Here is a 65,198-nt window from a genome sequence, read left to right as displayed (position 1 = left end):
CTATAATAATTATTTCAAGGTCTGTAATAATTGATGCATATCATGCATGTAGGGACTATAAGCTCAAAATCATAGATGGACCTTAGGGATCAGGTTGACTGATGTCGGATTTTTAGGGTTAGCTCAAAAAGTCCTTAAAAAGACCTTACAACCTTGCACAAGAATTTAGGATAATCCCCACTATCACATATGTAATCAGGGGTAAACATAAGACTTAAGTCCTTAATTTGTGAAGGCTTCGGGTGACTGAACCATGGCGTTGAAAACACCTCAGTCGACCGAACCTTTGGAAAGTCAACAATGTTGACCTGACTTTGGGCGACCGAACTTATTTGAACTAAGTGACCTCGATTGACCAAACTCAAATCCTGACCTTTTCCAACGTCCTCAAGTGCCCAAACTCCACAGTCATTTTGACCTCGGGTGACCGAACTGAGAGGTTCGGCAAATCGAACTTAGGTTCAAGCAACCTAACCTCGGACATTTTGAAAATCGCCTTGTTCAACCACCTGAACCATTTTTCAGGCACCCGAACCTCAAAAATTGCATTTTCTTGTTGTGAGTGTTCAGGCGACCGAACCTATGGCTCGGTCGATCGAAACTATCAAGTTGGCCTAATCTTATAGAGGGAAACAGGGTTAATTTTATTAAACACATTTACAACAAATTTAATAATCACTTGGTGTCCCCAACGGTCATAATTTGTGGTATATCTATAAATATGAGCTCATTTGCAAGATTAAGAAATGATTAGGGATTTAATTAGTAAATATTTTCTATGAATTTTTTGAGAGTCCTTCTTCATACTCCAAGCCAGAATACTCCTCTTTTACTTGTTCCTTTGCAAAATCTTGTTGAGTGAGATTGTCTTGAGAGTACCTACAATCCCTTACACAAGCTATACTCTCTTTGTTTTGATTGAGTGTTGATTTTCTTGTGAGAGTAAGCTATTAATTTTCCCCATTGATTTTTGTTGACCTTATGGTCATTTCCTGTTTTGATTATGACAAATACTATGATATTTAATGGTGAATAAGTTTGTGTGCAGAACCAATCAGAAGTATCATTTGGTACACGCACATGGACTTGAAGAAAGACAAAGACCCTAAAGATCGTTTTGTGTTGTAATTTATATTAATCATTTATTCGAGTCTGTAATAGTAATTAGGGAAAATGGCCTATAATAATAACTAATGTCTTACCTGCAAGGTAGGATGGATAAGCTCAAGACCATAGATGGACTTTAGGGAACATCCTTCGGTCGATCGAAGGTCAAACGACATCGGATTTTTTTGGTGTCTTCAAAAAGACTTTGAAATGATCCTAGGACACTCACTCATGCACGTATATGTTTGGTCATTTGATTAGGGTGTTTGCATGCTTAAAAAGAACCAAAATGCACTTAAGTTGCATGTTCGGTTGACCGTACTGCTCAAGTACAAATGCGCCCGGTCGACCGAACCTTCCAGTTCATTACCTGCCGATTGACCGAACCCTGACCGAGTCAACAGATTGACTATAGTTCGGTTTACCGAACTTATATAGTTCATTTATACCTAGTCGACCGAACCCCCTAGGGAGTCAACTTTTTTACCTCCTGGTTGATCGAGCCCAAAATGTACTCCAATGCTCTGGTCGACCGAGGGTCCTCGGGAGATGCCCCAATTACTTGGTTGACCGAATTATTCAATTCAAATCTTCCTGGTCGACCGAACCGCGCTGATTTAGAAAAATCGCCTTGGATCTCGATGTCCGGTCGACCGACCATATAGTTCATTTTATTCCCGGTCGATCGAACTTGTTCTGGTTGACCGGTGCTCTTGGGTTGCCCCGATATTTTTACCGTGGTTAAATTTTTTAAATGGGGTTAAAATAATTAAATTGTATTAAAATTTTTCTAATAATTCCAAGTGTGTCCTAAACGGTTATATTTTTGGGGTAGTCTATATATACCCCCTCATTTAGAATAATTAGTATGAGATTAGAAAATATAATTAGCCAATATCCTCTCAATCTCAAAAAGCCTATATTTCATATTCAAGCTTTAAACTCTCACTTTTACTCATTCATATTGCAAATACCTCTTTGTAAGAGTAATCTTGTGATTATCTCACCAAGCTTAACTCTTTCTTGGTTGTTCTATTTGAGATTTATTTTTCATAGAGAGTAAGCTTCTAGTTCTCTTAAGGGGCTTCGTAAATAAGCCTTCCGTAGGAAAACTTCTTGGGGCTTCTGAGTTTTGCATTCTCATTGCAATACTCAAGAGTTCATATTGGGTTTTGGTTGCGAAAAATATTTTACAAATCATTTTTCAAATATCTCTTATGATTTATATTGAGAAATATTATTCGTTAAGATATTTGAAGTGTGCTTGTGATCTTTGTTTGTGCATTGTGATTGAAATATTATTTTGACACAAAGATCCTATCATTCACACTCTCATGGACTGATTGCTATATTTGCATAAATATTTGAGAGTAGACACTTAGACTACACCGAACTTATCAAATCCTATCTCTTGGTAGTGTATTAATTATACTGTGCGTAATTGGGTACATATCTACTTTACACGAAAGCACAATCACTGTACCAATATTCTTTGATTGTAAAATTTAAGTGTTTTTAGGCGTGGCCTGAGGTGGCGGTAATCCAGCCTGATAAGGATTGTGTAGGTTGAGGTCAGCCCTGTGTTAATTGACCTAGTTGTAAAGGTTGAGGTCAGCTCTGTGCTAATTGACCTAATTGTTTAGGTGCCGCTCCACCTATTAAGTGAGCCTATAGTGGTAATCCTTGTGTTTGTTAGCCAAGGTGGGGACGTAGGCAATTTGGCTGAACGTAGGCATTTTGGCTGAACCTCGATAACATATTACGTGTACTGTTTACTTTCTGCACTTTACATTTACTGCACGTATATGTTATATTGTGAATGGTGAATGATTGAGTTTACATTTGCATAGACAGACCCTAGGTTAAGTAATACTGTTAATCTGGTTTAACCTAAGCAATAATTTTTAAATACCAATTCACCCCCCCCCCTTCTTGGGATTGCACCAAAGCTAACAATTTTTAATCCACAAATTCATTTGTGGGGAAAATTTTGAGAGCTTGTGAGTCTTTGCACTATTATTGCAAGACTCTTGAGCTTGTATTGTTTTAACATTTTTGTAAGCTTGGATTGCTAATATCTCTTGTGCTTATATTTTGAGATTATCATTTTGAGATATTTAATCACATTATTCTAAAACTCTTTGAAACCCTATCTTTGGTTGATATATATTGGTATATTGTTTCAAAGATAGGTTGACAATACACTCTTGCACTTGATTGCTTAGTGGCATTACATTGAGTGCTATTACACATATTTGCACTGAGCTTATAGTTCTTATCTGATTGATGTGCATTGATTATACTGTGCTGAATCGGTACATAGTCTTCTTAGTTGAGAGGCATTTGAATTGTACGTAAAATTTTATACTCATTGATTGTATTCTAGGCATGACCTGAGGGGGTTTGATCTAGCCCAAAAGGATCCATTGTTAGGGCCTTCTCCACCCTGCAAGGAGAGTGTGTAAAGGTTGAGGTCAGCCCTATGAATTTGAACTGGTTGTAATCGGTGTCGTTCCACCCATTAGGTGAGTTGTAGTGGAATCCTCGGGCTTGCGAGCTAGAGGTGGGGACATATGCAGTATTGGCTGAACCCCGATAACATATCTAGTGTTAATTTTATTTTTCGCAATTTACTTTATGCACCTATATGTTTATGTTTATTATTTGAATATTTGATTGGGTTTGTGATTACATAGAAAGGCCCTAGGTTTGTGTAACTGGTTGTGGAATTTGGACCAAATCTAGGAGGAATTTTTAAATACCCAATTCACCCCCCCTGGGAATACACAAATTCCATCAGTCAACATTTTGACTTTTTGGCCAACAGAGAATTCGGTCGACTGAGGTGTTTATAACTGAAATGGGTCGGTCGACTGGGGCTATTAAAGTAACCCAAAAATCCAACATTGGTCGACCGAGCCCTAAGGTCTATCTATGGCCTATTTGAGCATTAATTCATATCATACACAATGTATGCACTTATTACAAACCAAAATATAAAAATTAAATGCAATTATAATAAGAAATAAACATTTTCTTCTTCTTTTTGCTCTTCTGACTTCATGGAATGCTCCTGATTGTATAGGCTTTAAGTTCTACAGACTTCCATCGCCGTTTCCTTATATGTGTGTTAAATTAATGTATCTGCTCACATGCTAAATACACACATAAGAAACATATGCTTTGTCAGCATCAAAATAGGGATCGGACTCAAAAAGTCAACAATCTCCCCCTTTTTTATGATGATAAACGCATCGGAGCAAAATGGGTACAACCTGAAAAGGCTCCTCCTAAGAATATGCATAATTGAAAAATAAACAGTGTATAGTACAAGCATATTCAGTAAAGAAGATATTATAAATAATCATGTATTTAAATTTTTGCGTTAAAGCACAAACTCAGATAATTGTCCCCAAAATATTTGCCCCTAAAAATATATTTTCCTTGTAGTCATAGACATTTTGCTCATAGAGTTCTCCCCCTTTTGGCATCAGCAAAAAGGGCTAAGTTAGGTAGAAAACATTTTGATTATTTAAACAAACTTTGCAAGAGAACTCCCCTTTTTTAAAATAGTTTTCAATTTGCTTACAAAACTTTCCCTCTTTTTGGCATAAAATTTGGGCATAAAAGTTTAAAAATTGTTTTCAAAACATTCGGCAATTTCACACACAAAATAGTTTAACTAGTCATTTAATAAAAAATGACATGAAAAACATGGTGAGACCAGAAGTATACACAAACCATGTCAATTTGAGCATTATAAAAGACCCGCAAAAGATTGGAATTGTTGACTATTTGAGTCTGATCCCTAGTTTTGATAATGACAAACCGTATGTTACTAATATGTGTTCCTAAGCAATTGAATAGGTTAATATTTCAGAACACACACATGAAAGTGAAGTGGATGCCTGAAATACCTTAAAGAGCACATACTCCCAGCATATTCATATATGACCGAATTACCATGTGTTTGACACCCCAACTGTTCGGCCGACCAAACGTGTAGTTCATTTTGGTCGCGGTTGACCGAACATGTTGAGTTGCCAACTGAACTTGTCATGGTCAACCGAAGCCACAAAGGGATTCAAAATCGCTTAATGATGGTCGACCATATTCACAGTTCAAAATCTCCACAGTTGACCGAACTTGACAATATGGTCGACCGAAACTCTCGGGTTGCCATATTTTTAACCGCGGTAACTCACTCTAAATAGGGGTTAATTATTAATTAAACTTTTCAGAAATTCCCTCTGTATCCCTAACGGTCTAAAATTAAGGTGTAAAAATCCCAAAAAGGAGATATAAAAGATTAGTGGATTGATTTAAAAAAAATAAATTAAAAATAAATAATTAATTAATTAATTGGATTTTAAAAAAAAGAAAAGAAAAAAATAATAATAAAAATATTTATTATTATTAATTAATTAATTAATCAGATTTTAAAAGAAAAAAAGAAAAATAATATTTAATTAAAATTTATTTTTATTTTATTAATAAAATATATATTATTATTAATATTAATTAAATATATTATTATTATTATTATTATTAACCATCCTGAAGCTGAAAAGCTTCAGGATGTTTCAATTACTTTCCTTCTTCTTCTTCTTCTTCTTCTTCTTCTTCTTTACTTTTCTTTTCTTTTCTTTTTGCTGCAACGCAGCTCTCTCATTCTCTCTCCTCACGTTCTCTCTCCCTCTCTCTTCGATTTCGTGATGGATTTTCGCCCGATCGAAAATCTGAAGATACCACTGGACTCCATTCGCCGCTGCCGTCATTTCTACCTGAGCGGATCGGTGGTAGGAGCAGCGTAAGCGTATTCCCTATGGTAAGCCATTTTCCCATTTTTCTTTAATTTCTTGCAAAATATAAGCCCAATTGACGAACGGACACCACCACGAGAATCTAGGGATGATTCTCTACAAGTCTAGTGAGACGGAATTCTCGTGAGGGTATCGGGCCAAAATCCCAAATTTGGGGTGCGGCGATTATTAAGGGGCTTATTTTTAATTAATTAGCATTAATTTAGAAATGCTAAAATATTAAGCATCTGAGACTGAAATAGGATTTCTGAAATTTAGGGCTCGGGTGAGCGCCGCGGGTGAAATTTTGGGACCCGCAGGCAAAATTTGAAAAATTAAGTGGGGATGTTAAATAATATTTTAAATATTAATTTGAGGTATATGGAACCTAAGGAAGGCTAGATGAGTATTATTTTGGAGAAATAGATTAATTAATCTAGGGAAAAATGTAAATTTCAGGAGTTGAATTTCGGGCGCTAAGGGCGTAGGATTTGGGTTTTAAGGAATTTATCAATAGCCAGGTAAGAGAATAAACTAAAGCAGTAATTTTTCATACAAATTATTATTGATTATGAGTAAATTTATTTTCAGAAAAGCATATGTTATATTGTGTATTACGAATGAAATGTACGATTGGGAAAATACTGCTATGATGATTAAAATGTATATGTATGTATGAGATGCAAGTAATTCATGATTTTAGAATATGAAGTATGACTTTTCACAGCATATGTGTGGCATGAATATTATTTTGTGTGAAATGTATTATGATGTGAAAGATTTTACGAACAAAGCATGATTTCAGGTATTATGAAAATATGAGTTATGTTGTGATGGTTTTGACGATTATGTGATAAATGATGTATTTTCAGTATATATATACCTGAAACAATTTTGGCGCGAGGCCATATATTTATGTTATCGGCACGAGGCCGTATTTATGTTATTAGCGCGAGGCCATGTATTTATGTTATCGGCACGAGGCCGTATTTTTGTTATTGGCGCTAGGCCACGTATTTATGTTTTTGGCACGAGGCCGTAATTACTATATTTTCGGCACGAGGCCGTAATGATGTTATATATATGATCATGTATTATATGTTTTCACAATCAGGATGTTAGTTTAGTTCAGACCAGGAGCTCGGTACCGTAGCTATGGGTTAATTTTGGCACGAGGCCTTATTAGTGCTACCGTCTCATGAGGGGATGGGAGATGGATAGTCGATGTGGCTTTCAATAGAGTGTGGACGTCTACCTGGCAGTCCGAACCAGGGTGTGGCGGGCCCATCGTACTTACAGACATATTTGATTCGGCAGTGGTCGGCCAACCATTGTCGGGTCCCGCCTTCGGGCTGCACAACCTGTCATGGGGGGTAATACATGACACCAGCTAGCTATTCATCCTGGGTTTGTTTTCAGTACTACAGTTATAACATATGATTTTATGTATGTTATGATTTATTAACAGATGTGAAAATATATGTTTACCTAGTACGATATGATGATGTTTATAGAATTATGAAATGTACTATATACGTATAAATGCATTAAATATTCATGTTGCCACACAACTGTATTTAGTTTATTTTCCCTTACTGAGAAGTGTCTCACCCCCGAACATTAAATGATTTTCAGGAAACCCAGTGAGACTGCTGAGCTAGAGCTGCCATTGAGTGATTGGAGCTTCCCTACTAGAAGGGTAAGCATTGAACTAGGATCGGGAGTTTTTGTTATTTAATTCTAGTGTTATTTTGACTTTTGGAGATTGTATATCATAACAGTATTTTGATGTTATAGAAAGCTCTGGTATTATGTTTTATGATCAGATGTTTGATATTTTATGTTTACTGCTGCTAGGTTTTCTGCTGTATTTGACAGGTGTCCCCGCTACCCACGGGTTCGGGTTGACCATTTTATTTATTATGTGATATTTTATGTTAAGAAATTGAGGGATGTTACATAAGGGAATTCTATATATACCCCTCATTTGTTCAGATTAGTATATGATTAGCAATATAATTAGTAAAAATTCTCTTTGATTTTTCTTGAGCCCATATTGCTTATACTTCATATTTCGAAGCCAAATTTTTAATACTCTCTCATTTTATTCTTGCTAAATCTTTTTCAAAACAGAGAGTTATATTTTTCTTGTGCTCCTTTATTGCAAATTAATTGCAATAAAGTGAGTTTGATTCTCACTTGTGTGAGCTTACATATATTGCTCTTGAAACTTTTTACTCTTATTGTCTTGCATTGTTTGATCTTTCTCTTGGAGAGTAAAGTTAGGGTTTTTCTCAATATATTTGATTGATAAATATTATTTGAGAAGAACTCCCTTTAGCTTCTAAGTATTGGCATCTTCATTGCTAGATTTGAAAGCTTGCTTGCACTATTTGATAAATTATTTTTGAGCAAGCTTGATCCCTAAATCTCGGTTGAGCTTAATATTTAAAAAATATTATTGTTGAGATTCTTACCCTTAGATTCAAAGTTCCTTTGATATTATATACTAATTATAATCTTTCTAAATCAAAGGTAGTCACTCTCACGTATACACACATTTATATACATCTTTGGAGAGTTGAAATCTTGTTTGAAATTATCTCACTTAAGCATATATTCCTACCATACGTGAGTGCATATTTGGATCATAATATTGTACAAATTTACTTGTATTAGAAGCACCTTTCATTGTACGCAAAATTTGTACTGATCGGTTGTAATTCAAGTGTGGCCTGAGGTGGGTCTTCTCCGCCCCTTTAAGGATAGGTTGTAAAGGTTTAGGTCAGTCCTGGTAATTTGATCTGGTGTAGTAAACGTGTCACTTCACCTATTAAGCGAGCAATAGTGGTAATCCTCGGACTTGCGAGCTGAGGCGAGGATGTAGGCTGTATTGGCTGAATCTTGATAACATTTCTTGTGCTTGTTTTAAATTTTCACAATTTAAATTTCAACATTTGAATGTTTGTGTTTAATTGTTTGAATATTTTATTGGGTTTTTGATTATATAGAAAGCCCCTAGGTTTGTCTAATACTGTTTGTGGAATCTGAATTCACCTAAGCAAAATTTTTTAAATACCTAATTTACCGTCCATCTCTTGGGAATACACCAATTCCAACGGGAATTTAAAAGCATGCGGCAAATAAAAAGGTATGTTTGAGCATAAAAATGATCTAACAAGTTCACATACATTTTCATGAAAAATCCATAAACCAATTATGCAAAACCCTTTTAAAATTTGAAATTTCATGACATAAAATCTTAAAACCAAATAGCACGAGTCATGAAGACATTTAAGCACAAAAGCAAAAAAACAGGATATGTTCTATGTAAGTTATGATTTTCGATAAAGACAGGGGGTGATGCTTGCTAAAAAAGAAACTTTAAATAAAGTTCAAGCAAACAAATGTTTTTCTGGTTCTGCATTTAAGCACATAAATACTTCAATAGATAACTAGAAAAACAACCATACGGATCCTAAGGATATGATAATTTAAATTAAGATCATATGGTTAGATCAAAGAACTTGTGGTCAAACAATATATTTTAACTAAAGATTTTCAATACAATCATCACATTTGAGCATAAGAGCCACGGTGATTTCAAAACACAGATCTAAGCCAATAATATTGGTGAGCAACACAAGATACAATTTTATGTTTAAATGCTCCCCCTATCAATTTGAGTACGTGCGTAGATCTTGTTAATTACTTATACTGATACTAATTGTAAAAATTCATTAAGAGAGTTTAAAACAGTATAAGTACTATATTCATTCCTAAACAGATTTTATTGGATATATGTTAAGTACATTGTATTTCACCAGTAAAATCATTCCAAGAACATGCATGCACCAAAATTCTAATATTAAGTCATGTGCGATGTGTTCATGTGTATCAGGAACAATCCATATCAAAAATGATTCGATAAAGACAGGATATGATGTTTAGGGTACCAAAAGAAATTAGGATTCAAAAAGTAGAAACAATGAAAGTGTGAGTCCATGGGGGCAAGTGCTATTAATCATTTTCGCAAGGACGGGGCTTAAAATCTCCGGTATAATCTCAAGCACACATAAGAACATTTACATTCAAGGATGAATTTCATTGAAGCACATCCATCACATGTTCATCCTTTTTATAGGCATTAAGCACTTATTCATTTTTTTCCTAAAAGTGTGGCTTAAGCTCCCTCTATATATTGCATGCATACATACTTGCATTTAACTCAAGGATTATGTTCATTTAAGACCATTCCTCATATATTCATCTTGTCAAGGGATTTCAGTATGCAACAAACAATAAGCATTTAGCACATGGCATGATATATTGCATTTCGATTTAACACATGATAGCCAACCAAGGCTATATTCAACAGGTATGCAATAAGGGTTCAATATAAGAATAACACAACTCAAAGTACACAATGTGTGTGTGTGTGTGTGTGTGTGTGTGATGAACACTCCCCCTAAGTCATGCAATTTTCCTAGTTTATGGACCATCATCAGAACATGTGACGTTTAATTTCAGAGATGATGTTTTACCATTTAGGTCCCGAGTAAAAGTAAATAACCCAAAGATTTGGACCAAATGGTGTCCATGAACTAAGTTCATCCTAAGACACAAAAAAAGTGTGTACATGTCTTCAAAATATCTGGCAGTTTGGATTTTACATGTACTAACCTGTTCAATTACTGTGCATCCTAGGAAGGGAAATGTGTTACTTATACTAATCAAAAATTAATTTCACTATGTATACCAGACAGTATAAGCACTTCTTTTAACGCAACTACACTAGTTATCTATTAAAACATTTTATCATGTGACCAGTGCAGTCTTTCCTATATGTTCATGTGCATGCATCTCCTACTAAGGATGGAAAATTAATATTCTTCTATAATTCACTCATCCTTTCAAAAATATAGTAGCATACATTTGATTGTTATCTTAATACATGGTTTTATTTTTGAGAAAAGTTCTATCGAAATTTCAGCAGCATGTCGTCTGTAAATTGACCATTTTTCCATTTTAATCATGTACCTAAAACATGATAGATTCAACCAAGCAGTTTAAAATAATCTGCATCATATAGATACCACTCAGTTTAAGCATGCAAGAACCCATATGTACTACTAGCATGCAGTTCATATCACTACATCAAGCATGCAGGAGGCATTCAGTACAATCATGCATTCAATAGTTCAAACAATAGTTCATAAAAATAAATTATCCATTAAATAATATATTCACTTTTACAAGTAATGGACAGTGGCATTCAGCTCAAATAAATTATTCATCAAATATAGTTGAACTTCAAGCAGAAGATGGATATATATACATTTTGTCACTCAAGTCATCCAATAAACATGATAGGATACATATAATACATTTTATTGCATATTGGATGAATTTTTAAAAATGGTACTCCCCTTAAATTATGCAGCCAAAGAATTTTATATTCAATTAATAATATTTGGCCTTACTTATATTTTCAAATATGGGGATGAGCATATGAATTCCTAAAATTAAATTTATCATTTAAAAATAATTTATCGTTAAAGCTCAATGATGAGTTTAGGATTACAAGATATATAGTGTAAGATTTATTTCCTAAAACCCAATTATGTGCATTGGACAAAATATGTTATATTTAAGATACATATACTAGAGCACGAATAGCATAAAAGAAATGTTCAGCTAATGAACACTTTGTCCATTTGAAAGGGGATAGCCAATGTATTTAATTATTTACCAATCAAAATGATAAGTATATATTAAGCTTGGATTGGATTTGTCCATTAAAACTTTCATATTGGTCAGCTTTTTCTTATGGTTCTCAGTATGAAAATAGTGTACACTACGGTTTGGAATTTCAAGTTCTAGACACTATTTAAGCATTTAACACAATATAACCCCATATATATTATATTCCTAAAATCTTATGAGTGAAAAAAATTCTTTTAAAGCACACCTCATAAGATGGTATGTAATCATAAATAAGTTTTCATGATTCAAATAAATTTCAACTCAGTATAAGTATCATGAATCATGACAAGAAATAATCAATAAAAATATAAGGAAGCTAGATATACCTTTCTATTTTACTCTTTCTTAAACGTTTAAGCTCGGGGTGGCGTACTTCTCTTTCTTGGATTTTTCAAAATTCTTATTGCTCCCAAGGCTCCTTAGGACTACTATAAAACATAAGCTTTGCAAGAATATTAGTAGCCAAGCCACGAACAATATGCATGATTTTTTGATTGGTTTAGATTTTTTTTCTTATTTAGTTTTGTTTGGATTTGTAGTATTGTTTTGGTTGGTTGTTGGTGTTGTTTTTGGGAGGCCTTTAATCCTTTTTTTTTTAACTGTAATCTCTCAATGCTTGTCTTGTAACCACGGTATTCCTCCGCCAAAAGTGAGGGTATATCAATAAATAAATGATGGTGTCGCCCTCATGGAGAAAAAAAAATGATATGCATTAAGAAACATGTCATGCATATTCAATTTATATTCAGGTTTGGGAACAATGCATTTTGAAATCAATTTTTTTTTTTCAATGGGATATAAAAACCTTTGCCAAACACTTTCCAAATCCTCAAATCATTTGATTTTACAAAAGCATTTTCAAATTTCAGATGGTAAAATCTTTTCAATAAAAGCAGTAGAGGATTTGCAAATAGTTGACTCTCAAAACTGGGATGCACCAAAAAATGAGTCGTTGTAATATTTATGCAAATGCGGTTAAGCTTATTGCAACCAAATTCTGATACCAATTGTTAGAATTGGTGTAATCCCAAGAGGGGGGTGAATTGGATTCTAAAATATTTTGACTAATTTAAACTTTTTTTGATTCCCTATATGTCATATCCCATTCAAAATGTACACGTGTATGTAAAATAATTTAAGCAGTGAAAACAAGCACACATGTTTACTGTATCTTATTTAAATTAAATGGATGTATGCAAATTGTTATGACAATAAATATGAACAAGTATACACGTACGGAAATTAAAGTGCAGGAATTTAAATAAGATAGACACACATACACACACACACACGATATTTGTTATCGAGATTTAGCCATACCAGCCTATGTCCCCGCCTTGGGCATACCCCCCAAGGATTCCACTATCTCTACTCACTTAAACGGTTGGAGCAAAAGCCGTTACAACCTTTCCTTACGGGGCAAGGTAAACCGCAATTCAATTACCAAGCTGAGCCCAACTGGTCTCCGTTACGGGTCAGAGACACCCCAATTCAATTTTCGAGCTGAAACAAACTGATCTTCCTTATGGGGCTGAAACTCCCCAGTTCAATTTCGAGGTGAATCTAATCGATACATTCAAATCATTTTTGTACATAAAAAGACTTCCGAAACATACAAGCAAAAATGTACACTTTTAAGCTCAATACATGTACTCTCTAATGATATGTATTATGTTCAATAGAGTAAGGGTGCTATCAATTAATATTTTCAATCTTTGAAAAATAATGTATATGATAAAATGCTCAAAGATCTGAACCCTATAAAATATTTCTCCATAAATATTTTTAATGAAAAGTAAGAGAACCTAGGGTTTTGGTTTTTCAAATGATTTTTGCAATGTAAAACTTTATCTATGAAAGCATGGATGCAAAAATAAATGCCCTAAAATAAAATACTCTCTTTCAAAAGATTTGCCAAAAAATAATAAAGAGAGTTGGAGAGTGTAAAATTTAACCTCAACAAGACTTTTGAAATAAGAGTGGGGGGGGGGGGGGGGAAATTTTATTAAGTGAAAAATTTGAGAAAAAATATTTGTTAATCAAAGTTACTAATTAAACAAAGGATTGGGGTATTTATAGTTTTTCTGAAAAAGTAACCGTTAGGGACACGCTCGGTATTTTAAAAAAATTTAATTAAAAATTAAGCCTCTTTAGGCGCTAGAAATTAACCCAACCTGAGAGGTTCGGTCGCCGGGCACCTAAGGTCAGTCGCCCGAACACTTACAAAGAGTAAAAGTAATTTTTCGGGTTCGATTGACCATGGGAAACGATTGGTCGGTGAGTCTGGCAATTTTCCAAAACTTCGTGGTTTCAGTCGCCCAGTTCATTGGTTCGATTTGCCATGCCTCACAATTCGGTCTCCCAGGGTGATTTTGAACTATAAGTTCAGGCGGCCAGGGACAGTGGAAAAGTCAATGACCAAGATTCAGTCGACCGTGAACGATACGTTCATTATTGTTTGATTGCCCGAGGCTTAATCAACATTTTGACTTTTTGGCCAACAGAGTGTTCGGTCGACCGAGGTGTTTAAAACAAAAATTGGTCGGTCGACCGGGGCTATTAAAGTAACCCAAAAATCTAACGTTGGTCGACAAAGTCTGCCCTAAGGTTTGTCTATGGCCTATCTGGGCATTAGGTCATATCATACAAGATGTATGTATTTATTACAAACCAAAATATAAAAATTAAATGCAATTACAATAAGAAATAAACGTCTTCTTCTTTTTGTCCTTCTGATTTCATGGAATGCGCCTAATTGTATAGGCTTTAAGTCTTGCATGCTTCCATCATCGTTTCCTTACATATGTATTAAATTAATAAACATGTTCACATGTTAAATACACAAATAAGAAACATATGCTTTGTTAACATCAAAATAGGGATCGGACTCAAAAAGTCAACACAGGTGAAGCAAACAATTAATTACTTACTGAGCGACAAAGGTCACCTAGTCATAAAGCAAAGGTTGCTTAGTTATCGGTAATAACGCAAGCAATTATTGAGCATGAAAGTCAATTATAATAATTGTACCATTAATACTAAGAAGAAATCCCAATTTATGACTAGGCCTTTAAATATTTCAAATTTAAGACTTGCAATCATAGCTATGTTTTGGGCACAATTTGGGATAAATTGTAACTCCAAATTTAACTTGAGATGGATATATATATATATATATATACATACGTGATTAGTTTCAGTTTTAATTTAACTTCAACTCAACTCAATTCATACTATGTAAAAAATAAATATCACTTTGGCCCAGTGGTATAAATATCACATTTGCCTGTCTCTGTTCTCTTTCCCTCTCCTTATCTTTTCCAATTTAGTTCCAATCAATTTCTCATTTTCCTCCCCCTTTCTATGAATTCAACGATTTCTTTGAATCTCTCATTATCCCTCTCCTTATACCGCTGACTGGGTTTGACATAACAAGTTCATTCACAACTAATTCATTGTCTCTCCATCTCAATCACATTATATATTATTATAAAAGGTACTTGATTTCAAATGGATTCATAATATATGTTGAAGATCCGTTTTATGAAAAGTTTCTAACAATATCCCAATACTTACATCCAAATTTTCAAATTCATTCAACCATCAAATAGCTTAACAAATTATTATAGATAGTACTCGATTGATTCTTTCTCTTTTAACTCTATCTAAAAACACAAAAAAGAAAGAAAGAAAAAAACTAACAAATTCTTCATGCTTTATTTTTCATCACACCGCTGTCCCCTACAATATTTTTCATGCTTTATTTTTTTAATTGACCCCACTTTAAAAAAAAATTTTCTTCTCCCTCTCAACATTCTTTATTTATATTTTCATTGTACGTTAAAACAAGTGGAATCATTCCACACTGCTTAGAGAATTTTAAGCCTTCACACAGTACTTTGCAAAATAAAGATAGCATCTACTTCCTATCTTTCTAAAAAAATTATTGGAAGTTATTTGATACAATATAGTCAAGTAATAGTAATTTTTTATTTAAATTTAAAATTTATGTACCAATATTTTTAGAATGCTAAAAAATCAACTATAATATAAAAAATTTCTGACGTATAATTAAGTAGTTATGTGTTAGCTATGAAAAATATAGTATATATTTTTATATATTAAATTTTTTTTAGTATTCAAAAAATATTTATATAAGGGTATTTTAAAAATAAAAGGCGGACGTTAAATCGAACAAAAAAATCTTCTTTTTTAAATACTGATAATCTAACCCACATGATGCATGTGCAGTGTGTACTCATTTATTTTTTAGAATTAATTAAACTTCTATAGTTTATTTTTATCTTTTTAAAAAATTCATTAAAATATTTTTCTATATCTCTACCATTCTCTCTTTATCTTTGAATTATTATATGTTGTTGGGCAAAACATTGTCAAATAATAATAATAATATTATTGAAAATAAATATTTTAGGATGTTAAAAAATCGACATGAGAAAATAGTTACAATTTATAAGTAGTTATGAACTAGGTAAGAAATATCTATATGCTAATTAAAGTAAAAATGAGTTAATTACATAATACTTGATGCATTTTTATGTTTTACATTATTATTATTATCTAACAAATAACTATATAAAAATTTTACGAACAAAATGAGAACAAAAAAGTAGAAGTATCCCTTTATATGTTACTTATTATCGAACAAGCAAGGAGGGATTCAAACCCCCGACACCATGATTCATAGCCGCGTTCTCTAATCCTGTGGAAAGTCGTATTCGATGAAAGTCGTATGTACGGCTTGGAGGGAAATTTTTCATATCTTACGAGATCCACCCAACAATATGGGGTCAAAAGATCAAAATAAGTGATTTTAGTCCAAGTATAATATGTCTACACTTTTTATTTTATAAAATTAATTAAATTCATATTTTACTCGTAATAAATTATCATTTTTCTATGTAGCATTAATTCTTTATCTTGTGGTAAATTATTAGAAGTAATTTTGCCAAATATGATCAAGTAATTAAAATTTTGTATAAAAATATTTCCAGATATTAAAAAATAAACACAAAAAAGAGATTTATATCTTACAAGCAATTAGAAGACAAGTTATAAGTTAAAAGTAGTTAATTATAGGTAGGTTATTTATGAAGAACACAATACATTATTCTAAATTGCAATAGTGAAGAACTATTCAACAAATATTTATGCAGTAGATTTTTAGAAATTAAAAAGTGGACATCAAATTGGAAAAATTCTTTTCATATTTTCGTTTAATTTAATATAACTAATTGATTTTATATTTTTATTTTTATTTATTCTATCACTTAGTTAAATTTATATTTTATTTTTCTTTATCTAAAATATTATTAAAAAATTCTTCAAAAAAAGTTAATAACCTCTTAAATATAGGTTTGTTCATCAATTTAAACGTAAATTCTTTTAATTTTTTTTCCCTATTCTATCATATTTTCCAAATTCCTAGTAAGACATTAATGTGTTTCTGAAGGTACTTTAAAAAGCAAAAAGCAAACACTAATATGTGATAATCCCTTATTACATATAAATAGGGTAATATCCAACAACATATCCGGAGTTTTTCAAAAATGACAATCTATCCTCTAAGTTTTTGAAAATTTCTATAAAAAAAAAATGCCCTAAGTTTTAAGTTTATTGGTAAAATGAAGCTTACACTAGTTAACTGTTAGTTAACCATTAAGTATATGTGAGAAAATGAATTTAATAAAATGATAATTTTATCCTTCTTATTCAATTGTGATGATATAACTTTAAAAATTGATATTAATTTAATAAATTAAGTTGAAAAAGTAGAACATGTTTCGAAAATTGAACTTGTCGGTAAATTAAACACCCAGTTCTTGGGTTGACTAATCTAACTGGCCCGACTAGTTTGTATCTACCAGTTGACATAAGCATGACCGTAATTAAATTACTATATTAAAAATTAAGAATATATGAAATATAAATAAATACTACTAATCATTTATGAAAATTACTTAGACAATTATATTGTTCCAAAATATTTGCTATATACAATTTTCATACAAATTAGCAATTAAATATATTTTAAAAATAAAATAAAGTTTAAAAATCGGCTCGGATTAGCTAGTTGATCGAATTGGGACTTGCTTTCTAAATTTGGTTGAATCCTATATTTAAAAACATAATAACTTGAATAATATCAGGAAAAACGGTGAATTGGCTCAATCAAAAGTAAACTAATTAATATATATATATTTGAGTTTTTTTTTAATCCATTTGGCATGCATATTTTATACATATAAGAACTAAAATTTAACTTTACAATTTTAATTTCTAAAGCATGTTTTTTGAAATTTAGTTTATGCATTATTTTAACATTATGCTTGATAAGTTATTTGAATTTTAAAATATTAAACTATATTTTATTTGCTTTACAATGCATTTAGTTATTAATTTTTTAAGAAAATTGCATCTAATAAAAGAACTTAATATTATAATTACAAGGTTTTTCATGATTTATTACTACTTGAAAATTTTTTCATATGTATTTTTAAAAATTTTGAAATAATAATATAACTCTTTTGTCTTGTCCATCACTCATCCCAAAGAGACTAAACCAACTAAACCATTCGATTTTAGAATGGTTTTCGATTTAATTACTCAATTTTCATAAAAAATATGCTACCCAATTTTTTAAATTTAATTTACTCAAATTGATATTACTTTAAAACATCATTTTATAAAAGATAAAATTCATTTTTTTCAAAAATACTTAACAATTGATATATAGTGTTCATTTTGCCAATAAATTTAGAAAAGATAGGATATGATACATCATTTTTTTTATAAACTCGTATAGCATTAATGGATTTAAACCCATATATATTAGATGATAGATGCAGTAAATAGGCGTAACTTGGACCTTTTGTTCAAATTTATTTTAGGAAAATAAGTTTTAAGACTTGAATTCAAATTTTTGGGCAAAACTCGTATAATTATATCCTAGGTTTTATCTAAATCCGTATAAATAAATACGAAGACCTAATCTCGAATTCCAAAATGCCCAAATGCCATCAAAATATAACATCTCCTTTAACTTCGAGACACGCATCCATGGAACACACGGGAGCAATACAACTAGACGGATACAACAAAGGAACATTGTTTGAAACCAACCCCGACTCCCCCTCCACATTAACTTCTATTAATATATCAAATGATAATTTTACCCTTAATTCTTTTTATTTTTCAAATAAAAATGACAATGAAATAAACGATGAAGCAAACTTGTGGTTTCTAGTGTGAGAAATTTCGAATCACAAGCATCACATAGCTCTTTCAAAATGAAAATATTTCATATAAGAAAGTCGCGAAAAATATCCCCAATCAAATGGAGTCGCAGTGTAAAAGTACTGTGTTTTTCTCGCGTTTGGGCATAAAGGAGACAGATCTATCGTGTTACTTTTCCAACGTATGAAACGGGTTTTGTTAAGAAACGGACTGCACCCTTCTGTGGCCAAAGCACAATGATGGACAGGATGCGATGCCAACAATACACGAAGGGAAGGGAGAAAAAACTAGCAACAATAAGTTCCAAGTGGTTCCAAAGCAAAATACTACCGAAGCACTCCATTAATGAAATCAGGAGGGAAGCCAACATCATTCTTCTGGGATTTTTAAACCATCATGGAACTCAAAACGGCTCCTGTTAAGGGTGATGAAATATTCAGAATTGTTAAAAGCATTACAACGAAAATTAAGTCACCATCAACCAACGGCTTCCAAGAGTAATAACCTATTTTGAGAATGCAACCAAGATGCACACGCAGACACGTCACACCTCAACTTTTGTCGTCCCTGGCAGACAAGGAAGAAACATCAATTCGCAGATTTGAGTTCAGATGCAACATTCTGAACCCATACCACATGATTTCCCAGTAATGAAAATCTCGCTTCAAACTTCAAGCCCTCGAGAGGATGCCAGACTGCATCTAGTAACTCTTGGCCTTTTGAGAACATGAAATTTAGACTTTGGAGTAAGCATTCGGTGAAGCGCAAGTTGAGGTTAGTTTGCAACTTATTTTTATCTAATTCCATGCAATGGCAAGTCCAAAGCTCCAATTTCACATTCCCAAAGCAGAGTGTTGGTCGCAGCATAACATCATGTCTCCATACAACATAATATATACACAACGCACCAACATGGATTTGGCATGACCATAAATTTTTTGACAGGCAACAACAGGTCATGGACATATAAGAAGGTGATGTTAAGTTGTGATATTCATTTTTATTATAAATGTGTGTGTTAGCAGCAAAGCACTATTAAATGGAAAGGCTGCAACACATACAAGGCAGTCTGCTATTACTTACCATTTTTTTAATAACCATTTTGAGCATAGACCATGATATCTTCACATATCATCGGCAGTAAATGGCCTGATCAATATGTGGAGGAATCTGCTTTATTTCAGTCCCTAATTCTTGCTCAATCCTATACCTGTTGGAAAGAATGAATAAAATTTAACTCATCTCAAAGACAACTAAAAGCCGCAAAGTTTAATTCGAAAGGGCAAAAGGCACATACAAGTTGAAGCGGTCCTCATAAGTGATTAAATTCACAGCTAATCCAAGGTGTCCAAACCTTCCTGATCGGCCAACCTGCAGATGAAGAGAATATATGTAAGGATGGAATATCAGAGTTCACATTTCTGCAATGTAGAACCATGTCCAGCATACCCTATGCAAATATGTCTCTGAGTTCTTAGGAAAATCAAAGTTAATAACAACGTTGACTGCTTGAATGTCTATCCCCCTCGTAAACAGATCTGCAATTTCATCCACAAATTAAATAAATAATTAAATAGATAATTTAAAACCACAAAATAAATTATTAGAATTATGAATATATTTATTCATTTAGCAGAGAGAAATTGTACAACAAAGCAAGATTCAAGTGAGTATTGAATGCAGGTGAGACACGACCACTTCATCAATCTCAATTACATCACCCAAGGTACCACAAACAAAATGTAAAATTATAGAACTGCATATACTCATATTGAGAACATATATAGACCCAAGTTGAAGAAATTTACATGAAAGAAGTGTATTTTTTTTATCTAGTGGAAAACAATCTATCGAAAGAAGCTCAAATTCCATCACACAATCAGCAGTAAAGTCTTCAGGCAAACTAATTATTCAAATATAAAGTTTAACAAGTTACCTTTTTTTATTGGATGAGAAAGAAATATATTAACAGAAAACAAGGGAAGTACAATAATTAACAAGATGTCATCCTAGGAGCAAAAGTTTATTTAAAAAATAAAATAAAATAAAATCCAGAGAGAGAGAGAGAGAGAGAATTACACTAACATTGCCCTCCAATCCCTAACAAGATCGGGCATAGATAAACCACAGAAAAAACCAACAAAATGGGTTTAGAGGCCAAGAACACTATCCAAAACAGACTAGGAGAGGTTGTCCAATCCTCGAAAGTTCTTGCCTTCCTCTCAATCCAAAGGGTCCAAAAAATAGCAAAAAACGCACTGCACCATAAAGCTGCTCCCTTCGTACTATTTCCAGAACCCCCTATATCTCACTGGCAAAAAAACACCCACTGCCCAAGGTGGCACCCAAGCTTCACCAAAACAAGAAATAATAGTACTCCAAAAACGGGTTCCTAATCTGAAGTGAGCGAAGAGGTGTGCATTCGTTTTACGACACATGGCACGTCAAGCACATATCAAGACTGAGTGCCTTGTAGGGCCTTCTAATCTGTAACAAATCAACATGTTAATCCTCTTAAGAGTGAGACTCCGGATGACAGTCCAAATCTTGAAGTGAACCTTAGCCTTCCAAATTAAGTGGCTCCAAGGTAAGAAAATGGGGGAAGGAGATTTAAGGAGGTGAAGGAAGATAAATCTAATATAAAAGAGACCTGCATTATCACCCTCCAAGCCCTCATCTCCAAAAAGGAACAAAATGATCCAAAGCATTAAGGTGGTAAACTCATTGATCTCTCTTTCATTCAAAAAAAAAAAAAAGGCAGCCTGGTACACAAAGCCCCTGCATATGAGGGGTCTGGGGAAGGGGTGGACCACAATGGGTCTATAGTATGCAGCCTTACCTTGCATTGTTGCAAGAGGCTGTTTCCACGCCTCACACCCGTGACTTCCAAGTCACACGGCGGTCACAGGTTCGAGGCGTGGAAACAGCCTCTTACAACAATGCAAGGTAAGGCTGCGTACTATAGACCCATTGTGGTCCGCCCCTTCCCCAGACCCCGCATAACCAGGATCTTTGTGTACCGGGCTAAAAAAATTGAAATTCCAAGAAAGAGAACCCCCATCAAAAGAAAATAAAGTGTTGATAGGTGCATTGTGAAGGGTAGAAAGCATGGTTTTCAATCACAGTAATGGGCAGCGTAACGCAACGGTAACACATGTAACGGGAAGCAGGAGTAGCGGATGTTACATAACCGGGAGCAGGCGAAATGGCTGTGAATTTTTTCAATCGCGCTCAACCTTGTGCATATTAGTGTATTTGCATGTTTTAAGCTTTTAATCATTCTTAGAAAGAGTTTAAGTGTATTTTGGATTTTCTTTAGTTCAACTAAGTTGTTTGGTAAGGGCAAGAAATTTACATTTGTTTTAAACCACCATGGATTACGTGTGCACAGTCCATTAATCTATTAGACACATAAGCCATACGAATAATTCAAACATACAATAACTAGAAAAGAAAAAAAGATTGAAGTTGAAAAATATAGAACATAAATATCAAATTGATGATATTATCGAAATAAAATATTTTCCTAACAAGTTAATATTTTCAAATTGTTAATTTTAATACATCTCGTGAGTATTTAAAAAATATTAAATTTGTATCATTATCATCCTCATTATAATCTTTTCCCCCTCGCCACATATTGAGAATGATTTATTAAAGGGGAAAAAACAAAAGTGAGAAGAAAAAGTAAAAAATAAAATAATTTCTTTTGGCATGACATTCCTGTAGCGTTTAAATAACGTCCATAGCGGCCTCTACGTAATGGTCACAGCTCGTAACAGCCGCTACAGCCATGATACTTCTTCCCACAGATTTCAGTGTGTTATTGGCAGCCCAAAAAACCATTACTTACAGCAATACGTAACGGTAGAGGCCGTTATCTGGAACCATGGTAGAAAGCATAAACAAGCAAGGCATCAACTCCACTGACCGTCGCCCACCCACACATCCTCCTGAAACTACACCATGCTGCCATTACCCACTTTGAATTGGGTGAGGGGAAAGAAAAGACAAACAACCTAGGACACAAACTTCCAAAAGTTTGCATGAGAAATAATGGCACTTCTCCATCCATTCTGATGAGCCCCATACTTTTTATCAACTTGTGTTACAAGGAATTAATCTCTAGGGGAGATCCTCGACCATTTTTCAATCAAAGAGATGTTTTAGAAACCACACGACTCAACCACCCTTCAAATTTAGATCTACTAAAAACCTTCCCACTAACAATGTGATATGTCTTATTCTCCCCAAAACCCCACTAGAGAAACTCACAAATCATCCTCTCTTAAGAGTGCTAGCAACACTCTTGAGCACTCCAAAAAGAGAGTAAATAGGAAAATTGGTGAGAGCAGCACTCGTAAGGATAAAACCACCCTAAAGATAAGTGTCTTTTTCAACTCCTCCAGCTTCCTGCTCATCCTCTCAATCACAGGGGGGTGGTACTTACCCTCTCAATCACAAGATCCCAAAAACCCACAGAATTAGGAATGCCGCCTCTAAGAGGGAGACCAAGATAGGAGAACGGCCACTACAAAGCAGCACAATCACCAGAGCCTTAAATCCCTCTAAATCCCAACCACCCACATTAATGTCAGCCACCTCACTGGGATAATTAAACTTTAATTCAAAAAAAATTTCAAAATTTTTTCAACAAAATACTTGCCTTAAAAGAATTTTACAACATTGTCCTCAACAAGCAGCATAGTATCATCGGCAAACTGGAGATTTTGATACCTCCACCTCCTCCCTGCCAACAAATTAATCCTTCTACAAAGCAGCACAATCACCAGAGCCTTAAATCCCTCTAAATCCCAACCACCCACATTAATGTCAGCCACCTCACTGGGATAATTAAACTTTAATTCAAAAAAAATTTCAAAATTTTTTCAACAAAATACTTGCCTTAAAAGAATTTTACAACATTGTCCTCAACAAGCAGCATAGTATCATCGGCAAACTGGAGATTTTGATACCTCCACCTCCTCCCTGCCAACAAATTAATCCTTAATCACCCCAAAGCCCTAGGCATGGAAGCCAAAAAAAGGAGACAACTAGTCACCTGGCCTAAGCCCTGAGAAGCCGTAAACCACTCTCTAGTATGACCACTAAAATAGCAGAATTGGTTGAGCTCAAACAACCCCTAATCCACTTCCTTCACAGCTCCAAAGCCTTTCGTGGGCATCACTTTATCCAAAGAACCCCTGCTCATCCTACAATCATAAGCCTAATCGAAATCTAGTTTAAAGATTAGCCCTCCTCTGGCCCTCCTTTCACAACCTCTATCAACCCTGTTGGCCACCAACACAACCTCAAAAATTCAACTCCCTTTTATTGCGAGCCATGGTCACCACATCCCCCAAGATCTCTTATAGCCTCTTAAATAAGACCTTAAAAAAAAAATTAACTTATGCAATAAAAAGAATTATATAACAAAAGGAGATTTCATTGATAAGAAAATAATTTAAAAAAGGAGAAAAAGACTTCTCCAGTCAAAATTCTGGAATAAATCCAGAATTAAAAATAAAAAATAAAAAATAAAACAGAAGAACTAGGAAAATCAGAGCAAAAGATTCCTCCATTCTCGCTGAACCTCTGAAAAGCTAACTTCGTTAAAGCAAAGAGCCAACACACCATAAAGGGGCCAGGTAATGAATCTTCTCCCAGACCAGCTACAAATTCAATTTTTTCCCTGAAAAAAATATTCAGTGTAGCATGCTCCAACCATAATTCCTACAACACTGCAAAGATGCCGCATTTCCAAAGTGCTGCCCTCTCCTTCCTTCTTCTGACCCCTCAAAAGCAATAGACTGCATTCCTTCCACCAATGCAGGACAAACCTAAGTTTCTCCCAGCACACCAAATAATTTATTCCATATTCTCCAAGCATAATCCCAGTGTGAAAACAGATGAGGTGCCCTTCAAATAATAGAACATGCAAACATCTGGAGATAAGCCTTCAAAGGTTTCAAAGGTCTCCTAATTTGCAACAGATTATTAGTATTAAATTTATAAAGCATAATCAGCCAATTGCAAGCCTTAATTTTGGCCTTGCAGATAGGTGAATACAGGGGAAAACAAGGATTTGAACGGGTTAAAACTTTTAAAAAAAAAAAAGAAAATACTAGAATACACCCCCAAATGATCCAAAGCTCAAGACCAAGTATCCATAGCTGAAGAAAGATGACAATTGTTCAATAACGACAACAAGAGGAGAGTTCTGTCAGCTCTTTATCATTTAAAGAACTTTTGAAATGAAAGTTTTAAGAAACCAGAGGATTACCAGGATCAACCACAAAGTAGGAAATCATACTATTCTGCCCTAAAAACAAATTGAAATTCTCATTATCTCAATCACTTTACATGGTCTTAACAAATCAAGCATAATAATTTCAATTTGTTGATTTCACAATTGGAAAATTTTATTCAGAATAAATGAAATTCGATTGACTACTAATAGTCATAATCTAGGTGCTTAAACTAGATTTTGGTACAAGAAATACTGGCAAAATAACGTAGGCTCCAAATCTTACTTCCCTAGAAAATCTAATGACCTAAAATGCCCTCAATTTCTTTCAAATTAATTATATGCTGGTGAATGGGTTCAAGAAAACATAGTTCCAAATCGCAACAGATGGGATGGAGTCGTAGACTGCCACGCGCCTTAAGCAACAAAGCAAAACTGGTGCATTGCTTGTAAAAGCCAGTTCTTTCTAAGCCTTTCTGAAAAACGAACATCTTGCACCGACCTTTGATGTCTTTCAATTTCAATAAAAATAATATAGACACACATACATGTGTGTGTGCGTACACTTTTAAGAAACCCAAGAATATAACCATATCAGATCAGCCATCTCCCTTGAAATACAGAAAAATATCTACCAATCAACCTAATGAGGTTAAAACACCAAACATTCACCAGAATAACATAGATAAAGAATTTCTATGCAAAAGGTCAAATTATTTTTTTTTTTAAATGCACACACCTGTACAAACAAGGTTCCTGCATGCACCATTACGGAAGTCATGAAATACCCTGTTACGATGGTCTTGCAGCATCTTTGCATGGATATAAAAGCAAGAATAACCAAGCTCTGTAATTTTCTTTGCCAACAGTTCTACTCGATTCACCGAGTTGCAGAAAATGATCGATTGGTTAATTTGAAGCTGAAGGCACACCTATTAGTATATCATATCCATAAACATAGGGGGAAAAAAAAGAATACGCACTTCGGTTGAGCTCAAACCTTAGAAAAGAGTGTGTTCAGGCAGTGGACTTTCTGTCTTTCTTCTACAAATGCATAATATTGAGTAATACCCTTCAAAGTCAGCTCATCCATAAGGTTGATCACATAAGGCTTATGTAGATATCTATCCTTAAAATCCTTAACAGTAACAGGGAATGTAGCTGAAAACATCAAAATTTGACGACTGTCTGGTAGAAAACGGATTAGTTGCTCCACTGAAGGTTGAAATTCTGGAGACAGAAGCTTATCAGCCTGAAACTCATTAATGCACATGCAATCAGATTATTTTTTAAAATTGTAAACAAAGTTAGAACCATAAATTCATGAATACCATTTACTTGAACCCAGTTCTACTATTGACATGATGACCTTATTTAGCCAAGTTCAACTACAACAAGAATTAAATGATTAAGGTATTCTTACTAATAAAATAAAATCAAACCCCAATTCCTGAAATCCCAGGGGAAATAAACACGTTCTAGTTATAATTATATCTTCCAAGAGAACAGCAGAAAATTATAGAGTAAAACAATACTGGTAGAATCCAAACCTACTTGAGGTTACAGATAAACAGCAAAACAGAACAAACTGAAGCTGCCCTTAACAAGCTGTGAACGGCATGATAGAAAATTTATGAAGCTCTGAACAATTGTAACACAAAAAGATGCTGTAAAACAAATGATAGAATAAACATAAGTAGCAGAAGGTCCCCACAGGTCCTAAATGACTGTTCTTTGAGCAAAATACTGTTCTTTTGAATTGCTCAAAACCCTTCATTGATTCTTTTAGAAGTAAATGAAGCAAAATTATCAAAATTGTTGATAATAAATACAATCACACAAATAAACTGGAGCAAATTTCAAATACCATACCTCATCCATAACAAGCATTGAACAGTCCTTCAAAATGCAGACACCCTTCTTAGCAAGATCCAATATTCTTCCAGGAGTTCCAACAAGCAAATGAACAGGTTGATATAAACGCATGATATCGTCCTTTAAGCTGGTTCCACCCGTAGTAACCATGACTTGAATATTAAGATGTTTGCCGAGCTCCTTGCAAACTTGTGAAGTTTGAAGAGCCAACTCACGCGTTGGAACAAGTATAACAACTACATTAAAAAATAATATGAATTATAATAAATTAAAAATTAAAAAATTAAAAATAGTATTTAAAAAATTATTTAAAAATAAAAAAAGGGTTAACGCACTAAAGGAACCCGAGCTAAAACTTTGAAGACATATTAGACAAAAATATGTACTTGTAATGGATGACAATTTAATAAATTTACATAAGCTAAATCATATATAAAATAGGGGTGCACAAAAACAACCGAAAAACAGAAAACCAATCCAAAACTGGTAGAAATAAAGTTTCAGTTTGGTTTTTCGGTTTTAGGTTTTCGTTCCGGTTCTTAAAAATCGAAAATTTTGGTTTCAGCTTTGGTTTTTATTCCATAACCAAACTGAAAAACCGAATTAATTATTAATAAATATATATATATGAGCTAAAATATATATTACATATCAAAATCTGGTTGCGCATATATTAATATATTTTGTAAACATAATTTATTTATAATAGTACTTTAATATTAAATTATAATTTCAGTTACCAAATTTCAACATTCAAAATTTCAATTCTCTTTACACAGCGAGTACAATAGGGAAGGGTGAGGTTTAATGAAGGGAGAGAGCTTCCCCATCTTCAAAAATTTTCATGTGAGAAAAGAGCTAAAGAAGCACAAGTTTACTACTGTCTGACTGCAATTGCTCCTCAGTCCCCAGCCTAGTCCCACATCAGAATTGCGTGAAAGGTTCTAGCTTTCTTCTCCTTATAAATTCAGCTTGCCCCTGACACACGACTTACTGCATACTTCAGTTTACCATGCATTTCTTTCAAAGAGGGCCCAGACAACCACAGACAGGCAGTAGTTTAAGAAAACAATTTGCTTTAGTTTGAAATATTTACTGTTTGGTTCAATTATCGGCTAAAGAACTGAACCAAGCTGGTGAACCACCAATTCTATCAATAGAAAAACAAAGGTTACGATTTGATTCAGTTCATTATTTTAGAAAACTGAATTTCTCAGTTCGGTTTACAGTATAGGTCAAAATGGACCTGAACCATACCGACTACACCCCCAGTATAAAGATCCATATGCAATTTTTAAAAAATAAAAGTAATCCACTCATTTCTTGGACTTTAGAAAGCTAAGACTGGATTAAGGAGAGTTGTGTAAATTTTTTTCACTTCCTAAACAAGGAAACCAAATATTGGGCTACTATAAAAACACCAGAACAGAAGCCACTCAAAAGTAGATCTAACCTTCTGTGCCCAACACATAACCCCATGGCATGCATCCATACCACTACTGATAAATCAAATTATCATAAATCTTCATTTATAAACCCTAAAAACAAATAGTCATGATGGTGCCTTAAATCAGTTCAGATTTTTTGCTTATGTGGCCACATGCATTAAGCATGCATCTTTCAAAGGATTAAAAATTTAGCTCAGAAGAGAATATTATACAGGTGACCAAAATACTATCTAGATTGGAAACTTATCGCACTATTTTTTATAGAAACAAATATTCATCCATAAACCTTTAAGTAATGCAATTAATCCAATAAGACCTTTCCATCCATCATGTAATGCCATGCAAGTAAATAAAATAAAATCATTTAAAACAAACCTTGAATGATATTGTTATCTTGATCAATTTTTTCCAAGGCGGGAATGCAGAAAGCAGCAGTTTTCCCAGTTCCATTTTTAGCTCTAGCAAGAATGTCACTACCAGTTAGAGCAATTGGGATACTTTCTTCTTGAATTGGTGATGGCCTTTCGAAACCTTTCTCATATATTCCCATAAGCAACTCTCGTTTTAGAAAATAGTCTTCAAATTCATTTCCCTTAGTTGCTGTCACATCCTGGAGATAGTATCAAACAGCATATCAGAACAGATCTAACAGTGATAAAATTTGCCAGCACATCTCTAAAAACAAAACTAGTTTACAATTCTGTCTCATCAATGGTAACATCTATATTGCCTTCAATACATCTATATTAAAAATAATCATATCCATTAAACTATAGCACCAAAAGCAGAACGTCCGTGGGGGGCAGCCCGGTGCACAAAGCTCCCGCGTATGTGGAATCCAGGGAAGGGGCGGACTACAATGGATCTATAGTACGCAGCCTTACCTTGCATTTTTGCAAGAGGCTGTTTCCACGCCTCGAATCTGTGACCTCCAGGTCACAAGGTGACAACCTTACTGCATCACGAGCCGAGCTTGTTCAAGGCATTATACTTGCCTATGACCGCTTGCCACATGCGTTTGGAATAGGTTTCCATCATGTAAATACTAGTGTAGCGTTATTTTTCAAAGATAGTATTTCCTTAGGCTAAAAAGGGGAGTATGACTCCTCGGTCATATTGATGTCTCCTAGTGCCAGAGTGAGAATAGCATAGAAAGCTCTTTAGGGGAGGGTGAGCATTCATCAACTTGTAAAACTCACTAGGTATTGTCAACGTGTTTAGCCTACTCGCCTTCCTCGCTAGACACATTGTTAACAAAGGTATTGATAATGAATTACATTGCTTAAATGTTTCCTACTTAAGTGTCATTACTTTCATAAGTTGCTTATTGCTTCTGCTTATACCTGCTTGAATGACGATGAAAGTATTTTGTTGGTGAATTGTGGTAAACGTTAGGCTGACTAGTTAGACAAGAGGGCTTTAGCTAGCGCCGCACAGTCCATTCAAAAGTGTGAAATATTCGGCCCGTAACACCTAGTATAAAGCTTGGTTAGTTGCTACGTGAATTCAGTTGCCTTCATTGTGAGATTGGTAAAACTTTCGTAAATGACCACGCCTATCAATGTCAAGAGAATTAGTGTGCTAGAAGCACTAGCTAAAACGGCAGCCAACAATGTGGCCATAGAGATGGCTTGACTGACGGAACGTGTTGATGAATTGGAGGGATCACAAAAGCATTAACAAAGTTCGATGGTAGAAATGTCAGAGGACTTTCACCATACAGTGGAGACCCTGCAAGCTCAGATAGCTAATCTGACTGCAAATATGAATGTGATGGTTCATGCTATGGGAAACTCTAACACTCTGAGGTTTAGCAAGACCAAGGTACCAGAACCCAAGAGGTATGGGGATGCCCGTGATGCCAAGGAGTTGGAGAACTTCTTGTTTGATATGAAGCAGTACTTTCGCGCTTTGAGGATGGACTCGGAACAAGTGAAAGTGGATACTGCAACTATGTACTTAGTTGGTGACGCCAAACTATGTTGGCGTACTAAGTACAATGAAATTGAAAATGGACATTGTGTAGTGGATTGTTGGCCATACTTAAAGAGAGACGTCCAGACCCAATTCTTTCCTGAGAATGTTGAGTACAATGCTAGGAAGAAGCTGAGCAACCTCAAGCATACTGGGTCAAACAGGGAATACGTGAAACACTTTTTTGTTTTGATGTTGGATATCAAGGACATGTCGGAAAAGGACAAGATATTCTATTTTATAAAGGGGTCGAAACTGTGGACAAGAACAAAACTTCATAGGTAAAGAGTTTAAGACTTGTCTACCGCACAAGCTACCACGAAACGCTTGACTGACTACACTGGTACCGCTTCGTCCAAAGAGAGTGTCGTACGTGGAAACAGCGAGAAGTCTTTCAAGTAGGGCAAACCCAAAAGTGGGGGAGCTGACTATAAGGCATCAACTTCAAAAGAAGCTTCATCGTCTCAAGAATTCAACACACCCACTCGAAAGGGTATAATTTCAATCTACTTGTGTCATGGCCCTCACAAAGTTGTTGAGTGCCCTCACAAAGCATCACTCAATGCATTACAAGCTTCCATTGTAGAGCAGGTAGTGGAAAGTGATGGGGAAGAGGAGGATACCCCGAGGATGAGTGCAAAGCAGTTGGAGAACGCATTGGAAAAGCAGGCAAAAGCACCGAAAGTTACACAAGCAAAAGGATTGATGTTTGTGGACTTGAGGATCAGTGGGAAGAGTACCCGTGCTATGGTGGATACTGGGGCTACTCATAATTTTGCTTCACAGGAAGAAGCTGGGAAACTCAACTTATCCTTGGAAAAGGATTCAGGATGCATGAAAGTGGTGAATTTTGTAGCCCAGCCTACTTTGGGAGTAGCCAATTAAGCGACCATAAAGCTTGGGCAATGGGCAAGTCATGCGAATTTCACAGCGGTGCCATTGAGAGACTTCCAAATCATTTTGGGAATGGAATTCCAGAGGGAGACTAAGGCAGTGCCGATGCCTTTTGCTAGTTTGATGTGTATGATGGGAAATCACCCCTGCATGGTGCAAGCCATTACAAAAAAAAAAAAAAGGAGGTGATGAGAAGTTCTGTTCAACCATGCAACTCAAAAAGGGATTGAGAAGGGATGAGTAGATATATCTAGTCACGGTGGTGGTAGAGGAAGATGTAAGCCAAGAGCTAGTGCCTACAACCATCCAAGATATGTTGGATGAGTACAAGGAGGTGATACCGAATAAGTTGCCTCACAACTTGCCTCCACAATCAGGTGTGGAGCATGAGATCGAGTTGTTGTCAGGAGTGAAAACACCTACTAAGGGGTCATATTGAATGGCACCTCCAGAGCTAGTAGAGTTGAGAAAACAACTTGATGATTTGTAGGAAGTAGGATATATTCGCCCTTCCAAGGCACCGTTCGGAGCACCGGTGTTGTTTCAAAAGAAACATGATGGGAGCATGCGGATGTCTGTAGACTACTGCACGCTCAGCAAGGTGACAGTGCGCAACAAGTATCCTATTCTGTTGATTGTTCATCTGTTTGATCAGCTGAGTCATGCCAAGTATTTCACTAAACTTTACTTGAGGTCGAGCTACTATCAAGTGAGAATAGTTAATGGGGATGAGCCAAAAATCACTTGTGTGACGTAGTATGGGGCATATGAATTCTTGAAGATACCATTCGGTTAACAAATGCACCTGCAACATTCTATACCTTGATGAACCATATATTTCGTGAGTACCTTGACAAGTTTGTCATGGTGTAATCAGATGATATTGTTGTCTACAGTTATACTCTGGAGGAACATAAAGAGCATCTACAGAAGGTGTCCAACAGGCTGAAGGAGAAAATTTAGTATGTGAAGAAAGAGAAGTGCTCTTACACTCGGCGGAGTATCAAATTCTTTAGTCATGTGATTGAGCAAGGTCATATTAGGATGAATATGGAAAAAGTGAGCGCAATTCAAGAATGGAAGATCCCAACAACAGTGAAGGAGTTGCGTTCCTTTCTTAGACTTGCCAACTATTTCAGGAAGTTCGTAGAGGGGTACTCGAGGAGGACTGTTTCTATGACATTACTAAAGAAGGGTCATGGGTAGAGCTGGACAGAGAAGTTTCAAGGAGCCTTTGATGACTTCAAGGATGCCATGATAAGAGATCTGGTACTTGCTCTTCCGGACACCATGAAACCCTTCGAGGTACAAATAGATGCATCAGACTACGCCTTTGGAATAGTCTTGTTACAGGAGGGACATCCTGTTGCGTACGAGTGTCATAAGTTTAGTAAAGCGGAACGGAAGTACACAGCTCAGGGGAAGGAGATGCTAGCGGTGACGCATTGTCTCCACGTGTGGCAACATTACTGACTTGGGTCAAGGTTTGTGGTGAAAACGGATAACTCGGGTGTTAGGCACTTCTTCACACAACCAAAGTTGACACCCAAGGCCGGTGGCAAGAATTCTTAGCAAAATTTGACTTCTCATTCTAGCACAAGGCGGGACGCTTAAACCAAGTTATTGATGCACTGAGTAGGAAGGCCAAGCTGGCGGCCTTGCAGATGGTAGCACACTTGACTGTGAGTACTGTTACCAGGACAATGCGGGAGTGCATCAAAGAGAATTTAGCCAAAGATCCAACTGCGCAGAACCTTATGAAGCTGACCAAAGAGGGGAAAGCATGTTAGTTTTGGATGGAAGATGGATTGCTAATAACCCATGGTAGCCGGCTCTTTGTGCCATGAGCTAGTGATCTGAGGAAGACACTGTTGAAGAAGTGTCATAATACCATGTGGGCTGAACATCCAGGATGGTAACGCACTTTGGCATTACTGAAGTAAAGGTATTATTAGCCGCACATGCATGATGATGTGGTTGATTATATCCGGACTTGTCTCACCTGCCAACAAGACAAGGTGGAGCAAGAGAAGATTGTAGCATTGTTGGAGCCCGTACTAATACCATCCAGACTGTGGGAAAGTGTCTCACTAGACTTCATCACCAACCTGCCCAGAGTGGGAGATGCAGGGTCTATACTTGTGGTTATAGACAAGTTTTCGAATTACAGCACGTTTATACCTACGCCAAAGTACTATTCAACTGAGGAGACAACACAACTATTCTTTAAGAATATTGTGAAGTGTTGGGGTGTTCCCCAAGATATTGTCAGTGACCAAGACTCGAGATTCACCGGCAACTTATGGACAGAACTTTTCAGAATCCTGGGTTCACAACTTGACATCTCTTCGAGCTACCATCCACAAACAGACGAACAGACGGAGAGATTCAACAGGCTACTAGAAGAATACATGCGTCATTTCATCAACGCCAACCAAAAGAATTGGGTGCAACTACTTGATGTGGCTCAGTTATATTTCAATGCCCAAAAGAGCTCAACAACCAACAAGAACCCTTTTGAGCTTGTTACAAGCTAACAGTGGCTATTACCTCACACAGTGGATGAACCGTACAGAGGAAAGAGTTCTAGGGCATACATCTTCGCCAAAGAATGGAGACAATGCGGAGATTGCCCAAGCCTACCTGGAGAAAGCTTCTAAACAGATGAAGAAGTGGGCAGATCGAGAAAGAAGACCGCAACACTTCAATGTAGGTGACTTGGTGCTTGTTAAACTCAATCCTGAACAAATCAGGTTACTACGGAGGCAAGATAGGAGACTACTTCGTAAATATGAAGGACTAGTCCCCATCTTGGCCAAAGTCGGGAAGGCCTCTTACAGAATTGACCCTTTGCCTTGGATGAAAATCCATCATGTGTTTCACGTCAGCTGCGTCAATCCGTTCAATGCTAATACCGAAGATCCAAGCTGAAAGGCCTTGGCGAAGAAGAAATCATATGGCTTTCTGCGCAAGACATGCAACCTTTCGTGGACAAAGTTGAAGAGTACCTAGCATCAAAGTCTACAAGGACGTCGACCGCATAACTGGGGGAGCGTCACGAGCCGAGCTTGTTCAGGGCATTATGCTTGCCTGTGACTGCTTTGCTCATGCGTTTGGGATAGTTTTCATCATGCAAATACTAGTGTAAGGTTATTTTTCAAAGATAGTTTTCCCTAGGCTAAAAAGGGGAGTATGACTCCTTCCCTAGGCTAAAAAGGGGAGTATGACTCCTCGGTCATATTGATGTCTCCTAGTGCCAGAGAGAGAATAGCATAGAAAGCTCTTTAAGAGAGGGTGAGTGTTCATCAACTTGTAAAACTCACGAGCTATAGTCAACATGTTTAGCCTACTTGCCTATACACACATTGTCAACGGAGGTGTTGATAATGAATTATGTTACTTCAATTTTTATTGCTTAAGTGTCATTACTTTCATAAGTTACTTATTTCTTCCACTTATGCTTGAATGAAGATGAAAGTGTTTTGTTGGTGAATTGGAGTACGCGCTAGGCTGACTACTTAGACAAGAGGACTTTAGCTAACGCCACACGGTCCATTCACAAAGGTGTGAAATTTTCAACCCACGACACGTTGCACCTAAGCTCCCCTTCAAAAGAAGAACGTTGGTGAAGGAGGAAATTCATAACTAAGGTTATTTCAGGCCAATATACCTCAGCTTTAGACAATGAAATACTCTATCTACCACGTAGAACCATCAAACTTCTCCCAACTTAAATAATATTAACACCAATGTAATGGTCTTAAGCCCAACTCTGGTGAGATATTGTCCGCTTTGGCCCACTGGCCTCAAGAATTTGTCCTATAAAAAGCCTCACACATAATTGGAACCCATACCATCCTTATAAGCCCAAGATCTCCCTAGTACATATCCGTTGTGGGACCATGACATGCTCTCCCGTCCGATCTCTGACGTCCTCGTTAGAGTGACTTACACCTCTATGTAAGATCCACCCACATAATAGTACCCGCAGGGTGACTCTAATACAAAATATAACAGTCTTGGTACTAGGGGTCATGGGCCGATTATTTCACACTTTTTTGAAGGATTGTGCAGTGTTAGCTAAAGCACTCTTGCTTGACTAGCCAACCTAACCTTTACCATAGTTTACTAACTGAGCACTTTCATTGTCATTGAAACTAATATAAGCGGAAGCATTAGGCAATTCACAAAAGCAATGGCACGCATGTGGTAAACATTGAAGTTACGTAATTCTTTAAGCAACACCTCCATTAATAATGTGTGCCTAGAGAGGGAGGCTATTAGACTAAACATGTTTACAATGACTAGTGAGTTTTACAAATTGATGAACATTCACCCTCCCCTTCAAAGCTTTCCATGCAATTCTCACTCTAGCACTAGGAAACGTCAATATGACTGAGGAGTCATGCTCCCCTTTTTAGCCTAGGACAAACTATCTTTGAAAAATAACCCTACACTAAGCAATAGCTTTTCTTATATATGTAAGCATATAAACTGATACAAATGTATCAGACTATGGGAGTCATATTCCCAAGGGGCAGCATTGTTGTGATAGAAGGATCTAAGAGACAGCAAGAGAGAGAGAGAGAGAGTGGAAAGGATGAACAAATAGTCAAAGACACTGTATCACCAGTAATATCATGACTTCAGCGACCATTCAAACAAAACGTCCCAGAATCGAAAGCTAACAGCTCATACAGTGGCAATACATTTATCCAAATGACAAGTGAAAATTGGGATGGGACCGTAACACAAGCAAGAAATAGTTAAGAAAGCATGAATGTCCAGAAACCACTGATTAGAGGCAAAAAAGAAGGGGAGGTGTTGGTCAAAGTACAAGGAAGTCTTATGGCATTCTATCCAATCAAGATCTTATTGGCTGAGTAGGATTGAAGTTGACAGTTCCCGAAGTTCAAGAAATAAGACAAGTATAAGAATAAAAGAAGGATCAGAGAGAGTTGGATAATTTCAAGTTCTTCAATAATTATCAAAGGTAGATCTCAAAGAGGGTTTTTTGAATTACTGACCTTTATCCTCTTGCTTACTTCTAGAGGTCATGGGTTCGAGGCATGGAAACAACCCCTTGCATAAATGCAAGGTAAGGCTGCATACTATATAGATCCATTGTGGTACGCCCCCTTCCCCAGACCCTAAATACACGGGAACTTTGAGCACCAGGCTGCTCTTCTGTGTGTCATGAGCATTTTTTTTGGCAAAGCAGCTAAACAGTTTGTCAGGTCATGAGCTTCAAATTAAGATGGAAAAAGTAGGTTGAATATATCAATCCTGTTATTGGGCCTTTTTTATAGTTGTTTTTGAAAAGAATGTGAGAGAATTTTAAAAAGAGTGCTACACTAAAAAAGTGGCTATTGAGTTAAAATGAAATTGTGCAAGACCAGTGATTTCATATGGAGCAGAATATTGTGCAATTAAGAAAGTATACAGAGAATGAGCTCAAGAAAAATTCGGGTGTTGAGATGCAAAGTGCACCTTTGGAACTTCAGTCAGGAGAGCTGTTTGATAGTGACTTCTTTTGCTTAGTAGGGCAACAAAAGGCTACCTAAATATAGGGCAGTACCAGGAAATGATTGCGCATGCAAGATTTGGCAAACAGTGACTAAAGATGAGTGAAAATCAGCTAAGATTGTTTGGGCAAATAAAATGCAGAATAATAGACAAGAAAGAGTGATTTGATTGAAAGGTGGGCACTTGTATAGACAATGAAGAACATGAGTTGCTGCAGTTAGAAAAGAAGAGATCAGATATATTTTCAAAAGAATAGATTTAATAATGTGCCACTGGTGCTGTATTTCTCCTCATCAGCATAGGCCCAGTTCAATTTGTAGAGGCCCAGTTCAATTTGTAGAGACCTCAAAAAAAATCCTCTTGTAGAAAATTTTAGGAACATCAATTATTTTATTATATTTTCAATTAAATTAGAAAATCAGGCTTCCTTTGTTCCACCTATAGTTTCTTCTAAATCCCACTTGTGGTTGTTCAAAATTAGTTAATTTGGAAGTGAGAATTTGACTTTAGGGTTTTATCCTTTGTGAATGTGTGATCTTGCATCAATTTAGTATCGGCCATCACACCGAACCCCACATTCCCCAGGGAAAAATTCCAAATAAAACCATCATCAAGAACCAAGTGATTGAAAGGCTTTTCAGCAGGGTTTTAAAATTCACCACTCCCCTCCTTCAGCAAATAATAATGCCAACCTTGAGCCCAAATAGTTGGATAAAAAATGAATGTTTGTACTTAGTACATTATTATCTGAAATCAATAAGAAACAAGGAGAATCCCAACAACATCCAAAGTATTACTGGAAGTCACCAAATTGTAAAAAGATGATCAATAGTTCAACAAAGATGCAACCCATTTTAAAGCAATCTACCAAACGACTGTAGGAACTCTCATAACCCTGACAACCAAAAGAACAAAGATTTGAGAAGAGCTATCGATTTTATAATAGGAGCTCCTGCCCTCCACAGATTCTCCTCCCAAGCTTACCAAAGAATGCACAATAAGAAAAAAAAGACAAAAGGATCTTTTTAAACGAAGCAGGGGGAAGGTGGCAGGGAAGAAATACTTCTAGTCATAAGGTAACACTCTCCAAAAAGGTCCATTAATGATAAAGGCAAGACCCAACAACTCTAGGTATTGAAAGATGGCTCAACTCTAGGGTGGTCAATTGAGGCATACATCTCAATCACATTGGCATCAAATTTTGGTTATTTTTTTAGTTAACAAAAAATCCATCAAAGACTAAAAGGTACAAAAGATGGAGAATAAGCCATCCTCCACAAAAAGAAATAATTATAATAACACTGCCTTCCAATCCCTTTGAAGATCAGACAGCTATAGCCCCCCAAAAAACCCTAAAAGAGTGTGCCCATAAAGAAGCATTAAAAGTAACTCTACACCAAAGCAAAAACAGAGAATTTATCTTTTCATGATCCTCTCAAGCCATAGAGTCCAGAAAATGGCATACATTGCACTAAGCCCCCATTTGGGAGCACTTTTAAAAAAAGTGCTTATAGCACTCATCACTTAAAATCAGCACTCCTACAAAAAATTGCTGTTGGCTTGCAATATAACAAACACTTATTACAATTAAGTGTTTTTTCAAAACCACTTTTTTAAGAACTATTTAAGTGAAATTTGAGAAGCAATCCAGGATAACTTTTAACCACTTAAAAGTGATATCATTCATAGGCGGGGTCAATTTCGTAAATATAAGGAAATTTAGTGACTATTCTATAATTTAAAAATATATATTAAAAGATAATCATATACTATTTTATTATGCATTATAATATATTAATTATTAATGAAACATAATTAAATTTTGAAATAAAGAAGAAAAACCATCAATTAATTTAAATTAATATTAATTTAATTAATAATATTATTTTAACATAAATTAATATGATAATCATATGTTATAAATATGTATTAAGAACAAGATTATTATTAATCAAAAATAATATTTTATTTCATTATTTAATAAAAATATTTAAATATTATTAAAAATAATAGATAAAATAATTATTAATTGAATCGTTAATTAATAATTAATCAAATATTATTTTATTAAGCATTATAACCAATTAATTATTAATAAAATATAATTAAATTCTGGAATGAATATAAAGAACCATCTATAAATTTAAATTAATATTAAATAAATTAAAATTTTTAATTTAGTTATTAATACTATTTTTAACATAAATTAATGTGATAATCATACGTTACAAATATACATTAATAACAAGATTATTGTTAATTAATAAATAATATTATATTACTTTTTAGTTAATAGAAAATATTAAAATTTTAATCAGAAAATTAATATAATTATAAATTAATTTTTTAATTATAAAAAATTTAAATTTTTTATTTAAATATATTTAAAAATGCATACCAGTTATTACAATTCAATTCTGGATTGAAAAAGAATTATTTATTAATTTAAATTAAAACTAAATAAATCAAAATCTAAAATTTAATTAATAATATTATTTTTACCATAATTTAATATAATAGTAATATGATATAAATATACATTAATAACGAGATTATTATTAATTAAAAATAACAATCTTATATTATTTTTTAATAGAAAATATTTCAATTTTAATTATAAATAATTAAGATAATTATTAATGAAATCGTTAATTAAAAATATTAATATTTGTAATTTAAAATATATTTAAAAATAATCTTAGAGTACCCTATAATAAAAGTAAGTGTCTAAATAGCACTTATTTTAAACACAACCAAACACCACTAATAACTTATAGCACTTTTCTAGTTCACTTATTATCAGCACTTATTAAATTTAGCACTTTTTCTGAGAAGTACTTCTACATAAGTGGTTATAAACAATCCCTAATCCCTAAGGCCTTCCCTCTAATACACTTTTCAAAACCCCAAAATTTCACCAACAAAAAACATAGAAATTGAAGCCATCGGCTCAAATAAGAAACCAAAGCATTCCAAAGATATCTCGCCACCCAGCAAGGTAGAAAAAGATGCACATTAGACTCTTTGGACTCATGAAACATCATACAAACATCTGTATAGAGGGCCTAATATGGAATCCTTGTATATAGCAAGTTATTCATATTAATTCTGTTGAGAGTTGGAGTGCAAATGAGAGCTCAAATCTTGAAATGAATCTTTACTTGCCAAACAGCTTTATTCAGGGGAAGGAGTAGGATTTGAAACCTTTAGAAGATGAGTAAAGAAAGACTAAGAGGATAAAGACCCAAAAAAACCCCCTACCCAAACCCAAAAATCACCCCTCATAGTAAGAACAAAAGAATCCAACACACCCAATAACGAAGTAAACTCTAACAACCTCTCTTTTGTTGACTTTTGAAGAAACGGAAGTCCAATGAAAGAGAGACCGGTCCGAACTCTGAAAAGAAAAAAGTTGAAATTGTTACATTATGAACGATACATGATCAAAAAAGGCCAGGCACCATCAGCTCCAGCAGAATCACCCACCCAAATTTCCTCCCAAAGAAGCTATTACCATTACCCATGTTAAAACGAGTAAAGAGGGAAATACACAAAGGCAACATGGACCAGCGACTCGTGCCAGAAACATTGTAACTTCCTTTAGTATCCCACTCATTCCAATGAATAGTCCACGCTTTTATTACCTGGTGCCATAACCTCTTCCATAACCACTTTCCATACTTCCTTTAATATCCCACTCATTCCAATGAATTCCACACTTATATTACCTCGTGCCATAACCTCTTCCATAACCACTTTCCATTTAAAGATATGTTTTTGAATACCACTTTACTAAGCTCCAATGCCCACTTTCCCCTCATTTTAGGTCATCTAACCACATCCCAGCTAACAAAGTGATTCCTCATATTCTCCCATGAACCAGAACAAAAGGAAATCTCTCATAAGTCTCTTCAAAGTCCCTGCCACCCTTGCGGGGATTCTAAAAAAGGATAAAATATATATAAAGACACGTGAAATGGAAATGCTAATAAGTGTGATCCTACCCCCAGTGATAAATAAGCCCTCTTCCAGACCTCTAGTCCCCTTCCCATTCTTTCAAATATTAGATCCCAAAAAGCTGCATGCAAAGCATTACCTCCTGAAGGAAGACCAAGATACGATAAAGGCCAAGCCGAAGATTCATAACCAGCTAGGGACTTGAAACCCTCTAAGTCACCACTACTCAGATTAATACCAGCCAGCCCACTTTTGGACAAATTTATTGTTAACCGCAGAATCACCTCTAAAAGTCTTAACATGAGGACCTTGCAGAATCTCCTAACACAAAAAGAGTATCACCAACAAACTGACGAAAAGACATCTCAACCTCCTCCCTCCCAACAATAAAACCCTAATCCACCCAAGACCTTGAGCATGAGAAATCAACCTACTCAGCCCATCAATCACCAAAGAGAATAAAAAATGAGACAAAGGATCTACTTGCCTTAACCTCGAGAATCCCTAAACCAGTCCCTAGGCTGACCATTAACAATCACTAACATAATAGTTGAGCTAAGTCACCCTCTTCTCCAATACCTCCACCCTGCTCTAAAGCCATTTCTTATGCATCACATTATCAAGAAAGCCCAAATTCACCATGTCATGGGCTTCTACGAAATTCAGTTTTAAAACTACATCCTTTTTACCCCTCCTTGCATCCTCAACCGCATCATTTGCCACCACAAATGCATCTGAAATATGTACTATAACAAAAGCAGGCCATCTTCATCATATCCCCCAACACCTCCCTAAGTTTCTTAGACAAAATCAATCTTAAAACCTCTTAAACACTGGCACCACCAAACTAATCATCCCAAACTCCTTCACCCTCCCCAAACTCTCCTTCCAAGGAATAAGGCTATAAGGGTTGAGTACACACTAATTCCCACCACCCTGAGACTCCCCAAAAGCCCTCAGATATCATCTTGCAACACCTTCCAACTATATTAAAAGAAAGCCATCATAAAACCATCGAGTCCCGGTGTTTCATATCAAATACAGAACTCATTTCCTCTATTTCAAAAGGCCACTCCATCCAACTAGCAAAATCCTCCTCAGTGGGACTCCAATCAAGACCCTCCACCATCAACCTATTCTTGCAGTCATCAACTCATAGCAACTGCTAAGAATGTGTTATCTCATCTCCAATCTGCTAGTGATCCCAATCTCCTTGAATCTAACTCCAATCCCTCAAATATAATGTTCCCTCCTCTCAATAGCCACCCTGTGAAACAAACCCAAATTACAATTCCCTTCCTTCACCCACTTGACCCTTGATTTTTGACACCAACTCCTTCCCTCATCAACGGCATGGTTATTCAGGTTGCTTCCCCCCCCACCCCAACCCCAAGCCACAATCCAGATCAAATATACCAGTTCAATGGACAATTGTGTCCTGGATCAATGGGGGTCAATATCCAAATTAGTTAACCATTTTCATATAAAAATCAGATGAAAATGTCAAGAAGTTTCAAAACAAGTTGTAAAAAAATTTTCAAACTGAGCTGTGCTTGAACCTTGAATTTAGAACCCTAGAAGGCTAGAACAGACATGATATCGCTGCCACAAAACTGTGGAGAAGCCTGTGATGGTGAGAGAATAGAGCTTCCCTGCTACTGTTAAGCCTGAGACAGCAAGAGATGAGGGCTCCGGCTTCCTGCTGCTGGCGAGCTACAACGGTCAATGGATTCCATTTAAACAAGTTGAGAGAGTAAGCGAGAACTGTTTTGACTCTCGAGTGAACAAGGAATTAAACAACAATACGACCCCCCCCCCCCCCAAAACCCTACCTCAGGTTTACAATAGTGGAAAAGGAATGCCAACGTTTTCTCATCACTTAAGTACTTATGAATGTTATTTTTTTTCGGACAAATTTGTTTACTTAGTATAATATTATCATTAAAAATTAATACTGCAAAATATATTAAAAGAAATAAATTAAGTTGCTAATTATCGCTCATTTATAATTTATACAATTTAATTAAGAATAATATTGATGTAGTTATATTTCTCTCATTGAAATTTTGCAATAAATATATAAAATTCGTAAAAAAAATTGTAGTTGTTAAAAGGGCAGCCCGGTGCACAAATATATTTAGTGTAATAAATATATTTTTTACTCAGGTGTGAATATTATTGATAATAAGTAAATAATTCAAAACATACCATGTCTAACATAGTGGTTCAAGAGTAACAGACCTGAAATGGCATACCAACTGTCTTAACCCCCCTTCCCCCAGAGAACCACATATATCTTAAGTAGAGTACATACCACAACCCAAAACGCACCACATTCCAGGTACTATGATCAAGAGAACCTCCAGCTCAGTACAAAACTGAATCCTCCAAACTCTACCCTTCTCCCCCTATAACCCACACTCCTTTAGCCTATCTAACCCAACAATATCAGAAAAAAAAATATTACCTTTTTGCTCTCTAATATCCTGAGCACCTCTTTGTTCCACTGCTTCAGCATATTTTTTACAAACATCAATTTTCTCATCACTTTAAAGGTAACACAAAATTACATCAGTGCTGCTTGTCAATCCCTTTGAATATCAGACAGCCACAAAACCCCAAAGAATGTGCCAAAAAGAAGCAAAAATATAAACTTTCTCCCAAAACAAATGTCAAGAAGTCTTCTTATCCTTGAAAGAAACACAAGAAAAAATGCCCAAAAAGAAGTAAGCTCATCAACCTCCCTATCATTGAGACTCCTAACGAAATGGAGATCCCAAGAAAAGACGCCCCCTGTGAAAAATGGAAAGACTCCAGCGCACCCAATAAAGAAGTAAGCTCATCAACCTCTCTATCATTGAGACTCCTAAAGAAATGGAGATCTCAAAAAAAGTGCCTCCCTCCCCACCTTCTGAAAAATAGAAAGCAGAAAGTGGTGTGTTATGATCAGGAAAAAAAAAAAAAAATTCTAAACAAATGTGGCATCAACTGCTCCATCCTCCCAGAACCATATTTTATCACCATTACCCACTTTTAGACGAGTACAAGGAATTCTGAGACAGCTTCTCATCTTCTTTTGCACTCTGAATTTTCTTGGAGGATTTGGAATATGCTTTTTCGGTAATTTTGGAGAGAGCTGGATTTGCCCTTTTTCGGTTGGTGAACTGTTTAGCTATTTCTTTCAAAGAATTTGGTAGGAGAAAGGACAAAGCAGTCCCATGGAAGTGTGGAATATTTGCAGTTTATGCGGGTTATTGTTGGAGGCCGTAATGCAAAGATATTCAATGGGAAGAAATTAAATTGGGTGCTGGTTTGGGAAAAATTCAGTATTTGGCCTCACTGTGGTGCGCTGGATTGGGTTTTTTCGGAGGAATCAGTTTCCACGAGTTACATAGAGATTGGAGGAACATTTTGGAATGCTGATTTTTTTTTGGGTATATTTTTTTTCTGGATAGTTCCAGGCTTTTTTGGAGATGTCTCATCTCACTCGTGTAAATTCTCTTCCTATTAATGAAATATTCTTTTTCTATCAGGGAAAAAAAAAAACTTCCAGGTTGTAAGGGTATGTTGCCACTCATCCCATCCATTCTGATGAATTTCTTACTTGCTCTTAGTAAACTAATGCCATAAGAATTAGACTCTATAGAATCCTCCATGACCATTTTCCAATTAAAGAGATTTTCTTAGAAACCACATTGCCAAGCCCCAGTCGCCCCCTCATATTAAGGTCTCCAAACCACCTCTTTGCTGGGCAAAGTGAACCCTCTCATCCTCAAAACCAGAGCGTAAGAAATCCCCCATAATTCTCTCCAGGGTCCCAGCCACTCTAGTAGGATTTCTAAAAAGGGCTAAAAATAAAAGGAAATTTTGCAGAAGGAGGCAGTAACAAGAGTGATCTTATTATTAACCCACCCCCAAAAGCAATCTTCCAAACTCCTAATCTCCTCCCTAATATTTTCCTTCTTTTTTCCCCTTTAATAGAAAAATAAGAAGATTTCATTAAAATATCATGAACGTACAAAAAGCATCCGACAACAGATACCCCATATAGGATGACCAGAATATGATAAAGGCCAAGCCAAGGAGTCGCAGCAAACTAGAAATCCAAAGCTCTCCAACTCCCTACTACAAAAAATAATACCCATCACTGTTAGACAAATTTATCTTCAGCCCAGAAATCTTCTCAAAAATTCTTAACAAAGTAAGGACCTTGCAGAACTTCTTAACACTATTTTCAAGGGGGAAATATAGTATCATCCACAAACTGTAAATGAGACACCTCCACCACCTCATGCCAAACCAAATGACCAGTAATCACCCCAATATCCCAAGCATGAAGAACCATCCCACTCATACCATCCTCCACCAGAGTAAACAAAAAAGGTGATAACAGATCCCCTACTCTTAAACCACAAGAAACCCTAAACCAATCCCTAGGTTGACCATTAACAATCATTAAAGTGTTAGTGGAACTAAGGCACCCTCTAATCCAATTACACCACAATGTTCTTACACAACTTATTATCAAGGAAGCCCCAATAAGATGTGATGGGCTTTTCAAAATCCAATTTAAAAACCATGCCCTTCTTTCCCCTCCCCCTCACATCCTCAATTACCACATTAGCCCTGCCCGAGACACTGAAACCAAGTCCTAGTTGCTTCATTAATAATCACAGATAAAGAATCTAAAGACAAAGAACCCCTTATCCAACCTTCCATTTCATCCTATGGACCTGGTACTCCAAAACCCTGCTCAAAAAATTCCAATTCACTCAGTCATAGGCTTTCTCAAAACCAAACTTAGCAACCAATGTTTTTAAAGGTGCTCATGAGGCATTCCCTGAAGCGAGGCACAAGCAATTCAACACGTACTGCTCTTTAAGTCTTTTTCTCAGGCATACACATCTCAGGATCAGCACTGCTATTTTTTTATTTTTAAAGTTTACAAAACATACTTATGGTTTAAAGGGTGGATGAGCGCTTCTAGATCCTTTGACAACCTGACCCTCATCAAAACTTCCATGAGGTTTCAGCTTCTTCAATTGCTTCGTATTCTTGATGAGGCCTTTCAGTTTCAAGAAAAACACATGGATCTGGATGTTGCTTGAGTGTGCTTCAAGCAAAGTAAGTATCCTAAAGGTCTTCAATTCTCTAATCAATGGATGGTTGAAGGAAATCATCACGAAAGCTAATAGAAAATTGCACTGTGGTAACTAATTGACAGGGGAGTTAAGAGAAATTATGAGAGATAAATGTAGAAAACTCGAGAAATATTAGCTCTAGATTAGTATGTCACCTTGTTTTATTTTTACTGAGTGAGAAGGCAACCAACAGACCGGAGTTATGTGAGGACATAAAATCTTTACTGCCCCTCGTAGACAGGCAGGTAGCTGCATCACTGCAGTCTATGGGCAATGATACCTTTAGTCCTAACACTAGTCATTACTTCCCTATTCATATCCTTATGACATCATAAATAGATTTTATAGTAGATTTCCTATGCATGAAAACAAATTCAGTTTTTGAGACCCTTGTTTCTAAACTCCATAGTAGGCAACCTTACCTTACATTTTTGCAAGAAGCTGTTACACGCCTAGGCTCCCCTTCAGTTTTTATTATCGTGTTAAATAAATTAGTTAACCAATCATATAATTTTGTTATAGCTTTGACATTTCCAAACTTTAATTGGGATGTTTTCTGATACTATAACTTTTCCATTTTTCATCTTTTTTAATGCAAACTTAACTTCATTAATCTAATTTTGCAAATAAATCTCATATGTTTAGCATTTTCCTTGTTCGTCATTACTAAGTTTAACCTTTCTACTTGATTTTCAATAAATATCTTATTAATGTAACTTGTCATCTTTCTTTTATCTCTTCTTTAACCAAGACAATATCATTCTTATTTTTTTTTATACATTTTACATTGCCTAAGCACATGCTCTTTCTCTCTCTAGCTCTAGCAAGTTTTAATATGATTTTCTCCTCCTTTTGTATCTAATCTAGCATGCAAATTATTTTATGATCTATGTTTGGCTTCAATTAACGACCTTTTTTTTCAATGTATTTTTCAATTTTTTTCATGCTTCTACATTTTTTTCATTGTTTTTGATAACAAAAGAAGATATTTCATTAATAGGAAAAGAATTTGCAATGAGGAGAATAAAAAATCTTCCATCACAGCACTAGAAGGAGCTGAAGAAAAACTAAAAATACAAATAAAGACTAGGAAAAATCAAATCAAGATTCCTTCAATCTCACTGAACTTCCGTAAAGCTAACTCCCTATAGCACGCAAAAAACCAATGCACCACAAGGAGCCAAGTATAGATTCTTTTACCAAGCTAGCTGCCAATTCAGTTTTTCCCCGAAAAACATCTGAGCATTAGGCACAAACCACAAACCCCACAAAATTGCAAAAATAACACATTTTTAAAGTGCAATAGTGTCCTTCTTCCTTCGTACAAAACCTTCAAAAGAAATAGTCAACAGTTCCTCCACCAATGTTGGGCAAACCCAATTTTCACCGAACACACCAAATACCTTACTCCAGACTATCCAAGAAAAATCAGAGTGTAAAAAAAGATGAGATGCCATTTCCGAATTCAAATAATAGAGCACACACACATCTGGAGATAAAGCCTACAAGGATCTCCTCATTTGCAACAGGTTATTAGTAATAATTTTATTAATCACAAGTAGCCAAATGAAAACCTTAATTTTTGTTGAAGCTTTGACTTTTGACATAAATGTATATAAAGGAAAAAAGAGTTGGAGTAGATCAAAAACTCAAAAAATGGTTTTATAAGAAAACAACCAGAATGATCCAAAGATGAAGAATGAGCATCCCTATCTGAAGAAAGATAACAATTATTCAATAATGACAACATAGAAGAAAGTTCCATTAGCTCTCTATCATTTAAATATCTTCTAAAATGAAAGTTCCAAGAAACCAAAAAGCTAACAGAATCAACCGCAAAGAAGAAAAACATTCTATTTTGCTCTGAACTCAACCAGAAGAGACTAGGAAAGATGTGGGTGGAACATCATTTCCCAAGCATGAGTCTTTCCAAAAGCGAATCCCAATACCTCTCCCCACCACAAATTTGATGTGAGGAGTGAATAAGGAATAAATTTGAGAAAGAGATCTTCATGGATTCTCCAAGCAAACTAACACTGGTATCCCACCCATTCTCACCCAACCCATACTTACATCTAATCACACTCTAAAAGGAATGATCTTGTAGCCTGTAGGGGAAATTCTGCCATGTTTTATACCAAATTCCTTTTATCTTTGTGACTTTCTGAATATAATGATCCCACCATCAACTTTCTTTACTATTCAAGAATCTTCCTCTTGATTCACCTAAAATTTTTTTGGCTATCTTTTTAATAGAACTAGTTATCCTACTCCAATGAGTGTAGAGCTTGATTTTTTTTTTTTTTTTTCTAGACTAGTTTTTTGTTTCAAAATTCACACTACAAAATTTATTATTTATCTTAATGAATTTAATATTATTTTTTGTCTGTATTATTTTTTTTAATTTTAAAATAAAAATTAAATTCTCATAAGGCTAACGCTTTATCACCCCAGGGCTGATGCCTCACCTCATCAGGGATAAAATGCCCCACCTTTGCCTTTAAAAGCGTTGTTTAAAATCAAGCCTTTCACATTCCTTCTCCCAACGTCCTCAACAACACCATTTGCCACTACAGCAACATCTAGAATCTGCCTACCACTGGCTATGCAGTCTAAAACTCTAGATATCATGGAATCTAACGCCTCTGACAACCTATCAGTAAGAACCTTAGCAATGATCTCATAAACACTGGTGGCTTAGAACTAATAAGTCATAAATCTTTCAATCTAATAGAGCAATCATTTCTAATCACAGAAGTAATTTAAGGAGAATTAATACTTTTACCAATCAACCTAGTAACATAATATTTCTCAAAGACTTTCAAAAGATCAGTATGGACCACATCCCAGCAATCCTGAAAGAACACCAAACTGAAACCATCATAAGGATGATAAGCTTAAATACTTTTTGATAACAAAAAAATTCATTGAAACAAGAAGAGATTACAGAGGAATAGGATGGGGCATCCTCCTAAAAAACAATAATAAAAAGGAAAAAAAAAAATCAGAAACAAAGAGATTTAAAGAGTTACATCAATGCTGCCTTCCACTTCCTATGGATATGAGACGGAGAGAGGCCCTCGAAAACCCCAAAAGAGTAAGACCAAAAGGATGCAGAAAAAGGAACTTTCTCCCAAATCAAGCTCGAAGGAGTCTCATTCCTCTTGCCATCTTCAAAGCCAACAAGGAGAAGAGGAAGGCTTTGAATCCCATTCCTCTCACCATATTTTGGTGTGCTTGGAAAGAAAGAAGAGAGCCTTCAAAGACTCAATTACTCCGCTTCATTTTGCAAAGAGCAGTAGATTGCTGATGTTTCCAGCTGAATGATCATAATGTAATTCTTGATGTATGTGACATTCTGCAGAGTTGCTGACTTTTTGTATCTCAAGTTGGCATCCCCTTGATGCCCAGCTAATAGAAGTTTCTGTTTATTGATCCAAAAAACCAAAAAACAAAAATTCTAGCATTACTTTCAAGCCAGAGTGTCCACAAAATAACAAAAAACTACACAAATCCAGACTCCAGATATTTGTCCTTTTCTATCCTTTCCAAAACCCCAATATTTGACCTCTTAGAACTCATGAACAGACTGGAGTCTGGAGCCACACAAACCTCACCAAAACAGAACAGATTTTTCCACAAACACCTCACAAGCTCACAATGCCTGTCTTAATAACTTTGAAAATCTTCCTTCATGGTTCTTGGACGCACATCCTTTTTTTAATACAAAAAGAAGAGATTTCATCAAAGAAGAAAAAAGACACAAAAAGGAGGATAAGAAATCCTCCTAGGAAGAAAAGAAAACAGAAAACAAAATATTACAATCAAAATAGCAAAGCCTGCCAACCTCGCTGAAACCACATCTTACCATTCATAATTTCACAATTTGTTTATTAGATTTGATGCAATCAAACCACATCTCAAAGAACTCCCTCACCCACCCCCTGAGGGATCGTCTTAAGAAGGGGAGAGGGGCAAAAAAGCCACCCCATTTCTTCAGTACACTCACTCCCTGCAGTTAATTAGCTCTATCACCAAGACATGGCTCATGCCTACCACTATAAAGAGGATTCCTTGAAATAGAACAGCAAATCGGTCATATTTTCTATCCCAAACTATCTTTTACCAATTTTCTCTCTCTCCTGATCGTTTTTTTTTTAAATTACAAAAGTTACCCTTGCTAGAAACCAAAAGCACTAACTGCTACAGAAGCCCCAAAGCTAGTCTAACTTGTGGGATTCTTTGGAACCACTTGTGGAGAAGTAATTTTCTGAAAAAGAGATGAGCCCCATTTGGAATTTATTGAAAAATAATACTTATTATGAAAAGTGCCTAAATTAACTACTTGTATCAATAAGAAGTGTTTGATATTTTAATTAAAAATTTTATTTCATTTGTTAATTATTCCATGTTTAAAATTGTCAATTTAATTATTATTTTAAAATTAAAATTAAAATTCTAGTTGTTAATTAAAAATATTAAAATGTCAATTAACATAAATATTTATTAAATTACTAATTAGAAAATAATTAAATTTTCGTTTGATATTTTAATTAAAAATTATTAATTTGTTAATTAGACCATATTTAAAAATTGTTATTAAAACTTTAAATTTTTTTTATTTTTTAGGTAAAAATATTAAAATTCTAATTAACATATTCACTGTTAATTAGAAAATAATTAAAATTTCAATTAAAAATATTAATTACATATTAATAAAAAATTTAGTTTATTTTATAATATTATTGTTAGAATTATTTAATATTCATACATTATTTTTGTGTTATCCACTATAATATTATTGTATGATAAAATCATACAGCATTTGTAATGAAAATGACTACTCAGACAACAATTAGTTTATAAGTATCTATAATCAATACTTTTTTTGAAATGCAACCAAACAGTACTTATAACTTTGAGTACTTTTTCAGTTAAATACTTCTTAATCAGTACTTATCTAAGTAAGTGCTTTTTACAGAAAAAGTACTTTTCTATAGTGGGGTTCCAAACCATCCCTCAATATAATAAGAGTTGAAAATAAGTGCCAAATTGGACATGCGCCGAAAGTCATAAGTAAAAATAAGTGTAAATAGTAAGTGTTAATTAAAAGAGAGGTGTTCGGATACTCACTTTTATTATAAGTGTCGTATGAATATATATTATCACATTAATAATATTATTACAGTTTGAAATATAGTGATCATAAGTTCATAACAAAACAATATATATTATTTTCACATCAATATTTTTAATTAACATTATTAATATTTTTTAATTAACAAAATATTCATGTTAATAAACATTTTTAATATTTTCCGTTAAAGAATATAATATATGGATATATTTTCTAATTAACGATAATTTTATTGTTAATTTATATTTATAAGTACTAGTTTTATTATATTTTTATATTTCATCATTAATTAAAAATTAGGGATAGTATACAATTATTTGTTTATGCTAATAATGTTACTTAAATTAACATTTTTAATTATTATTTTCTGATATACTTCATCATTACTCTTTCTAGATTAATTATTAAAAAATATTATCAGATATTGGGAGATTATCTGCTTTCATTCCAGATCCAAAAATGCAAGGTTGCTTAGAAATGGAGGCAATGATGACACGAGGAGGACAAGGCAGGTAAGGGCCAAGAGAAGAGGAAGAGGAGGTGGCAACGCAATGAGGAGGCCAGCACAGAGTAGGATGCGGCAGTGCAAATGTGAGGAAGAGCACACTGGTTATCAATCTGCCAGCTATCCAGGAGGGAGGGAGAGGAGAGAAGGCAGCACAGCGGTACAAAAAGGAGGAGCGAGGAAGAGCTCTACAGAGACAAGGAGAACAAGTTTGGGGCTTTCCCTGCATATAAGCCAGAGAGAGGGAGAGAGGACATTGTAGGAAATAACAAGATTGCCACTGCCTACATCTATAGTACTTACTTAAAAGGGGGCAAAAATCCATCAAGAACTGCTTCTCAAAATCCACTTAAAAGTTCTTCAAAAATTAGTTCTAAAAACTTTTGCAATACATACTTGTCTTCAGCGTCACAAACATAGCACATACAATGGCCCATCACATAACAATCATACCTCTGTCTTGTAGCGTGTATCAGGTGGTGGTATCTTTAACCGTGCCTTCCAATCTTGTGAACTACAGCAAAAACCAAGAAAAATAATAATTCATGTCACATGTAAGCCACGACACCAAAAGCAAAAATATTTTGCACAAACAAAGATCTCTGAGATTCTTATAATAAAGAAAATGATAATATAATAATGTTATATTACCATGGATAGCCATGTTATTTGCATGCCAAAAAGACATTGGCACAAAAACTTTCAATTTGAAAGGTTTGAAAACAAAGGATAATTCACTATTTAGGAACAAGAAGAAAACAAATGGTGGCAGTTCACGAATTCATTCCAATGATATAGCCTAAAAATCGATCATCCACAAAAGCAACCAGAACAGTGAAAGCAAGCGCATATAATGATTATTTTGGTGTATTTTAAAAAGTGTGAATTTCATTTAAGGGAATCAAGGGTAAGAATGTAAACAGTTCAATATGGTTCAGTTTTGACTAATATCAAAAACTAAATCTAACAGCTCAGTTTTTATAAATAATGAATCGCTACCAAACTGAAACTAACAGTTTTTTCATACGATAACAAACAGTTCAATGAGTTCAATTTTTAATTCGGTATGTAAGAAGCCCAGTAAAAGCTACTTCAAATAATTCTTTTGAACAAAATTCAAAAACTAAAAATCATGGAATGAGACTCTTGACAAGAGCCCAAGTATGAGGGCCAAAATAGAGGCCTAGAAGCACAAATGTGCAGCAAACAAAGACGCGCCCAGGCTTTTAGAGATGGATGGGAGGCTGACCCTCTCCTCTATCTTTCGAATGGATTTGTCCCATGCAACGGAGTGAGCTCATCAGGATGTACCTTCCTAATCCCCAAGATAACTTCAACCCCCCCCTCTCTTCCTCCTCCTCATACAATGCACCACCCAATCACCATTCTCCACATCAAGAATGATAGGAAAAGTTGTGCCCCCCCCTCTTCTCTAGTTTTATAAAGGGGATTCTCCCTTTGGCGTCATCTTTCAAAAATATCAAATTTATCCCTATAACTACCAATGATTATTCCAAAATACTCCTTTAACCACCCACAACTATCCCAAAATACCCTTACAATTATGTCAAATTTATCCCTATAATTACTCGTAATTATTCCAAAATACCCAATAACTATCTACAACTATTCCAAAATGCCCTTGTACTATTTAATTTTTTATTATTTTTATAATTTTTTAATTTTTTAAAAAATAGAAAGTTGTGGAGCACGCACATGGTACGTGCCTGTGGTGTCATGGGCTGAATATTTCACACCTTTGTGAATGGACCGCTAAAGTCCTCTTGTTTAACTAGCTAGCCTAGCGTTTACCACAATTCACCAACAAAATACTTTCATTGTCATTCAAGCAAATATAAGCAAAAGCAATAAGCAACTTATGAAAGCAATGGCTTGGCACTTAAGCTGTAAACATTGAAGCAAAATAATTCATTATCAACACTTCCGTTAACAATGTGTGTCTAGTGAAGGAGGCAAGTAGGCTAAACACGTTGACAATAGCTAGTGAGTTTTACAAGTTGATGAACACTCACCCTTCCCTAAGAGCTTTCTATGTTATTCTCACTCGGGCAATAAGAGACATCAATATGACCGAGGAGTCATACTCTCCTTTTTAGCCTAGGAAAAAACTATCTTTGAAAAATAACCCAACACTAGTATTTACATGATGGAAACTCATCCCAAACACACGAAACAAGCGATCACAGGCAAGTATGACGCCCTGAACAAGCTCAGCTAGTGACACTCCCCCACTTATGTGGTCGATGTCCTCATAGACTTTAAAGCTAGGTACACTTCAACTTTTTCCATGAATGGTTGCATATCTTCCACAGAAACCTAGTTGATTTCTTCGTCGCCAAGACCTTTCCACTTCACTAAGAAGTCGCGCCGCTTCTTCCTTAAGGATGTGAACTCTATGTCTGCAAGGATGTCTTCAACTTCTCGTCTGTCGGGTTGCACTATCTTCAATTATGCTTTGGTTGACTAACTTTTGCTTGGATCTTCGGTGTCGGCGTTGAACGGCTTGAGGCAGCTAACGTGAAACACAGGATGCACTTTCATCCAAGTCGGAGGGTCAATTCTGTAAGAGGCCTTCCCGACTTCGGCCAAGATGGAGACTGGCGCTTCATATTTACGAAGTAGTCTCCTATCTCGTCCCCATAGTGACCTGATCTATTCAGGATTGGGGTTAACAAGAACCAAGTCACCTACGTTGAAGTGTTGAAATCTTCTTCCCTAATCTACCCACTTATTCATCCGCTTAGAAGCTTTCTCTAGGTAGGCCCAGGCATTCTCAGCATTCCGTCTCCATTCTTTGGTGAAAATGTACACTTTGGGACTCTTTCCTCTGTACGGCTCATCCACTGTGTGAGGTAACAACAGCTGCTGGCCTGTAACAAGCTTAAAAAACTCTTGTTGGTTGTTGAGCTCTTATGGGCATTAAAACGGAATTGAGCCACATCAAGTAAGTCCACCCAATTCTTCTAGTTGGCGTTGACGAAATGGCGCAAGTGCTCTTCTAGTAGCCTATTGAATCTCTCTATTTGTCCCTCAATTTGTGGATGGTAGCTCGAAAAGATGTCAAGTTGTGAACTGAGGATTCAGAAAAATTCTGTTCAAAAGTTGTCAGTGAATCTTGAGTCTTGGTCACTAACAATATCTTGGGAAACATCCCAATACTTCACAATATTCTTGAAGAATAGTTGTGTTGTCTCCTCTGCCGAACAGTACTTTGGTGCAGGTATAAACGTATCGTACTTCGAAAACCTATCTATAACCACAAATATGACCATGCATCTCCCACTCTGGGTAGGTTGGTGATGAAGTCCAGTGAGACACTTTCCCACGGTCTAGATTGTACTAATAGGGGCTCCAAAAGCCCTGCAATCTTCTTCCACTCCACCTTGTCTTGTTGGCAAGTGCGACAAGTCTAGGTATAATCAACCACATCATCACGCATGTGTGGCCAATAATACCTTTACTTTAGTAATGCCAAAGTGCGCTGTCATCTTGGATGTCCGGCCCACATTGTATCATAACACTCTCTCAACATTGTCTTCATCAGCAATCTGTCTTCCATCTAGAATTAACATGATTTCCCCTCTTCGGTCAACTTCATGAGGTCTGCGCAACTAGATCTTTGGCTAAATTCTCTTTGATGTGCTCTCGCATTGTCGTGGTAACAATACTAATAGTCAAGTGTGTTACCACATGCAACGCCGCTAACTCGGCCTTCCTACTCAGTGCATCAGCAACTTGGTTCAAGCGCTATGCCTTGTGCTACAACAAGAAATCAAATTCTATCAAGAATTCTTGCCACCGGCCTTGCTTGGGTGTCAACTTCGGCTATGTGAAGAAGTGGCTAACACCCGAGCTATCCATTTTTACCACAAACCTTGACTCAAGTAAGTAATGTCGCCACATGCAGAGACAATGTATCATCGCTAGCATCCAATTCTCCTGAGTTGTGTACTTCTGTTCTGCTTCACTAAGCTTACGGCTCTCATACGCAAAACGATGTCCCTCTTGTAACAAGACTCCTCCAAAGGCATAGTCTGATACATCTGTTTGCACCTCGAAAGGTTTCATAATGTTCGAAAGAGCAAGTACCAGATCTCTCATCATGGCATACTTCAAGTCATCAAAGGCTCCCTAACACTTTCCTGTCCAGATCCACCCCTAACCCTTCTTCAGTAGTTCTTTCAAAGGAGCAATTCTCCTTAAGCACCCCTCTACGAACTTCTTGCAATAGTTGGCAGGACCAAGAAAGGAACACAACTCCTTCACTGTCGTTGGGATCTTCCATTCTTTACTTGCCCTCATCTTCTCCATATCCATCCTAATATGACCTTACTCAATCACATGACCAAGGAATTTGATGCTCCGCTGAGCGAAAGAGCACTTCTCTTTCTTCACATATAGATTGTTCTCCTTCGTCCTATCAAACACCTTCCATAAATCATCTTTACGTTCCTCCAGAGTGGAACTGTAGACAACAATATCATCCAAGTACACCATGACAAACTTGTCAAGGTACTCACGAAATACCTGGTTCATCGAGGTACAAAATGTCGCAGGCACATTTGTCAACCCAAATGGCATCACCAAGAATTCATATGCCCTATACAAAGTCACACAAGTTGTTTTTGGCTCATCCCCATCAACGATTCTCACCTAATAGTATCCCAACGTCAAGTCGAGTTTAGTGAAGTACTTGGCATGACTTGGCTGATCAAACAGATCGCCAATCAACGAAATAGGATACTTGGTGTGCTTTGTCACCTTGTTGAGAGCGCGGTAGTCCACACACATCGGCATGCTCCCATCATGTTTCCTCTAAAACAACACTGGTGCTCCGAACAAATAATCAAGTTGTTTTCTCACTCCATCGAAATTTTCGTACTTTTGGTTTCGAAATTTGAGTCGAAATCAAAATTTAAGACCTTGCATTTAACAACTCTATGCCACAGGGAAGAAGCCTCTAGGGGAAAGAACTAAAGCCAATTGACCAAGAGAGCAGTGTTTCTAGAAACCAAGTCCCAAGGCCCAAACCACTGTCCCTTTTAGACCTACACACAACCTCCCAACTCACCATATGATCCCTGAAATTCCCTAACCCTGACCACAGGAAATCTCTCATGGTTTTCTCAATCTTGCTAGCAACCCCAATAGGATTCTTAAAAATATAAAGAAAATACAGCAGTATATTAAAAAGACAAGCCTAAATGGGAGTAATTCTACCCCCGAGAGAAAAAAAAAAGCACCCTTCCACCCATCTAAATGCTTAGCCACCCTCTCCACAACTGGTCCCAAAAGCGTACAAATCTAGGATTGCCCCCCAAAGGGACACCTAAATGGGACAATGGCCAATCCAGCACATTGCCCCATGAAGACAGCTCCCTAACACACTCATCGGACACATTAATAGCAGCAATCCCACTCTTCCCAAAGTTAATCTTAAGCCCAAAAAGTCTCAAAAACATGGAGACAACTCAAAATGTTCACCTCGTCTAATCCCCCTCGAAGTCTAAACCAAAAGGACTCACCATTCACTAAACCGAAGAGGTCACATTAGACATACAGCCCCTCATCCACCAATGCCACCTCTCCCCAAAGCCCTTTTTGTCACAAAATCTTATCCAAGAAATTCCAACTCACTCTATCCTGGGCTTTCTCAAAATCTATTTTAAAGATAAGCCTCTCCTTCCTTCTTCACCAAATACCCTCTTCTACCTCATTAGCAATCAAATGGCATCTGCAATCAGTTCCCCCCACCCCCCCAAAACACGAATGCACTTCGAGCCTTAGTAATACTCTTATCAAGCCCAGCACTCAACATATTAACTAGTACTTTAGTGATAATTTTATAAACATTAGAAACTAGACTAATAGCTCTATAATCAGTGATCTTGATAGGCCTACTTTTCTTCTACCATTTTCTTATTGATTTCCATTTTGAATGGTTTCCTTCTTTATTTAGAGATCCCCCAGCTCTGCTCAGAGTCATATTTAGCAACAACTACCCTCCTCCACAGCTGATCATTCTCTGGCATGAACCTCCAAAGCCATTTCCTAAGGACGGCCTCCTAGTTGAACATGGTAAGAGATTGTATAATATACCATGAATTGTGCATATCTTATACCTAATGGGTTGTGTATAGTTAAAAATAAATATGAGAGTTTTTTCATACAAATAACCAGAGAATTTTCATTCCCAATAAGTTTTGACAAAATGCGTCCTTTTTTTAATCTTTCTTACTCCAAAATAGCAAATTATTGCCAAGGGGGACTGATCCCCAAGAAGATTTTAAAAATAATGAAAAGAAGTAGATTGAGTATTAAAAGAGTTGAATTGCATCATGTATGGCAATGTGCCTGCAACCACAGCAAGAGTAAAGGAAAAAGCCACCACCAAATTAGAAGTACAACAGCAGAAGTGCTCTCACCATGATTCATAGAATGTTTGCTCTCACTTGTTCTTACATTGTCCCTTCTCTTGGGGTCTTTTGGAATAATTTGTTTCGAATATCTGGTGAAGATTGGGTGTGCCCTGCTCTTTGCAGTGTTTTTTCTACTAACATGTTTGAAGGTTTTGGTAAGAGGAAAGAGAATAAATTTTTGTGGCAATGCACTGTTTTGGCTAATATTTGGTGAATTAGGCTGGAATGAAATGCTAGTCTTTAACTCTTTAATGATGTTGCCACCTCTAGAAGTATGCTTTGGAGCATAGTGGTCTTTCCTTGTGGCCCTTTGGTGCTTGCCAAATGGATTCTTTAGTCATGTTCTTTTGAAGATTTGCAACACTACTTTATTGGATGTTTGTCGCATTTTCTTCTTTTTGTTTTTTAGCTGATCTCCGTTTGTGATGGGAGGATATCTTGTTTTCCCTGGTTATGTCTTTTCCACTTCTCTTTATTGTACTTTTTTCCCCCATTAATACAACTATTTGTGTGTGTGTGTGTGTGGAGGGGGAGGGGGAGGGGGTACGTATTACAACACTTGCATTATATCATGCATTGTGATGTGCTTGAAACCACAGCAAAGGGTATAGGAAAACTCCACCATCAAATTAGAATTACAGCATGTGGAAGTGCTCTCACAATAATCCAAAGCCCCAAAGCATTTACAGGACTTAACCTATCCAGGAATATGAAATCCAACAAAATTCCACCATATATAAGAATTGGGTACCTAAGTAGAATAAAAAGCCTAGTGTCCAATAATAAAATGTACACCAACACATCTGTCCCAAAACTGTGTCTATTTAGGTAAGTTTTGGTTTAGAATTTTGGATTCAGATATCGCAATAGAGGTTTCATACAACCACATTGAATTTGAGCAATATAACAGGGGACAGGACAAATTTGTTTTACTTATTATTTGACATTGATATATTAATTCTTTTCCCGCCAAAAATTAAGCTACATGCAAATGAATTCAGTCATTCAGATACTCCAAGACAGAATACCAAAATGTATGACAACAATAATTCTACCAATCTTGTTCAAAGAACCACTAATAATTCCGCTCAATTGTGTAACAACCTTCTTGTTTTTGTACTTCGGCTGGCATCCCTTGGTGCCTCTTAATAAATTTTGTTCCCATTACAGCTTTACTTAACTCGAAAAAAAAATGCACAAATTATTTCCATTGAACAATAAACATTTTTGAAATCCAGGCCGCCCCTTCCTTCCTCCCCAAAATGATGGGGGGAAATTCAAAACAAAATGCCCCCGTGATCACTGTTTGCCTGAAACAACCAAAATCATGTCGATACAACTGAAAACCTGGGATTCTCCCATGGCCTTATACAGCTAGATCACCCTCCCAATTCTGAAAATTTGGTTCTATGCTTGTGCCTGCTGACTCATGCATCCTACTCCTGAGGGTGACTATGAAATACCAAGTTTATCAACTAGTCCAAAGAACACCCCCAAATAACTCCACAGTAATCCACACAACAACAAATTATGTGATCTCTCTCCCGTGTTCCCTAAAATCAGGCAAAACCCTGCACACAATGACTCCAGAAACTTCAAGTTTAACAAGCGTCCCAACTTCTACTATCACAAAAAGAAAAATTATATACCTACCCTAAAATCGTCAATCCAAGCACCACAACAATAATAGATAAGAACATTGCCGAAAAACTTGTACGAAAATTCAAAAATAAAAACTTGTAATTTACAATCTTACAATATTGTCCAAAGAAACCCAGGCAAGGAACTATTAAACTAATTTGAGCCGATAAATTGTCATTCCTCCAACTGAAAACCGCACAAAACGTCTCTTTTTTTCCCTACACAGTAACTAAGATGCAACTGAAAATTTTCCTTTCATTTTTAAATACCAAACAGCAGCCAGAGCAAAGAAAATCCCCTACCTCGAGTCAACGGCCACGGACTGCACCGTCTTCTCAACCTCGTCAACACTGGACTCTGCCCCAACCTGGTTCCTCCTCAGCCACTGTTGCTGATACTGATGCTGCTGCTGCTGCTGCTGCTGCTGCTGCTGCTGCTGCTGATGATGATGATGATGATGGTTCTGCAGCATACTCCTCTGCACGTACTGCTGCTGATGACCTCTCGCTTGAAAATTAGGGTTATAATTCATGCCTCCACCGCGGCCGCCGCCGCCGATCCCCGGAGGGTACCTGCCTCTTGTGTTCATCACAGAGATTGCACAAAAACCTAATCCGAGGAAATGAAACCGATACACAAAGCTACGGAAGCAGGAAAATTAGTGCTATTTACACACGGTGAACTTGAGCAAAATCGTGGACATTAAAAGAGCCACTGTATTGCGACCGGTGAGGAACAGAGAGAGATCGAAGACGAAGCAGAGAGAGGGAGAGGAAGAGGGAGAAGGAGAGAGAGAGAGGGAGAGGGAGAGAGAGAGATGGGGGTTTCGAGGAAACACACAAAATTGCTACCTAGGGCGTCAAAGTGTGATTGCTCAATTTGTCAAGTGACCTCCAATGTTCAATTAAATTCAATCAGGGCCCCTTCTTTTTGGCAATGCAACTTCCCTCCCTTTTTCTCTTGGATTAAAGTTGAACCTATTTTGTCATTAGTGTGAATGAGACAATTTCAATATAAATATAGAATTTATACTTAGTGAATTAAGTTGATAAAAGACAATTTAAAAATTGGTCAATAATGAATTCTTTGGTATTTGTTTAGATGAATAAAATTAAACATAATTTTTGAAGTCTTGTAATATTTAATATCGCCTCTCAGCTTCCATAAAAAATATCAATATATATCAGGGCAAGAAATGGGATCGTGAAGTTTGTAGGATTTGAGCCAAATTATAATATGATTAAATTCATAGGGTCATGTGTAGATAGTTCAACATAACCATAAAAAAAAAAAAAAAAAAAAAATTTATTCCATTCAATACATGAAGAAATTTTGAAAAAAAAATTATAAAAATAAAATCATTTATAACATATTTTGAACTTAATGTTATTTTTGTCTAAGACTTGTCCATAGGTATATTTTAGGTTACAATATAATTTTATTCGAATATGATCAACTCAATTCGTTAAAATATCACATCATTTTTCAAAATATTTTAGGAAAAATAGTGAAAGAGTTTTTAATACACTCAAAATAATCTTACTATATATTTTTTACCTCATAGATATAACAAAAATACGCATTTTTTTAATAAATTATTGGTATTTTATAGTTTTATTTCCAAGAAAAATGCTTATAATAAAACATTTGCCAAATTAATTTTAATCTCAATTGTGAACTTGTTTCGAGATTGATCTTAGTTGATATTTCAATAATCAAGGTTGGACATATATCTTTTTTTACTAGTGAGCATTTGACATATTATTATTACTTCCAAGCGTAAGGAAGGTACTATAAATATAAATAATTTTCCTACTAGCTTAAATTGAAGTTTAGCCCCTTTTTTTCACAATACCCAACCTTATTTCAGCCTATTAAAAAATATTCAACCCTTTTGAGTATGATTTATAACTCAAACATAACTTTTATTAAATAAAATGTGAGTGATTTGAGGCTTGCATTGACAACACTCTATGAGAGCTTTGCCAACACCAACCCCCTTCTTTGTTAATGCAAGCCTCCTTTGGGTTGCATTAGTCTGCTTTTTGTCAAAATTGGATTCGAAAGTACAATTATGCGAGGGAAAGGTATTAGCACCCTCACGCACCTGCTTTACGAATGATACCTAATTATTTATAAATTAACTCAAACTAACTCAGATGATCTTTATTTAACTCCTAAAAAACTAAGTAAACATTGAAATTTTAAAAGATAACTCAAAATAAGGTACGATTTAGGAATGTCTAATAAAACATCAAAAAGAGGAGGTCTTACTAGATAAACTTCCTTCATAATCAATATAGGTGAGATCTGAAACACCTCTTTACCCTTTTTTTTTTTTTATTACATAGGAACTCCAGCCATCAACGAGCTCTTCGGACCCCCTGATGAGGTACTAAACCTTCAGATCAGCGTCCTCTGCCCCCAGGTCTCACTGATCAAGGTAAAGTACATAATGCGAACACGACTTCTGTGCATCAGTTGAATGTTCGGCCAACCCGACCCTTGGGACACATCTCCATTACCATCCACAATCCCCGCTGACTCACAGAGAACTCTCACCATCCCCGTTCCCTACTGGCTCATAGAGCAAACTCTCACCATCCACGATCCTCCCTGGCTCACGGAATAAACTCTCACCATCCACAGGTACCGCTGGCTCTGTGAGTGTATCTACCTGGAATTGAACCCTCATTGCTCCTTCTTTACCCTTTATTTTATCATCAGGTTGCTCACATGCAGATACACAAAATATGATGCATACAAATATTAAACATGTCAAATGATCATACACATGCATCAAATTTAAGCAAAAATGATCTCCAAAACAATCCTTGAATTTAAAAAAAAAATTCTATAACTTCTGAAAATTTTCAAAATATTCTTACAATTTTGTATGACTTTCAGGGAATTTCCTCCAATTTTATTTATTTTTGGATTATTTTTTTTCATTTGTTTCGTCTATTGAGTAAAAAAGACTCATAAAGTTTTTTTTCTGATTTTTCTTTATTTTTGTGTGACTTTTGTGCAATTTTATCAACTTTTTAGTTTTTTAATGATTTAAAAATGAATTTAAAATTATTTTAAAAATAAAAGAAAAGGGGAGCAGTTCAAGGAGATCAAACCGGATCAAATTGGGTCAACTAATTTGACTAGGTAAAAGGGAAGGACTCGGATTTACCTAAGTCAAACCGAGTTGACCCAATTAAGGGAGAGAGTGGTCAAGGTTATGCGACTTGTCACATATTTATAAGTTACACGTGGCGGCTAGGGAAAGGCTTGATTCTAATTTATTTTAAAATAACAGAGGATAACATGTGGTAGGTGACGTCACCGCCACATGCCACCACGCTATTGAAAGGATTCAAAAGGCACGGATCACTGATGTGATAGCAATCTAGCCATTTGCACAAAACACAACACAAACGGCTGAGATTGCGCCATGTCGTTGGGTGAGTCACCCAATGGACGTGGTCCAAAATGTGCCACAGGTCACCCTCTGATAGGTGACGCGTGGCCCACTACATAAGATTTAAAAAAAAATTAAATTTTATTTATTTATTTTTATTTTTCTCAAACATTCTTCTCTCTCACTCTATCTACCTCCCTATCACCTCTCAGCTCTCTCCATTTGCCTCTCTCTCTTTCTCTTCCATCTCTCTCACCTCTCTCATCCCTCACCCTCGATCTCTCTTCTTCTCAACTCTCTCTTTCTCTCTCATCTCTCTTATCACTCTTCTCTCAACCCCCATGACCGCCACCAGTCACCACCATGGCTTTCATGCCCTCTGGCGACCTCCACTGTCTACAATGAACACAAGGTAAGCTTCTTTCTCTTTCAAACCTCTCTAATTCTTTCTTTCTTTCTTTCTTTCTCCTTTTAACACTCTTTTCTTGATCTCCCTCTTTCTAACCCTTTCTTCTATTCCTTTTTTTGCAGGTTGGTCGCATATCCAGAGATCTCTGCCACTCTCCTCATGGATTCAAGGCCCCTAAGTAACCTCACTCGCCCCTCTCCCTCTTATTGTCTCTCTCTTTCTCCTTCTTTTATGTTTGATCGTGTTTCCTACGTTTTCTCGCACTTTCTCGCAAGCCACATAGGTGAAGTGGGGGTTGGTTGACCTAGGTATTAACCCATGTTAGGTTAGGTTAGGGTTAGTTAGGTTAGAGTTTGGGTTAGGTTAGGTCAAAGACAAGGTTAGGTTGGTTGGGTTTATTTGGGTTAGGTTGGGCTCTAGTTGAGTTATGTTGGTTAGGTTAGGCTAGGCTTGGGATTGAGCCTTGGTAAAGTTGGGCCGAATGGGTTAAATGGGATTTGAGTTCGATAAAGTTAGGCATGGGCCTAGGTTTGAACTGGGTTGGTTGGGTTTTAACTGGGTTGGCTTAATGTTGGGTTGTGTAGGTTAGCTGGATTATGGGCTTGAGTCTTTAGTGTTAGGATGTGCTTCAATCTTGGTTTAGAGTTGGGCCTAAGGGATTGGGTTGGCTGGGTATAGGGCTTAGTTGGGTTAGGACAGGCACGCTAGGCTAGGCCCAATTGGGCCTAGGGTTGTTTGACTTAGACCTGGGTCAAGTTGACCCAAGTAATCGGGTATAGGTAGTTTAACTTGGACTCGAGTCAAGTTAACCCAAGTAATCGAGTATGGGGCTCCCAGGTGTATTTAGGGATTTTGATAGGGTTTTTTATGGAGGGTTTTGAGATTGAATTGTAGGGCTTTTGGTGTAACGCCCTAGAAAAATCACTGCTGATATAATAAAAATATTCATAATAATACACTGTCGTGACATCTCTGATACCACACTTTTACATTCCCATTTTTTTATTTTCTTTCATTTTATTCATAACACATATATACATGATAATATAAATATTACATCTACCCATTCACTGCCTGCGGAAGCAAAAATAGACCTATCCATAACTGTACATACCAAAGTACTACTTCTCAACCATTATTATATCATCTCCTCAGATAGAACTATAATCCAAAACTCTAATCATTTATATACACAAATCCAGACTAACACTTACTCTATTTGTAATATCTACACCCCATCCTTGAGCTCCTAGGCCTGGTTACCTTGTGATCATGAAATGTTGAAATATTAATAGGGTGAGACACCTCTCAGTAAGATGGAATAAATTAGTGCCAGTGTGTGGCAATGAGTATATATACGTATGAGTCATCTCTTAACCAACTTAAATGAAATAGCAATTTAAACTATATTCATACCTATACGATTTCATAGCACATATTCTTTTTCAGTTCATAACTCGACTCAAAAGCCCTATTCATATAAGTTGCAAGTTACATGATTTGTACACATATAAATCATTTGTTGAGATTAAGGCGTTTCGTACCACCGTCCCCCAATCCAGCCATTCATACTCAGTTCACAAATTGACTTAACGGCCCTATACATATAAAACCACAAGTTATATGATATATACACATATAATTCATTTTCTGAGATTGAGGC

At 35.8% G+C, this 65,198-nt stretch overlaps 1 protein-coding gene across 2 annotated transcripts; it reads right to left on the bottom strand.

Moving 5' to 3' along the window:
- Nucleotides 1-19,243: 19,243 nt before the first annotated feature.
- On the bottom strand, nucleotides 19,244-60,701 carry LOC131165918 (DEAD-box ATP-dependent RNA helicase 8). 2 transcript variants are annotated; one of them, XR_009139692.1, is made up of 11 exons: nucleotides 60,020-60,654; nucleotides 52,090-52,150; nucleotides 28,878-29,112; nucleotides 27,052-27,290; nucleotides 26,180-26,431; nucleotides 25,919-26,099; nucleotides 20,382-20,470; nucleotides 20,230-20,303; nucleotides 20,016-20,142; nucleotides 19,438-19,499; nucleotides 19,244-19,347 (listed from the first exon to the last, which is right to left on the bottom strand). XR_009139692.1 is itself a non-coding variant. In XM_058124097.1 (10 exons), the coding sequence occupies exons 1-9, from the start codon at nucleotides 60,304-60,306 to the stop codon at nucleotides 20,064-20,066; spliced, it is 1,497 nt and encodes a 498-aa protein (XP_057980080.1). In that variant the 5' UTR covers nucleotides 60,307-60,701; the 3' UTR covers nucleotides 19,244-19,499; nucleotides 20,016-20,063. The 2 variants fall into 2 exon arrangements, 1 of the variants encoding a protein (XP_057980080.1); XM_058124097.1 differs by having other exon boundaries at nucleotides 19,244-19,499; nucleotides 60,020-60,701.
- Between the last annotated feature and the right edge of the window lie 4,497 nt (nucleotides 60,702-65,198).

The sequence above is a fragment of the Malania oleifera genome, chromosome 10 (genome assembly GCF_029873635.1).
Source record: "Malania oleifera isolate guangnan ecotype guangnan chromosome 10, ASM2987363v1, whole genome shotgun sequence".
Lineage (NCBI taxonomy): Eukaryota > Viridiplantae > Streptophyta > Magnoliopsida > Santalales > Ximeniaceae > Malania > Malania oleifera.
This window is presented reverse-complemented; position numbering and strand designations above follow the sequence as displayed.

Bases quoted from the DNA above. Each gene is read 5' to 3' on its own strand.
- LOC131165918 (XM_058124097.1), bottom strand. From the start codon at position 60,306: ATGAACACAAGAGGCAGGTACCCTCCGGGGATCGGCGGCGGCGGCCGC. The intron at 20,304-20,381 runs GTATGCTGGACA...CTTCATCTGCAG, and splicing joins CAGAGACATATTTGCATAGG to GTTGGCCGATCAGGAAGGTT. The intron at 20,143-20,229 runs GTATGTGCCTTT...TCTTTCCAACAG, and splicing joins TATGAGGACCGCTTCAACTT to GTATAGGATTGAGCAAGAAT.